At 41.0% G+C, this 60948-nt stretch overlaps 2 protein-coding genes across 2 annotated transcripts; both read left to right on the top strand.

Annotated features, from left to right (window-relative positions):
• Positions 1-356: 356 nt before the first annotated feature.
• LOC100491223 (vomeronasal type-2 receptor 26) lies at positions 357-17116 on the top strand. The gene is made up of 7 exons (XM_012956107.1): positions 357-592; positions 3308-3599; positions 3777-4604; positions 4861-5070; positions 8746-8754; positions 9242-9362; positions 16209-17116. The coding sequence occupies exons 1-7, from the start codon at positions 357-359 to the stop codon at positions 17114-17116; spliced, it is 2604 nt and encodes an 867-aa protein (XP_012811561.1).
• A 3407-nt stretch (positions 17117-20523) lies between these two features.
• On the top strand, positions 20524-33380 carry LOC116408382 (vomeronasal type-2 receptor 26-like). Its single transcript, XM_031895157.1, has 6 exons — positions 20524-20759; positions 27728-28019; positions 28202-29032; positions 30335-30544; positions 31804-31927; positions 32473-33380. The coding sequence occupies exons 1-6, from the start codon at positions 20524-20526 to the stop codon at positions 33378-33380; spliced, it is 2601 nt and encodes an 866-aa protein (XP_031751017.1).
• The last annotated feature ends 27568 nt before the right edge of the window (positions 33381-60948 follow it).

The raw sequence follows: 60948 nt of genomic DNA, 5'->3' as shown, positions 1-60948 counted from the left end.
TCTACACACACAGCCCAACCCTGGGGCCCCTGTGTCTCTCTGTGCTACTGACTGTTACTGGGGCAAATCCTCTCTCTATAAAATGAGGGTTGGATGAGCCGGGCCCCTTACTCTGTTCTACACACACAGCCCAACCCTGGGGCCCCTGTGTCTCTCTGTGCCACTGACTGTTACTGGGGCAAATCCTCTCTCTGCTCTCTATAAAATGAGGGTTGGATGAGCCGGGCCCCTTACTCTGTTCTACACACACAGCCCAACCCTGGGGCCCCTGTGTCTCTCTGTGCTACTGACTGCTGGCTGCCAGGTTTCTGCACTTATTGGGGGACACTTTGATACTGGGTACAATGCCAGGAGACATGGTTCCATATAAATTCAAATTACTGAACTGTATAATGCTCATGTGCATGGGAGCCTGCAAGTCTGAAGTTCAGAGCAAGCATTCTGCATGTCATTTGGAGATGATGAATTTATATGAGGAATATGAATATATTCAGGAAGGAGACATCATGATTGGTGGGGTGTTAACTGTGAACTCCTATGCGACAGAGTTTAAACACCCAGAGGATAATTTTACCAGGATCCTGTGTGTGGAGTAAGTCCCATCCTCAATAATTTTTCTGTAGCCAGAAGAAGAGCTAATACAGACTATTTGTTGACCCAAATGTACCAAGTCCTGCACAGTGCAATTAGGCTTTTTCATAGTCTTTCTGTTACAGCCATCTTTGTGGACCCTAATGAGTGTATTAGTTAGTATTTTCAGACTGAAATAGTCTAAAATAAACCCTGGAACTTAACACCGAAAACTGCAAGCCAGGAGCTTGAACCCATTTCTTTATCATGCCAGATGGTGCTGTGTGAGTGTCACGATATAATGATAATATGTGTGTTTTTCCAGTTAGTTATTTTTTTTTAATTGACAGTTTTTTTGCATATACAAGTTTAGTAGTCAAGCTTTGCATTATATCTAGATGTATCTCAAATATTGAATGTGTCTGTATGTGTTAAGACATACAATCACAGGAAGAGAGAGCATAGAGAGAGAAGGAAGTGAAGTAGGAAGAAGGAGAAAGGAAGAGAATAGGGGAGAGAGAGAGGAGAAAGAAAAATATTATGAAGAGCAAATAATATAAATTATTAGCTATAATTCCTGGGTATCAGCCTCAGTAAAGTTCTTCCATGAGTCCCATTTCTTATGGTGGTTACGTAGAGACTTCTTAATCTTTGCATCTGATTCAGACCACAGGGGACCTTATCTATCCCCCCTCATATCCTATATAACAGGGGTCATTTACTATTAGGAAGGCAGTGTGCAAAGTGCACAAATGGGTGTTGCATTCCCTTATTTTGCTTTTCTTAAATATTGAATTGCCACAGATCTCTGTGCTCCAAGGAGGGCAATGACCTGAAGTTACCCCATTATTACAAAACTGCCTCCTTTTGGCAGTACTGTATTCATGTTGGGTAGGCAGTGCAAGGAAGGTAGGGATCCCCTCGCACCCCCTTACCCAATGTATGTATGTATATCTTTATTTATAAAGCCCTACTTATGTACGCAGTGCTGTACAGTAGAATGCATTAATACAAACGGGGTTATTAAGATAATAGATAAATACAAAGTATTACAATAAATACAAATAAATAAAAGATACAGTTGCAACAAGTTAAGAGTCAGACACAAGAGGATGGAGGTCCCTGCCCCGTAGAGCTTACAATCTATATGGGAGGGTAACTTACAGACACAAATAGGCAAATATAAGTGCTGTAGGTCACAGTGGGTGACATTACAGTATAAGTGCCAGTTCCCAGATCAGGTGCTGGGTGAGTGCTCCAATAGGGAGTCTTTAAGTTTGGTTTTAGATTGAGGGAGGATTCTCTTCGGAGGAAATCAGGGAGGGCATTCCTAATGTAAAGGGCAGCAGGGCAGAAAGGGTTAAGTTGGGAAACGGCAGTAGCAGTGGGGGGCGCAACCAAACAATTGCTCTGCGAGAAGCGGAGGAGAAGAGACACAAGAGAAAAGATGTAGTGAGGAGCAGAAGAATGGAGAGCTTTGACCCAATGGAATGATGTACAAGTTAGGTAGCACCAGAGTATGCTTGGCTCCCCCAGTAATGCTGCAGTTTGCACCCCATATTTATTTTTTGTTGGCATGAGGTGTAGAGTGCAATGAGGCCGAGACAAGAAGTGCTGCCTGAATGAGCTCTAAAGCTGGCTATACATGCACCAATAAAATCATACTAAACCTAGTTTTGTACAATTTTCGGACCATGTGTGGGCTCAGAATTATTGTCCCAAAATTTTCGGACCATGTTGATCGGTTGTTTAGTCAATGGGAAGGGTTAGGAAATTTTGGTGGGATAACAATAATATCTGCACATGTATTGTGTATCTGACGTATGATTGGTGTCTGCCGACTATTTAATGTTCAGAACATCCTCCCATTTCTTATTTTGGTGCTTTATCCTACAATTTCAGTCTGAATGTTAGTTTTACATTCAATGGTTTCTATTTGTATCTAACAACACAGAAAATAACAGTGGCTCTAGCAACTATTGTTCCATAGTCTTCAATGAGGAACAGTCAGTGTAATATAGAGAAAAGAAAGAAAGTTAAGAGAAGAGTGGTAACGTGCATATTATCAATCAAGGTCTTGAGGCATTTAGAGGTGCTACAAGTGGTTGATGTTAGTGGTGAGTTGAAAATTTGTTCATTGCTAATTATTGCTGAGATACATATTATGAACAAATACTGGCCAAGAGTTCCAGTCCTTTCGAAACCTGATGAATTTTGCATTCATTGGAAGCTTGGTTGTTAAAGCGGCTGATTAGAGTGTCAGTTATGAGAGTGTTCCGGGTGGAGACTATAGGGGTCCTTGCTGCTGATAGGATACATGACATTACCATTCTGGTGGGTCCAGGGATAGTATCCATGCCAACTGGATGTTAGTTTTATCTTGTTGCATTTAAACATATGATTGATATCTGAACGTTCGTCGAAAGACTAAAATCTGAACATGTATGGCCGGCTTAAGGGGATGCACAGGAAAGACTAAATGCTAAATGAACCAGGTTTACAAGTATAATACAACTCATAGTCAGTGTGAATGTACTGTCTCCTTATCATATTTCAGTTAGAAATACTGTATATTATATATTTCTATATTCCCTTCCACTTATTCTTTGTTCTTCCCGTCTGGTTTCCTTTTCCGTTTCTTTAGTTAAGAGATAGAAATAGCTTTTTCTAGAATCCCTATGCTGTTATGACATATAACAAATACTTACAACTGGATTTTCCTCATTACTTTCCCCAGTGCCACGGCTGAGTATTACCGACAGTTCTTAGATTTTCATTATTTTATTGAACAAAGAAACAATAATACAGCCTTCTTCCCCAACCTGACCCTGGGGTACCATATATATGATTCCTGTGGGGACCCCCCTAAGGCAGTGAGGAGCGTATTACAGATATTATCTGGTACCAGGGAGACGGTTCCCAATTACTCCTGTGTGGGAAAGAGAAACATTGCTGGGTTTATTGGGGATCTCACCTCAGAGACAACTGTACCCATAGCCCAGATACTGACTCTCTATGGATATTCCCAGGTGAGTAACATAATGATTCCTAAAACCATTTTCAGACAATTATAAGACATATTGCAAGCGCCAACGCTTGAGTCTTCTGCATGTTGAACTAAAGGCAAAGTCTATTGTATGTAACTGTCTATATTCCAATATACAAAAGCAAAGTAATAATGTTTAACCTCCATTTCATTTTCTCAGATCAGTTACGGAGCCACAGACCCGTTACTGAGGGACAGAGCCGCCTTCCCGTACTTCTTTAGGACAGTACAGAGTGATCACCATCATTGTTACCTCCTTACGGAGCTACTGAAGCATTTCGGCTGGACCTGGGTTGGGGTTATTAGATTAGATGATGATGCCGGAGACAGAGAATTCCAGCTTCTAACCAAATATTTCTCTAACAATGGAATATGTATCGAGTTCTCAATAAAGATAAATATCTACAATATTCAATCACGTGAGCACATTATTAATAAACATAAGGAGCAGTTTCAGAAATCCACCACCAGTGTAATTGTACTTTGTGGAACGGTGTCTATAACAATAGCTGAAGAATTCCGCCTATTAAAAGATGTTCTCAGAGAGAAGACATTAGTCCTCACTACTAACTGGGCAGCCAATCACATGATATATTATGCCATAGAAGTGTTTAATGGGAGTTTGGGGTTTATGCAGCGTTCACTGTATGAACTAAATAGCCCAGAAATAAAGGCTTTCCTAGCGAGCATCCATCCTTCCAAATACCCCAAAGACAAGTTGCTTGAAGACCTTTGGATACAGCATCACTTATGTTCCTCAACTAATGAATATAAGAACAAGATTTATGAATATTTGTACCCTTATAGTCTGCATAACTGCACCGGAGAGGAACGTATTCAGGATATCTGGAATATTGACAATGCTTTACACTCCCCCTGGGTGCACCTTGCAGTCACTCTCCTCTCTCAAGCAATGTATAAGATGCACATGACCCTCAGTAAGCTCAGCCCCAAACAGAAAAAACGACTGTATAATTACAGGTATCAGGTAAAAAACATAAAACTCAAATTCCTAAACATATTCTGTTTATCATAAAACTTTGCAGATAGAAATGACATCATTATTATTAGATGAAAGTGCTTAATCCAATTTTCCAATTTCCTTGTTTTCCCTTTTTATATAAAAGTAATGCATTAATATCTTATGCCAGTATTTTATTGTATTATTGATATAATATGAGGCTCCCACTGATGTACAAACAAATCTTTAGTGATTTGTTGATCTAAATCTGTGTCCTTTCTAGTTACATCACTACTTGAAGGTCCTTCGATATAAAGTCCAGGGGGCTCCTTACACTTTTGATGAAGCTGGAGAGTTTAAAAGCCAATATTGGATGTATAACTACATGATTGAAGCTGAAGAAAATGTGAAAGTGCAATACTTTGAATTTAACCCACTGGCTCCATCAGAACAGAAACTTATTCCAGCAGATATAACATGGAAAACAGGCCAGGTGAGAGACTTTCTTTCCCTTTTCTCATAAGCAATAATATCACTATAACATGTGAGGACGGGGCAGCAGTATCGATTGAATATGTTTTTTTAAAAGGCCTTTACTGCTAACTGCTACTTTTGTTTATGTAACAAACATCATAGTTAAATTGGGTTAGGAAAAGACCAAAGTCCACCACCTACGCTACTTCAAATGAACATTCAGTCCCTTAACTCTAAAGAGGGGCCTCTGCTGCATTGATCTTTTCTATTGAAAAAAGATCTCCATCCCCAGCAATCTGCCTATAATGTCCTGTAATGTAAAGAGTCATCATATCCCTCACAAGCACAAGAGAAAACAACCGCAACCTTGACAGTTTCCATCACATTGAACCTCATTTCCCAGTTTGCTGCCCAGTTTCCCAGTCAAATCTCTCTGCAAAGCGGCACATCCTGCATGGAACTTATAGTTTTGCACAATTTTGTGTCATCAGCAAAAATAGAAACAGTACTGCCTATGCCCACCTCCAGGTCATTAATAAACAAGTTAAACAGCAAAGGCCCAAGGACTGACCCCTGCGGTACCCAGCATTAGTGGAAATAAGTTTATTCCCATTTTAAAACAAAAAAGTGAGAAATGAAAAAGTCAGAGTTTCATGAAATCTGCCCCATTGGGCTATCCCCACTCTAACAAACATGTCAGGTTCTCTTCAGCCTCCAAAATTCCAGAAGTTTGCTGCTGTAGAGCTCAAAAACAAAGAGATAAGGGGAAAAAAAACAAGAAAAAATATTTATAGACCCATTTATCAACACTAAAACCACAAGTGTCTAGTCACAAACAATGAAGAACATGAAATCCACAATTTTTGGAAGCAATTTTGTACACTTACAAACTGAAAAAAAAAAACCCTTAAAACTAGTGATGAGCGAATCTGTACATTTCCGGCGAAAAATCCACGAAACGCGGGTGTCGTGCAACTTTTTTCTCTGCAAACATTTTCTGAAGTTTCGCAAAACAATTCGCCAATAGTGAAATGAGGAAATCGAGCCAAGTGGGCTGGCAAGTTGGTCCTGCAATGCGATTGTCGCAGGACCAACTTCTTAACAGCAGACACGGAACATAATAAAAACTATTTATTTCCCAGTGTGACCATTGGATCAGGTATTCTGACCAATAACCATGCTGTTAAATAATTAATTTTGTTATTTCATTGATTTGCCTATTTGTATTTCATTTTTGTGGTTTAATTGCAGTTTTACACTTGCATTGTTTTTTGTTGCATTCCTTTTAGCGTAGCTTTGCCATTTGGTAGTTTGGTGTAGAAACTACCAAAAGAAAGATGTCCTTACCTATATTTGATTTGTCAGAATGTGTACTTTCCAAAAATATATGGTTTTCTGGGGGTCTCTGTATAGTTAGGGGGGGTTACGGCACATAACACACTGACAGGGGGCTCTGTGTGCAAAAATGAGTTGGCAGGCTAGAAAATTCACCTGCATTACTTTCATTTGGGGTCAGTACATACCCCATACGTTGGTACATCTATGCATACTTGGAATCAAACTGTTCAGTAGACCTCTGGCATTTACATTTAGGGTGATTTGCCATTGTATTTAAAAACATTTGTGACATAAATGCTGCAAATTGCCAAGTTTCTAGGTGATTTTCAGAAATAAAACGCTACATTTAGGAAAGCTTTGCAGATTGATATAGAAAGACGTTTACCCATGTTGGATTTGTCTGAATGCCTGCTTTCCAAAAATATATGGTTTTAAGGGATCACCCTAAATTTTTGTCTCTTTTACCCCACACAAAACTGCCTGTGTGTTTTTCAATTAGGTAAATTTAAGCCATTAAATTGCATGCACAAGGTATATTTTGGGGTCTGTAAGAGCCATGTACTTTGATAAACCTATGTATATTGGACATCAAACTGTTTGGTAGACCTCTGGTGTTCATATTTGGGGTGTTTTATATAGTTACCTAATGATCATAAAATCGCCAATTTTAGAAAAGCTTTAGGGCTTCATACTTTGTAGTAGAAAGACATGGGTACCCATTTTAGATTCGGGGGAATGTGTATTTTGCAAAAATATATGGTTTTCCTGGGTGAATGTATTTTTTTCTAGCTTTATCCCCCCCCATAAAATGCAGTAAATGTGTTGAATTTGCAATAGCTTAAATGACAGAAATGATAGATCGTATGGTGTATCTTCTCCTTGGGGCCCCTACATGCAACATACTTAGGTAAACCTATACATATTGAGCATCAAACTGTTCAGTGGACCCCTGGGGTACATAATTAGGATGTTTTATCTTGGTACCTAATAGTATGTGGGAGAAAAGATGCTGGAAAATGAAAGCTTTGAGGTGATTTTTGGAAATCGTCTCAAAATCGCCAAATTTAGAAAAGCTTTGCAACATGGTTATTTGGAGTAGAGACACAGTTGTACTTATTCTGGGTCCATTATCATCTAAAAGTGTATAGCTTTATAGCGTAAACCTGCTTTAAGTGGAGCATTTGGCCTTGAAATCTAAAGTATGCAGCTTTCTGGAGCAGTGCTTTGGAAATTTAGTAGGTACTGCTGGGAGCTTTTGACCTATACAAGTGAGAAATCTCCATAAAACTATATATATTTGGTATTGGTGCATTCAAGAGACATGGGACTTTCCAAATCAGTTGTATTTTCCAGCATAAAATAATCCATGTTCCTGATATATGTGTCTATATTATGAAAAATATTATTTTTCTTCATTTTTTTTAGACATTTAGAAGCCTATATCTTGTTACAGAAATGAAATGACACAAAAATTCTTCCATATTTTGAAAGCTTAGGTTGTGCCGAAAAAATAATATATTATTTTCCCAGGTAAACTAAAAGTGCCCTCGTGGAAAGGCCCCCAAAGTGAAAGAGTGCAAAATGTTCAAAAACAGTCTGGCAGTAGATGTTCCACTTTGTCAAATCAGCTGGCAGTTACAGGGTTACATTATCCCTATCACTTACAATCTGGTTTTATTTGAGATTGGGGTTTTGATAACAAAGAAAATTAATATTGGACTGAGATGGCAGCAGGCACAATACATACTAATAAGAACAGCCCCAGTGCACTTCTGGGAGAAAAGGAGAATCCAGGGAGTGGCTGGCTTTGGAGCCAAAACCAAGGATGGGGCCAGCAGGTTATAAGAGAACACCAGCTCCAGATCCAGCCAGAACCAGGATCTTTATCCTGTGTGGAGTGCAGCCAGGAGGAAAGGCCTAGAGCCCCATCTGTGCAAAGAGAGTCCATCCTGTTCCCTGCCAGGCTGCTAGAGATCCAGGAGGTGCCCAATGCCACTGTGCACAGAGCCGCCTGTGAACTCCAGTGTGTCTGCCTCTGATAGCCCCCAGTGAGTGACCCACCAAAGGGAGGATACTGGCAAGGCTACAAGTGTAAGGCCCCTGTGTGAGGACAGGTTTTGTTCATGTACCTGCTACATGGAAGCGGCTACTAAATCCAAGTGGTGGTACTTTAGGGCAGGTAGCACTACCTGGGGTATAAGAGCTCTTGGGAAGAGACATTCTGCATTTAACTGAACTGTGCATTATTAATCCCACCCAGAGTTGAGGGACTGTGCTTTCAAAGGGACTGCACTAGTTAGACAGTCAGAGTGTATTATCTGCTAGAGAGACAGACAGGTCCCCTAAGTGTCCCCAGTGCAGGATTGTTTTTGTATCCAATGCCCGTTGCATTTTCCTATTTTTTATATAAAGTTAATCTTTGCTGCAAAAGTGTGTGATTTATTTCCTAGTGGAATCCCTGCGGACACTGCGCTGTACTCCCCAGTTCCCAGTACTGTTCATGCAAGGGGGACCAGGCTACTAGGTTACAAATTTACAGGTAACAGCCCAGAAAAGAGTGAGTGTAATCCAGTTGTGTGCCAAGAAAGGGTTACAGCAAGAAGAGTGACCCAAGAGTGATAACATCCATAGATAGTTGGGAAAAAACTTCAAACTTCAAGTCTTTACATGGTATGGGATCGGGCTTAAGTTTGGACATCAACTTGTGATCTGTAACCCCAAAATGTTAAATGTACGATGATGCTTCAGTATTCCAATGATTCTATGATTTAAGTCACAGAAAGGGTTAAATTCTGTCAGTTTGAGATCCATTCATATCACAGTAGCCTTTCTGTGTATTTGTCTCCTAGAAGCCAAGAGCTCAGTGCTCAGACAACTGCCCAACTGGTTTCAGGAAGGCATCCAAGCCCGGGACCCATTCCTGCTGTTATGGTTGTGCCCAGTGTTCCGAGGGAGAGATCTCCAATGTAACCGGTTTGATTGGTTCTATAAATGGGTTTGATAGTTCTATAAACTCCTAGCCACTGATTATGCAAGCTTTTGGGACAAATCCATTTTCCCAGGGTTGCCATTACCTCATAACAAAGTGTTAATTATATTAATATGATAAAGACTAATCAATATCTGGGTGGGAATAGTCTTTACACATACATATTATATTTACAATAATGACCCAAGCAGGGGCCTCAGCTGCCCGAACTCTTGTTTAACTTGGGAAACACTTTGTTACTAAGGGAAGATTTTCATATTGAAAGTGTTTAATCAATAGATATCAATGAACTCTTTTTATTTAAAGGCAGTAAATTGATGGGGTCCCCAACAAAAAACTTTTTTGCATAATGAAAAAGAAGTAATCTCTTAATAAAATGCAACAGGAATTAATTAATTCTCTTCAGGTCTTTAACCCTTTAAATGCCAACGACGTACGGCGTACGTCGTGGCATTAAAAGGCTTTATCTGCCAACGACGTGCGCCGTACGTCGTTTGGCAGATAAACATACTCTCTGCAGAAGCGGCATGTGTCGCTTCCGCAGAGAGCTTTTAAGCATGACAGCCCCCTGGGCAACGAGCCAGGGGGGCTGTCAGGCCGGCCCTGCAACGCGATCATTGCAGGGCCTCCCCCCCAAGCAGCAGATGCATCGCATCGCGTCTGCTGCTTACTGCCGGCTTCCTGCTTCCTCCCTAGCCTCCGCCCACGCGAGTTCACGCGAGATGGAGGGCAGAACTGCAGGACCAGGCAAATTTGAAGACAGGTAAGGGTGATTTTTTTTGCATTTATACACACTTACACACACTTACATACACTTACATACATGTACATACACATACAGCACACAATTTTACAGTATTTTGGGGGTTTTTTTGCACACTTATATACACCTATATACACCTATATGCACTCATATACACCCATATACACACTTACACAGTGTCACACAACTTTTACACATGCACACACATGTCTACACAAACACTTTTTTTTTTAATTTTTTTATTTTTTTTACCACTTTGTTTTTAGTTTCTTTTCCTTAAAAACTGTTTATTATGATAGCGTGACTATTGGATAAGATATTCTGACCACTAATTACGCTGTTGTGTGACTTATTTTGTTGTTTCACTAATTTGCACAATTTTTGTGGTTTTATTGCATTTTTATCACTGTATTAGTATTCCTGATCTGTTTTTAGCGTAGCTTTGCCATGTGTAACTTTGGTGTAGAAAAATAACTTTATCTATTTTGAATTCCTCAGAATGTGTACTTTCCAAAAATATATGGTTTTCTGGGTTTTTCTGTATAGGGTCAGTACACACCACAGACTTTGGTATATCTATGCATATTGGGCATCAAACTGTTCAGTAGGCCTCTGGTGTTCCTATTTGGGGTGGTTTGCCTTTGTACGCAAGAAATTGTGTGAGATAAATGTGGCAAATCACAAAATTTTTAGGCGATTTTCTGAAATGTCATAAAAACCACTAACTTTAGGAAAGCTTTGCGGCTTGGTACTTTGGTGTAGAAAGGACTCTTTACCCATGTTGGATTTGTCAGAATGTGTACTTTCCAAAAATATATGGTTTTCTGGGTTTTTCTGTATAGTTTGGGGGTGTTACAGCACATAATACGCTGACAGGGGGCTCTGTGTGCAAAAGCTGAGTTGGCACACTAGAAATCCATATGCGCTATTTTCATTTTGGGGTCAGTACACACCACAGACTTTGGTATATCTATGCGTACTGGGCATCAAACTTTTCAGTAGGCCTCTGGTGTTTCTATTTGGGGTGATTTGCCTTTGTACGCAAGAAATTGTGTGAGATAAATGTGGCAAATCACAACATTTTTAGGCGATTTTCTGAAATGTCATAAAAACCACTAACTTTAGGAAAGCTTTGCGGCTTGGTACTTTGGTGTAGAAAGGACTCTTTACCCATGTTGGATTTGTCAGAATGTGTACTTTCCAAAAATATATGGTTTTCTGGGTTTTTCTGTATAGTTTGGGGGTGTTACAGCACATAATACGCTGACAGGGGGCTCTGTGTGCAAAAGCTGAGTTGGCAGGCTAGAAATCCATATGCGCTATTTTCATTTTGGGGTCAGTACACACCACAGACTTTGGTATATCTATGCATATTGGGCATCAAACTGTTCAGTAGGCCTCTGGTGTTTCTATTTGGGGTGATTTGCCTTTGTACGCAAGAAATTGTGTGAGATAAATGTGGCAAATCACAACATTTTTAGGCGATTTTCTGAAATGTCATAAAAACCACTAACTTTAGGAAAGCTTTGCGGCTTGGTACTTTGGTGTAGAAAGGACTCTTTACCCATGTTGGATTTGTCAGAATGTGTACTTTCCAAAAATATATGGTTTTCTGGGTTTTTCTGTATAGTTTGTGGGTGCTACAGCACATAATACACTGACAGGGGGCTCTGTGTGCAAAAGCTGAGTTGGCAGGCTAGAAATCCATATACGCTATTTTCATTTTGGGGTCAGTACACACCACAGACTTTGGTATATCTATGCATATTGGGCATCAAACTGTTCAGTAGGCCTCTGGTGTTTCTATTTGGGGTGGTTTTCCTTTGTACGCAAGAAATTGTGTGAGATAAATGTGGCAAATCGCAACATTTTTAGGCGATTTTCTGAAATGTCATAAAAACCACTAAATTTAGGAAAGCTTTGCGGCTTGGTACTTTGGTGTAGAAAGGACTCTTTACCCATGTTGGATTTGTCAGAATGTGTACTTTCCAAAAATATATGGTTTTCTGGGTTTTTCTGTATAGTTTGGGGGTGTTACAGCACATAATACGCTGACAGGGGGCTCTGTATGCAAAAGCTGAGTTGGCAGGCTAGAAATCCATATACGCTATTTTCATTATGGGGTCAGTACACACCACAGACTTTGGTATTTCTATGCATATTGGGCATCAAACTGTTCAGTAGACCTCTGGTGTTCCTATTGGGGGTGATTTGCCATTGTACGCAAGATATTGTGTGAGATAAATGCAGCAAACTGCAACATTTTTAGGCAATTTTCTGAAATATCATAAAAATCGGCAAACTTAGGAAACCTTTGCGGCTTGGTACTTTGGAGTAGAAAGACATGGGTACCCATTATAGATTCGAGGGAATGTGTACTTTCCAAAAATATATGGCTTTCTGGGGTGAGCGTAGTTTTTTGTAGCATTATCCCACATAAAGGATGTAAATGTGTTTATTTTCTGAAATGAAGCATCATATGGGGGTATGTTCCCACTGGGGCCCCTACATGCCACATATTTAGGTAAACCTATACATATTGGTCATCAAACTGTTCAGTGGACCCCTGGCGTTCAGATTTAGGGTGTTTTATCTTGGTACCTAATGCTATGTGGGAGATAAGATGCTGCAAAGTGGAAGCTTTGAGCGGATTTTTGGAAATTTCATCAAAATTGCTAACTTTCTAAATGCTTTGCGGCTTGGTACTTTGGAGTAGAAAGACACGGGTACCCATTTTAGATTCGGGGGAATGTGTACTTTCCAAAAATATATGACTTTCTGGGGTGAGTGTACTTTTTACTAGCTTTATCCCACATATAATGATGTAAATGTGTTGATTTTGCAGGAGCTGAAATGACAGAAATGATAGATCATAGGGGGGCATGTTCACATTGGGGCCCCTACATGCCACATACTTAGGTAAACCTATACATATTGGGCATCAAACTGTTCAGTGGACCCCTGGAGTTCATATTTAGGGTGTTTTATCTTGGTACCTAATGTTATGTGGGAGATAAGGTGCTGGAAACTGGAAGCTATGAAGGGATTTTTGGAAATTTCATCAAAATTTCTAATTTTCTAAATGCTTTGCGGCTTGGTACTTTGGAGTAGAAAGACACGGGTACCCATTTTAGATTCGGGGGAATGTGTACTTTCCAAAAATATATGACTTTCTGGGGTGAGTGTACTTTTTACTAGCTTTATCCCACATATAATGATGTAAATGTGTTGATTTTGCAGGAGCTGAAATGACAGAAATGATAGATCATATGGGGGTATGTTCCCATTGGGGCCCCTACATGCCACATACTTAGGTAAACCTATACATATTGGGCATCAAACTGTTCAGTGGACCCCTGGCGTTCATATTTAGGGTGTTTTATCTTGGTACCTAATGCTATGTGGGAGATAAGGTGCTGGAAACTGGAAGCTTTGAAGGGATTTTTGGAAATTTCATCAAAATTGCTAACTTTCTAAATGCTTTGCGGCTTGGTACTTTGGAGTAGAAAGACATGGGTACCCATTTTAGGTTCGGGGGAATGTGTACTTTCCAAAAATATATGACTTTCTGGGGTGAGCATACTTTTTACTAGCTTTATCCCACATATAATGATGTAAATGTGTTGATTTTGCAGGAGCTAAAATGACAGAAATGATAGATCATATGGGGGTATGTTCACATTGGGGCCCCTACATGCCACATACTTAGGTAAACCTATACATATTGGGCATCAAACTGTTCAGTGGACCCCTGGCGTTCATATTTAGGTTGTTTTATCTTGGTACCTAATGCTATGTGGGAGATAAGGTTCTGGAAACTGGAAGCTATGAAGGGATTTTTGGAAATTTCATCAAAATTGCTAACTTTCTAAATGCTTTGTGGCTTGGTACTTTGGAGTAGAAAGACACGGGTACCCATTTTAGATTCGGGGGAATGTGTACTTTCCAAAAATATATGACTTTCTGGGGTGAGTGTACTTTTTACTAGCTTTATCCCACATATAATGATGTAAATGTGTTGATTTTGCAGGAGCTGAAATGACAGAAATGATAGATCATAGGGGGGTATGTTCACATTGGGGCCCCTACATGCCACATACTTAGGTAAACCTATACATATTGGGCATCAAACTGTTCAGTGGACCCCTGGAGTTCATATTTAGGGTGTTTTACCTTGGTACCTAATGTTATGTGGGAGATAAGGTGCTGGAAACTTGAAGCTATGAAGGGATTTTTGGAAATATCATCAAAATTGCTAACTTTCTAAATGCTTTGCGGCTTGGTACTTTGGAGTAGAAAGACATGGGTACCCATTTTAGATTCGGGGGAATGTGTACTTTCCAAAAATATATGACTTTCTGGGGTGAGTGTACTTTTTACTAGCTTTATCCCACATATAATGATGTAAATGTGTTGATTTTGCAGGAGCTGAAATGACAGAAATGATAGATCATATGGGGGTATGTTCCCATTGGGGCCCCTACTTGCCACATACTTAGGTAAACCTATACATATTGGTCATCAAACTGTTCAGTGGACCCCTGGCGTTCAGATTTAGGGTGTTTTATCTTGGTACCTAATGCTATGTGGGAGATAAGGTGCTGGAAACTGGAAGCTTTGAAGGGATTTTTGGAAATTTCATCAAAATTGCTAAATTTCTAAATGCTTTGCGGCTTGGTACTTTGGAGTAGAAAGACAGGGGTACCCATTTTAGATTCGGGGGAATGTGTACTTTGCAAAAATATATGACTTTCTGGGGTGAGTGTACTTTTTACTAGCTTTATCCCACATATAATGATGTAAATGTGTTGATTTTGCAGGAGCTAAAATGACAGAAATGATAGATCATATGGGGGTATGTTCACATTGGGGCCCCTACATGCCACATACTTAGGTAAACCTATACATATTGGGCATCAAACTGTTCAGTGGACCCCTGGCATTCATATTTAGGGTGTTTTATTTGGTTACTTTATGACCTGTAGGAGATAAGATACTATAGACTCGAAGCTTTGAAGCAATTTTTTTAAAACTTCACAAATTTTGATAAAAACCTATAACTTTAGGAAAGCATTGCGACTTGGTAGTTTGGAGTAGACAGACAATTGTGCCTACTCTGGATTCCCCAGAATCTGTTCTTTCCAGAAATGTGTAATTTTCTGGTATAAACCTTCTGTTAGTGGAAGTTTTGGCCTTGAAATCTAAAGTATGCAGCTTTGTGAAGCAGTGCTTTGGAAATTTGGTAGTGTACTGCTGGGAGTTTTTGACCTATACAAGTGAGAATTCTCCATAAAACTATATATATTTGGTATTGGCACATTCAGGAGACATGGGACTTTCCAAATCAGTTGTATTTTTGTGCATAAAATAATTTTTGTTTCTGGTATGTGTGTTTATATTATGAAAAATATGATTTTTTTTTAATTTTTAGACATTTGGAAGCCTATATATTGTTACAGAATTGGAATTACACCAAAATTCTACCATATTTTGAAAGCTTAGTTTGTCCTGAAAAAAACAATATATTGTTTTCCTGGGTAAACTAAAAGTCCCCCCGAGGAAAGGCCCCTAAAGTGAAACAGTGCAAAATGTTCAAATACTGTCTGGCAATACAAGTTCCGCTTTAACCAAAACGGCTGGCAGTGAAAGGGTTAAATGAGCTGGAGTCAGAGCCAGCAGTGCAGAGAACGTAAACAGCCAAGCAAACACTTGGTTTATTAGCAACAGAATTATGTTCCTGCTCCTGGGCCCCTGGATGCCCTGAGGTTGCCCTTTGGGTGCCATGCTTATATTTCTGAGCTTTGGAATGGGGCAAGTACAATTGTGCTCTCTGCACTAGAAAAGCTAAAAGCCGGACTTAAAAAATCTGATTTTTGGCTACCTGAAGTGGCTTTGTACTGCCCCATGTAACGAGGGGTGCTGCCCCTGAGGCAAGGTTCTTCCCTGATAATAGCGGTGCCCCTGGTTACTGACCACACTAGTCACAAACCTATTGCTTTGTGATTCAACAGTTTTATAGATATGACATGAGTTCCTTATCTGAAATGTTATTCTGACATCTTTGTAGAAAGAGAAAACTGCACCAGATGCCCAGACATGGAGTGGCCCAATGAGAAGAGGAATCAGTGTGTTGCTAGAACAGAGGAGTTTCTATCCTACAATGATGATGTGATTTCTATATGTTTACTATCTCTGTCTGTTGTTCTGTACCTTTGTACTGTGCTCATAACGACTTGTTTTATCATATACCGGGACACCCCCATAGTGAGAGCCAACAACCGGAGCCTGAGCTTCCTCCTCCTTGTCTCCATCAAGCTGAGCTTCCTCAGTGTGTTTCTGTTCCTCGGTCGCCCTGTGGATATAACCTGCATGCTGCGCATCATCACTTTTGGAATCACCTTCTCCATAGCTGTCTCTTCTCTCCTGGCCAAGACTATCATGGTTTGTGTTGCTTTCAAAGCCACCAAGCCAGGGAGCTCATGGAGAAAATGGCTGGGAGTCAAACTGTCCAATTCTGTAGTCTTGTTCTGCTCATCCATTCAAATAATCATCTGCATGACTTGGTTGGCCATTTCGCCTCCCTTTCAGGAACTGGACATTCACACTTCCCCTGGAACCATCATCATTCAGTGCAATGAGGGCTCAGCTATTGGCTTTTACTCAGTTATTGGGTATATGGGGCTTCTGGCAGCTGTTAGTTTTGTTTTAGCATTTTTAGCTCGGAGCTTACCGGACAGTTTTAATGAGGCCAAGTACATCACTTTCAGCATGCTGCTCTTCTGCAGTGTTTGGATCACAATGATCCCGGCCTATCTGAGCACCAAAGGCAAAAACACTGTGTGTGTGGAGATATTTGCCATACTCACCTCAAGCGCTGGGCTTTTATTCTGTATATTTCTGCCCAAATGTTACACAATACTACTCAGGCCAGAAATTAATATGAAATCTAATTTGCTTGGAAACAAATACAAATAATGTTAATGTTATATGTTGTATTACATAAATGTTATTATTAGACAATAAAATATACCCTTATCAAAGGAATTTATTGATGCCACTTGTGATACATGACTGTCTGAAATTTGTGTCTTTCAAGGCCACCACACTCAATTCCCACAGGCCAAAAGGCTCGGTCTTCGCCGAGGCTAGGGAGGCCTCCTTTATCCCCTTTATCCCCTGGACCAAAAAGTTTCAAAGAGCAAGGGTCTTCTAAACTCTCCTTCACCTCACAGCTAGGGAGAGTTCTTTTCCCCAGTGGTTGGCCGAAGCTTCCCCTGAGGTTTCTGAAAGGCCAAAGTCTTGACTTTTGTGTTGGGGAGAGACCGGAACCTCATGGCCACACGGTCCTCACCTTGGTCTGTGGGGCATACCCTTATGGGCAACTGCACCCTCAAACCCATACAAAAGGGTCACATGTAAAAAAATGCAGTGACAAAACAAGAAGGTGAATAAATAGATAAATAGTAAAATAATAAAATGTGCTGTGCATATGGCCCCAGCCTGACCTGACTCCTTGAGAATGAATGCCTAGACGTGGAGTTAAAAATAAAGAGCACATACTTATTCCAGTTCACCATAGAGAGAATTCTCCTAGACATGATATGGCAGGACTCTTAGGGATTCAAACCCTGGCCTGCATGGTATTCAGCAAGTGTAGTACCCCACTGAGCCACTGGGGGTTTAGTGATCCCAAATGTCCGTATAGACACCTGCTACCTCTGCTATTTTCCCTCTCTCCACCCCACTCTCATTAAGGCCAGGTGTCTATAATCTGGTCATTATGGACCTATATAAGCCACCTACCTCCTTTTTCCGGATTATTAAGTTTGTAGGTGATCTTGCCCCAATTGTTCTGACTCCAGCCTTGTTCCTGCCTGATACCTGCACCCCAAATCCTTCATCCTGTTCCTGTGTTACTACTACTGACCTCTGGATAAAGACTCAGCCTTGTCCTGGACATTATCTACAACTGAACACTGCCTGCCTCTGGCCTCAGCATCTCCTCAACTCCGATTGTACGCTGCCTGCCCCAGACCTAAGCCTTATCTTCTCACTGGTTATTTCTTTGGTCTTGCCCCTTTTGACTTAATTTCAGTATTGTTATTAATTTTTAATTTTTTTCATAAATTCGCCATGCTTACATTACGTGGCTTCAGCTATTGATCCATCTTACAACCTGCCTAACTAGGGTTAAGGTGGCCATACACGGGCCGACTGTAGCTGCCACTATCGATTCGGCACCTTATCAGCCCGTGAAGGGGCACAAACAATTGGCCTGTCCTACCTAAAATCGGGCATATATCGATCGGGCAGGTTAAAATATTTAGTCGGATCGGGGACCACATAGGCTCGTTGATGCGGTCCTCGAACTGACTGCGCCTATTACTGTTGTTCTAATTTAATCATTTGGCCCCAGACCAAGGCGAGGACCATGTATCCATGAGTTTCTGGTCTATCCTCGACACAAAAGACAAGACTTTGGACTTGAAGAAACCTTGGGGGAAAGGGACTCTCCCTATCCATGAGGTGGTGGATATCGGGAGAAGATCCGCTCGCTTAGCTACTTCGCCAAATGAGCGGATCTTAATGTGTATGGCCACCTTTACTCAGCACACAGGCTCCCCCCTGCCAAACTCACACCTGAGGTAGTTCCTGATAGAATGATCCAGTCTCATAATAAGGAGCTTGCTGGTAACTCATCTACAGTCCATGAAAAGTCTGAACTACAACTCTCTGCTGACTGGATTGATTTGGCCTAAAGAAATGAAGGGGAAATTGACACTTTTGAGTTTCTTCTTATTGGCAAAAAGTTTCCTAATGTCTGTTTTTTATTCAGGTACCCAACTATATGAAGAGTAGACTGATAATCCTGCTTTTTTGGCAGGGGCAAGGCTCAGGAAGGGGCTGAAGGGGCTTTTTTTCTGCAGAATCCCAGCTTGTTTCTTTCCTTATTGCAGGAAATCTCTGATGGTTTGAAACCAACTGCAGTTTTCTGTCTAAGCACCTCGGTTTCACCAACATTTCCTTTTGTTCATCTGAAATGGCCGTTCACTATTCCAACCTTCCACTCACCACTGCTGATTGCATTCCACAATCCACTTATTTTAACCCTTCTGGCAAGCTATTTGAAGATGGGGCTTGGGAGAATTTTTCTGATGGCCATGATTTAGAAGATACTTCTAATGAGGAAGAATGGAAAGATTTGAATTTAATGTTGATGGAGGTGACCAAAGAATATCAGTATTTTACTGCATTTCTATTTAGCACAACATAAATCTAAAAACATACAGTGTTCAGAATAGAGCAGAACTCCCCCGGTGGCTGTGCCTATATTCATTCTACTGAGCAAATCCTCTCTCTGCTCTCTATAAAATGAGGGTTGGATGAGCCGGGCCCCTTACTCTGTTCTACACACACAGCCCAACCCTGGGGCCCCTGTGTCTCTCTGTGCCACTGACTGTTACTGGGGCAAATCCTCTCTCTGCTCTCTATAAAATGAGGGTTGGATGAGCCGGGCCCCTTACTCTGTTCTACACACAGCCCAACCCTGGGGCCCCTGTGTCTCTCTGTGCCACTGACTGTTACTGGGGCAAATCCTCTCTCTGCTCTCTATAAAATGAGGGTTGGATGAGCCGGGCCCCTTACTCTGTTCTACACACACAGCCCAACCCTGGGGCCCCTGTGTCTCTCTGTGCTACTGACTGTTACTGGGGCAAATCCTCTCTCTGCTCTCTATAAAATGAGGGTTGGATGAGCCGGGCCCCTTACTCTGTTCTACACACACAGCCCAACCCTGGGGCCCCTGTGTCTCTCTGTGCCACTGACTGTTACTGGGGCAAATCCTCTCTCTGCTCTCTATAAAATGAGGGTTGGATGAGCCGGGCCCCTTACTCTGTTCTATACACACAGCCCAACCCTGGGGCCCCTGTGTCTCTCTGTGCCACTGACTGTTACTGGGGCAAATCCTCTCTCTGCTCTCTATAAAATGAGGGTTGGATGAGCCGGGCCCCTTACTCTGTTCTACACACACAGCCCAACCCTGGGGCCCCTGTGTCTCTCTGTGCTACTGACTGTTACTGGGGCAAATCCTCTCTCTGCTCTCTATAAAATGAGGGTTGGATGAGCCGGGCTCCTTACTCTGTTCTACACACACAGCCCAACCCTGGGGCCCCTGTGTCTCTCTGTGCTACTGACTGTTACTGGGGCAAATCCTCTCTCTGCTCTCTATAAAATGAGGGTTGGATGAGCCGGGCCCCTTACTCTGTTCTACACACACAGCCCAACCCTGGGGCCCCTGTGTCTCTCTGTGCTACTGACTGCTGGAAGCCAGGTTTCTGCTCTTATTGGGGGACACTTTGATACTGGGTACAATGCCAGGAGACATGGTTCCCTATAAGCTCAAATTACTGAACTGTATAATGCTCATGTGCATGGGGGCCTGCAAGTCTGAAGTTCAGAGCAAGCATTCTGCATGTCATTTGGAGATGCTGAAATCATTTGAGGAATATGAATATATTCAGGAAGGAGACATCATGATTGGTGGGGTGTTAACTGTGAACTCCTATGTGAAATTTTTGAAACACCCAGAGGATAATTTCATCAGGATACTGTGTATGGAGTAAGTCACACCAGCGAGAATCACTATGAGATGCAACTCATACAACATATTTGTAGACCACAAACATATCAAATCCTTCATAGTGCATTTAGGCTTTTTCATTGTCTGTTACAGCCATTCAAGTCAAAATCATTCAATGCAACAGATCAAAGTATTGTCCATAGATAGCAGAAGTTCCTACCGGCAGTAGGCAGCCCGACCATCTGTGATATCTCTGTAATCAATAAACCCACACCAGAAAGGGAACTCAGGTCTATATTTGCACATGGGGATAATGTATAGGGGTCACAGTACTGTCTTGCCTGACATGGGGTGCTTTAACCCTTTCACTGCCAGCTGTTTTGGACAAAGTGGAACTTCTACTGCCAGACAGTTTTGTATCATTTTGCTGCTTCACTTTAGGGGCCTTTCCTCGGGGGACTTTTAGTTTACCCAGGAAAACAATATATCATTTTTTTTTTCAGGACAACCTAAGCTTTCAAAATATGGTGGAATTTTTGTGTAATTCCAATTCTGAAACAAGATAAATATATATAAACCCATACACCAGAAACAAAAATTATTTTATGCTTGAAAATACAACTGATTTGGAAAGTCCCATGTCTCTTGAAAGTGCCAATACCAAATATATATAGTTTTATGGAGATTTCTCACTTGTATAGATCAAAAACTCCCAGCAGGACACTACCAAATTTCCAAAGCACTGCTCCAGAAAGCTGCATACTTTAGATTTCAAGGCCAAAAATTCTACTAACAGAAGGTTTATCCCAGAAAATTATACATTTTTAAAAATAACAGAATAGGTAGAACTGCCTGTCTGCTCCAAACTATCAAGTTGCAATGCTTTCCTAAAGTTATGGGTCTTTATCAAAATTTGTGAAATTTCTTAAAAATCGTTTCAAAGCTTCCAGTCTATAGTATCTTATCTCCCACATATCATTAGGTACCAAGAGAAAACACCCTAAATATGAACGCCAGGGGTCCACTGAACAGTTTGATGCCCAATATGCCCAAGTATGTGGCATGTAGGAGCCCCAATGTGAGCATACCCCCATATGATCTGTCATTTCAGCTTCTGCAAAATCAACACATTTACATAATTATATGTGGGATAAAGCTACAAAAAGTACGCTCACCCCAGAAAGCCATGTATTTTTGGAAAGTACACATTCCCCCGAATCTAAAATGTGTACCCTGTCTTTCTAATCCAAAGTAGCAAGCCACAAAGCTTTCCTAAAGTTGACAAGTTTGATAATATTTCCAAAAATCCTCTCCAAACTTCCAGTTTGCAGCATCTTATCTCCCAGGTATCATTAGGTACCAAGGTAAAAAACCCTGAATTTGAATGCCAGAGGTCTACTAAACAGTTTGATGCCCACTGTACATAGGTTTATCAAAGCACATGGCACTTAGAGACCCCAAAATATACCTTGTGCCCACTAATTTCATGGCTTACCCTTACCTAATTCAAAACCACATGGCAGTTTTATGTGGGATAGAAACTGCAGAAATGTAGGGTAACCTTTGAAAACCAACCATATATTTTTGGAAAGTACGCATTCTGACAAATCCAACATGGGTAAAGAGTCCTTTCTACACCAAAGTACCAATCTGCAAAGCTTGGTTTTATGACATTTCAGAAAATCGCCTAAAAATGTTGCAATTTGCCACATTTATCTCACACAATTTCTTGCGTACAAAGGAAAATCACCCCAAATAGGAACACCTAAGGTCTACTGAACTGTTTGATGCCCTATATGCACAGATTTAACAAACTATGTGGTATATAGGGGTACCCAAATAAAAATAGTGCATATGAATTTTCACATATGACGCTCTGGCTTGTGCAGTTTTTGCACCTGGTATGTGTATTTTGTGCCCCCATAAGACAGTACAGCATAAAACAGTATGGAGACCCTAGAAAACCGTACATTTTCTAAAACTACACATTCTGACAAAACAAAAATGGGTAAATACATATTTCTACTGCAAACTACCAAACTACAAAGCTATGCTAAACAGAACGGTTTTTATGACATTTCTGAAAATCGTCACAAAGCTTGCATTTTACCTCATTATGTACTTCCACAATTTGTAACGTATGAACATAAAACACTCTAAATATGAACGCCAGGGGTCTACTGAACAGTTTGATGCACTATATGCATAGATTTACCAAACTATGTGGGGTACAGGGGCACCCAAATAAAAATAGTGCAAATGAATTTTCACAAATGACACTCCAGCTCCTGCAGTTTTTGCACCCGGTATGTGTATTATGTGCCATAAGACCCCCTAACAGTACGGAGACCCTAGAAAACCATACATTTTCTGAAAGTACACATTCTGACAAAACAAAAATGAGTAAATACATCTTTCTACTGCAAACTACCAAACTACAAAGCTATGCTAAACAGAACATTTTTTATGACATTTCTGAAATCATCACAAAGCTTGCATTTTGCCCCATTATATACCCCACATTTCATAATGTACCAACATAAAACACCCTAAATATCAACGCCAGGGGTCTACTGAACAGTTTGATGCCCAATATGCATAGATTTACCAAACTACGTGGGGTACAGAGGAAGCCAAATTGAAATACAGCAGACAAAATGTCCATGTACAAGACAAGTAACAAAGAACAATGTGAAATGCAATAAAATTGCTAAAATCCAAAAAAAAACTAAAATCAATGTTTTTTTTTCTAGTGATATCTGCAGTCAGAACCACAGTTTGAGTATTTTGGCTTGGGCAAATTAGTTTTACAGACAAAGTCAAGCAAAGAACAGCTATGCATAACTGAAATTGCAATAAAATGGCTAAAAATGCACCAAAATCACAGAAAATGTAATAAAAACACCAAAAAACGATGCGATAAAAAAAAAATACAAAATTACATAAGTGTGTAAGTCTGTGTGTACAGTAGGCAAAATGTGTTTTGTGTGCATGTGTGTGTGTGTGTGTGTGTGTGCAAGTAAGTGTGAGTGCTGTAAGTGCTGTGAATGTGTGAAACCCCCAACCCCCCCAAAAAAATGTATGTGTGTGTATAAGTGTAAGTATAAGTGTGTATTAGTCTAATAAGTGTGTGATTGTGTGTTTGTGTGTGAATCTGGAACTTACTTCGGGTCATGAAGCTGGAGATCGCTGGAGGGACACAGGAGAGATGCAGGCACAGCAGCTGCACTGAAGAATCGGTGAGTGGGTGGAACAGGAAGGGGGGGGGAGCAGAGGGGGAAGCACAGGAAGGGAGAGGGACAGTAGAAGAAAACGGACAGGTAGGAGCTACATGCTGGCTTTTTCTATGGGGCCCCTGGGCGATCACGCCCCATGGGCCACTAATAAACCCCCTCTACTCGTTCCCTAGGGGGTTCTTTACCTTGCGTTCGTTCTCTGCACTTGGATTAAGCATTGAGCCATAAATACATTTTTTTCTATGAAGTCAAATCATAACAATTCTATAATTCCGTCACTTTTCAGCTTTTGCACTATTTTATAACAAAATCACGGAGATGACTTTCTTTTTAGCCATTGGAAATTCCAGTAAGCTGATTGCAAGGGTGGTTTTACGTCCAAAAGAACAAATGACAAGACTCCATCACTAGGCTTTCATTTAGGGGATATGCTTAGTATGCACTACTGTACGCAAAAGGTGCTCATTGTAACCATGTATAGAAAGTATAGAACAAGTATAGAAATCCCAAGTGTGTAAATTCTACCTGCTGATTGCATCCAGTCCCAGAAAGTGGAGCCATTCACCTTAGGGCAGTGATCCCCAATCTGTGGCCCTTGAGCTACATGTTGCTCACCACCAGTTTTGATGTTGCTCCCAGTGACCTCAAAGTAGGTGCCCAATATATAATCTCAGGCTTGGGGGCAAGTTCTGAAACCACAAAGACATTTTTTCTCCCAGCAGAGCCTTCTGCAGGCTAGCAGTCCCCATGGGGCTACCAAATAGCCAATCAGAGAACTTATTTTGCATTCTCAAGGACTTTTTTTTTCATGCTTCGTGGCTCACCAACACTTTTTACATCTGAACGTGGCTCACAAGTTAAAAAGCATGGGGACCCCTGCCTTAGGGTATACTCATAGCAAATGATGAGGAGAGCACCACAAGGCAGATTACCATTCAGTACATTTATTGCAGACTTCTACAGCTGATTGATTGCTATAGGGCAGGCCATTAGACCTGCAGGAAACTTTGCTCCTTATGACATGGCCCCCCCAATGTACCTCTAACTGTAGCCTTGCATACACTGAATAGCCCCTTTGTCGGAAGGCACCAGTCAGTACAGCATGACTATGGATTGCTGACTATACATTAGAGACTTGTGGCCTCTTTGTGCTTACATTTGCTCCTACTTTTACCCACCCCATGCTATAATAAGCTCTACGTTGAAGAAGCACAAAATGTAGAGTGCACTCAGGCAGGAAAGACTTAAACAGCAATCAAATGTACATAAGCGAGTAGGAAATGCTCCAAAGGTGGGATGAATGGACCCAAAACCACTATGTGATACTAGAATAAACTAGTTATCAGTTCAAAGAGTGACACTATTTTGCCCATAAAGTCAGAAAGTTCATAAATACATATAAATACTCAATGCTAAATACTCCTCAGTGAGGCCCAGAGAGACCAAGAGAGTATCTGGTGTTATCTAAATTCTGATGAAAAAGGGCTGAAAATTGGGGGTAAAGTAATTGTAACTAAATTCACTGTTCAGTCATCAGACACCCCGAGGAGTGGCTATGACAGAGACCAACCAATCACCTTCTTGGGGCTCATCAGTGTAGTACAGGTATGAGACCTGTTATGCAGAATGCTTGGGACCAAGGGTATTCCGGATAAGGGGTCTTTCCGTAATTTGGATCTCCATACCTTAAGTCTACTAAAAAATCAATAAAACATTTATTGTTTTGGAATGTTTTGCATTCAATAAGTATTATTTATATCTTAGTTGGGATCAATTACAAGGTACTGTTTTATTATTACAGAGAAAAGGGAATCATTTAACCATGAAATAAACCCAATAGGGCTGTTCTGCCCCAATAAGGGGTAATTATATCTTAGTTGGGATCAAGTACAGGTACTGTTTTATTATTACAGAGAAAAGGGAATCATTTAACCATTAAATAAACCCAATAGGGCTGTTCTGCCCCCAATAAGGGGTAATTATATCTTAGTTGGGATCAAGTACAGGTACTGTTTTATTATTACAGAGAAAAGGGAATCATTTAACCATTAAATAAACCCAATAGGGCTGTTCTGCCCCAATAAGGGGTAATTATATCTTAGTTGGGATCAAGTACAGGTACTGTTTTATTATTACAGAGAAAAGGGAATCATTTAACCATTAAATAAACCCAATAGGGCTGTTCTGCCCCAATAAGGGGTAATTATATCTTAGTTGGGATCAAGTACAGGTACTGTTTTATTATTACAGAGAAAAGGGAATCATTTAACCATTAAATAAACCCAATAGGGTTGTTCTGCCCCCAATAAGGGGTAATTATATCTTAGTTGGGATAAAGTACAGGTACTGTTTTATTATTACAGAGAAAAGGGAATCATTTAACCATTAAATAAACCCAATAGGGCTGTTCTGCCCCAATAAGGGGTAATTATATCTTAGTTGGGATCAAGTACAGGTACTGTTTTATTATTACAGAGAAAAGGGAATCATTTAACCATTAAATAAACCCAATAGGGCTGTTCTGCCCCAATAAGGGGTAATTATATCTTAGTTGGGATCAAGTACAGGTACTGTTTTATTATTACAGAGAAAAGGGAATCATTTAACCATTAAATAAACCCAATAGGACTGTTCTGCCCCAATAAGGGGTAATTATATCTTAGTTGGGATCAAGTACAGGTACTGTTTTATTATTACAGAGAAAAGGGAATCATTTAACCATTAAATAAACCCAATAGGGTTGTTCTGCCCCCAATAAGGGGTAATTATATCTTAGTTGGGATCAAGTACAGGTACTGTTTTATTATTATAGAGAAAAGGGAATCATTTAACCATTAAATAAACCCAATAGGGCTGTTCTGCCCCAATAAGGGGTAATTATATCTTAGTTGGGATCAAGTACAGGTACTGTTTTATTATTACAGAGAAAAGGGAATCATTTAACCATTAAATAAACCCAATAGGGCAGTTCTGCCCCCAATAAGGGGTAATTATATCTTAGTTGGGATCAAGTACAGGTACTGTTTTATTATTACAGAGAAAAGGGAATCATTTAACCATTAAATAAACCCAATAGGGCTGTTCTGCCCCAATAAGGGGTAATTATATCTTAGTTGAGATCAATTACAAGGTACTGTTTTATTACTGCAGAGGAAAAGGAAATACGTCGTAAAATTCTGAATTATTTTTATTAAAATGGAGTCTATGGGATATGGGCTTTCTGTAATTTGGAGCTTTCTGGATAATGGGTTTCCGGATAAGGGATCCCATACCTGTACAGAGTGAATCAGTTAACATGTGCTTACACAGTGAAAATAGCTTCTTGCAGCCCCAGGTGCTGTACCTGTACAAGGTGTACTGATCAGCTATTCAGATAGTTGGGAATCTGATCAGCTATTGAAAATGGGATTTTTTTAGGAGCCTTAAGGAATTTGTTCCCAGAATCCCTTTGGTCTATTTGCATACATATGAGGCAGTCTCCTCAACACTTTTGACTTGTTGGTTAGTCCCCACTCCTGGCTCTCCCTAAGCTGATCAGGAAACCCTGCACTACACTGATGAGCCCCAAGAAGGGTGAAACCAGTCTGTAGTTGGGAATCTGATCAGCTATTATCCTGTCTTCTGCTTTAAACCCAGTGGGTGAGCTGTAGCCTATAGGATAAACCCATGTAATTGGGATTTTTTTAGGAGCCTTAAGGAACTTGTTCCCAGAATCCCTTTGGTCTATCCTGTTATGACATATAGCAAATACTTGATTTTTCTTTTCCCCAGAGCTGTTGCTGAGTATTACCGACAGTTCATAGATTTTCGTTATTTTATTGAACAAACAAACAATAATAGAGCCTTTTTCCCCAACCTGACCCTGGGGTACCATATATATGATTCCTGTGGGGACCCCCGGAAGGCTGTGAGGAGCGTATTACAGATATTATCTGGTACCAGGGAGCCGGTTCCCAATTACTCCTGTGTGGGAAAGAGAAACATTGCTGGGTTTATTGGGGATCTCACCTCAGAGACAACTGTACCCATAGCCCAGATACTGACTCTCTATGGATATTCCCAGGTGAGAAAAATATTGTTTTTAAAACCATTATTAGACAATTTCAAGACATAGAAAATTGAGTCAAGAACAAGATTGAGTCTTCTTCATGTTGTACCAAAGGCAGAGTCCATTGTATGTAACTGGTTATATTCCAATATAGTAAAGCAAAGTGATGATATTTAACCTCCATTTCTTTTTCTCAGATCAGTTATGGAGCCACAGACCCGTTACTGAGGGACAGAGCCGCCTTCCCGTACTTCTTTAGGACAGTACAGAGTGATCACCATCATTGTTACCTCCTTACGGAGCTACTGAAGCATTTCGACTGGACCTGGGTTGGGGTTATTAGATTAGATGATGATGCCGGAGACAGAGAATTCCAGCTTCTGACCAAATATTTCTCTAACAATGGAATATGTATCGAGTTCTCAACAAAGATAAATATTAAGACAAACACAAATTCAAGTGACCCCCATATTGCTAAGTATAAGGAGCAGCTCCAAAAATCCACCACCAGTGTAATTGTACTTTGTGGAACGGTGTCTATAACAATAGCTGAAAAATTCAGCCTATTAAAAGAAGTTCTTAGGGAGAAGACATTAGTCCTCACTACTAACTGGGCAGCCAATCACATGATATATTATGCCATAGAAGTGTTTAATGGGAGTTTGGGGTTTATGCAGCGTTCACTGTATTCACTAAATGGCCCCAAAGTAAAGGCTTTCCTAGCGAGCATCCATCCTTCCAAATACCCCAGAGACAAGTTGCTTGAAGATCTTTGGATGCAGCATCACTTATGTTCCTCATCTAATGAATATAAGAACAAGATTTATGAATATTTGTACCCTTATAGTCTGCATAACTGCACCGGAGAGGAACGTATTCAGGATATCTGGAACATTGACAATATCCTTCACTCCCCCCGGGTGCACCTTGCAGTCAATGTGCTGTCTCATGCAATTCATAATATGTACATGTCCCTCAGTAAGCTCAGCCCCAAACAGAACAAACGACTGTATAGTTACAGGTATCAGGTAAAAAACATTAAACTGAACTCCTAAACATTTTCCATTTTATATAATAACAGATACGATAACTATCCTACTGTATTATTCCTATTGCCTTTGTTTGTTACCCACACCCACATGTTGTAGGTTTAGCAGGGTTATTTTCCTCTTTTATTGTTCATTTCGGAGCTCTGATTGTACTGGACAATAAAATTTAGCCTGTATAGGTATGGGATCCGTTATTCAAAACCATCGGAACCTTGGGTCTTCCGGATAAGGGATCTTTCCGTAGTTTGGATCTCCATGCTTTAAGTTTACAAGAAAATAATTTAAACATTAGATAAACCCAATAGCATTGTTTCCCATCCAATGTGATTTAATTATATCTTCGTTTGGATCAAGTACAGGTACTGTTTTATTATTACAGAGAAAAGGGAATCATTTAACCATGAAATAAACCCAATAGGGCTGTTCTGCCCCAATAAGGGGTAATTATATCTTAGTTGGGATCAAGTACAGGTACTGTTTTATTATTACAGAGAAAAGGGAATCATTTAACCATGAAATAAACCCAATAGGGCTGTTCTGCCCCCAATAAGGGGTAATTATATCTTAGTTGGGATCAAGTACAGGTACTGTTTTATTATTACAGAGAAAAGGGAATCATTTAACCATTAATTAAACCCAATAGGGCTGTTCTGCCCCCAATAAGGGGTAATTATATCTTAGTTGGGATCAAGTACAGGTACTGTTTTATTATTACAGAGAAAAGGGAATCATTTAACCATTAAATAAACCCAATAGGGCTGTTCTGCCCCCAATAAGGGGTAATTATATCTTAGTTGGGATCAAGTACAGGTACTGTTTTATTATTACAGAGAAAAGGGAATCATTTAACCATTAAATAAACCCAATAGGTTTTTGGATAATGGGTTTCCGGATAATGAATCCTATGCCTGTACTTGTGAAAAAGCCAACTCCCTCTCCAACTATCCTTATCCTCCACCTGCTGAGGGAAAGATACACAATATACTGATGTTACTACACATAGTGCATGTCCTTTCTTTATTTATTTACAGATTAAACAATTTCGTTTCATTTGCCATGATCTATTTTTTCATTAAACTTTGCAGACAGAAATGATAGTTATTATTAAAGTGCAGAAACCAGTTTCCATGTTTCAAAAAGCTTCCAAGCATCCCTTTATAAACAAAGGGAAAGTGTCCATCTTTGCCAGTAATTTATCATATTATTTATAATATGTGAGGCTCCCACTGATGTATGAACACATTTTAGTGATTTGTTGATCTAAATCATTGACTTTTCTAGTTACATCACTACTTTAAGTTTCTTGAATATAAAGTCCAGGGGGTTCCTTACAATTTTGATGAAAATGGAGAGTTTAAAAGTCTATATTGGATGTATAACTACATGACTGAAACTGAAGCAAAAACGAATGTGCAATACTTTGAATTTAACCCACTGGCTCCATCAGAACAGAAACTTATTCCAGCAGATATAACATGGAAAACAGGCCAGGTGAGAGACTCTCTCTGCTTTTCCAGGGCTCAGCTATAATATGTGAAGGAGGGGCAGCAATGTTCTTTGAATACGTCTTCTTCACTGGGTCAATCCAACTACAACTCTGGCATCTAGTATCGTGGTTCAACAAGAGCAGGTGTAAATATTGATGTATTGAGCGTTGGGCATACTGACTTTCACTGGATCAACCCTAGTCATAGTGTAGTCTACTACAGAACAACGGTATCAGGCTTAGAACTAGCCCAGGATGAGGTACAGTCTATACTAGCGATGAGCAAATTTTTTCACTATTGGAGAATTGTTTCAAGAAACTCCCGTGATAATTCTCGGTGGAAAAATGCATCAAAAAAAGTTGCGGTCGCATCAAATTGGGTCATGGTCACGTCAAAAATGGGCGCAGAGCAAAATGGGGCAGATTCACTCATCACTGGTCTATACAAATCATGCAACCCTTCAGGATAGATATTAACATAACAGATTTGTTTCTTGTTCCTATGTAATATCAGTAGAGGCTGCTTGATGGGGTGAGTTGACCCAGCAGTCAAATAATATATATTTCATCATTAAATTACTAAATGTTTATCAAAAATGCTTACAGGAGACGTTCACCTTCAGGCCAAAATGCTTAGTTTTGCCGTACAGGCTGCTCTCTCAGTAGGGGATTTCCCAGACAAGGACTTGGCTGGCAGCCAAATAAAAAAAGTTGACACTGAACTGGTTCCTGTGCATGCCTTGCCCTTTCCTACTTCATCAATAACATGCAAACAAATCAGGAAATGGCAAGGCATGCACAGGAACAAGTTTAGTGTCAACTTCCTGTTTTGGGCAGAGTTAAACTTGGAGTCGCCGATCCCCTCAGAACAGAATGGTGAGACCAAAAGAGCGAGTGTTATAGCAGCACTGATCCTGGTCTGTAGCATCAAAACTAAACATTTCAAATAATAAAGATGAATTACAAAAATTTTTTTTCTTGCAGGGGCTGTTCAAATTCAGTCTTTTGTCTAAGGGCAAACATCCCCTTTACATTTTCAAAGCAATTCATCACTATAGGGAGTTTTAGCAAAGGTTCCCTATCTATAATACTTTAAGTGAGCCTCAATGAGCTGAGATAATGACAAGGGATATAGAATGGGAGGGGTTAATATGGTGGCCCCTCAGCTGTCTACTAAATTATTCATATTTCATAATTTCTGTAATATTTGTTAGTTTGAGTTCCATTCATATCACAGTAGCCTTTCTGTGTATTTGTCTCCTAGAAGCCAAGAGCTCAGTGCTCAGCCAACTGCCCAACTGGTTTCAGGAAGGCATCCAAGCCCGGAACCCAGTCCTGCTGTTATGGTTGTGCCCAGTGTTCCGAGGGAGAGATCTCCAATGTAACAGGTTTGAGTGGTTCTATAATGGAAATCCAGTATATGTTCTTATTAAATTAACATGCATATGTCATATATAAAGATAGGGAAATAAAAACTGGAAGATACAGTATTTGCTAAATTCTTAAATTATGCAACATTTCAGGACAAATAACACATTTTCCCCATGACTGCCATCATCCTCTAAACTAGGTGTTAATTATATTAACCTCAAAAAGATTGATGGTTTTTACTGATACATATCATGTATTTACTCTGTGCCAGTGAGTGGCAGATTCTGTTAATGCCTATAAGAGGGGCCTTGATGAGTTCTTGAACAATCAGAATATCCAAGGCTATTGTGATACTAATATCTACAGTTAGTATTAGTGGTTGTATATATAGTGTATGTATGTGAGTGTATAGATTGGTAGGTGTGGGTTGTGTGTGCTGGGTTTACTTGGATGGGTTGAACTTGATGGTCTTTTTTAGAAAAATGTAACTATGTAAAAATGTACCAGGAATTCCTTTAATGATTGATATATCGACTAAATGCTATTTTTTACATTTTTGCAGACAGTAAAAACTGCATCAGATGCCCAGACATGGAGTGGCCCAATGAAAAGAGGAATCAGTGTGTTTCTAAGACAGAAGAGTTTTTATCCTACACTAATGATGTCATTTCCATATCTTTTTCAGCTGTCTCTATTATATTTTTCCTTATAACTCAACTTCTAATAGTAGTTTTTATTATACACATGGACACCCCCATAGTGAGAGCCAACAACCGGAGCCTGAGCTTCCTCCTCCTTGTCTCCATCAAGCTGAGCTTCCTCAGTGTGTTTCTGTTCCTCGGTCGCCCTGTGGATATAACCTGCATGCTGCGCATCATCACTTTTGGAATCACCTTCTCCATAGCTGTCTCTTCTCTCCTGGCCAAGACTATCATGGTTTGTGTTGCTTTCAAAGCCACCAAGCCAGGGAGCTCATGGAGAAAATGGCTGGGAGTCAAACTGTCCAATTCTGTAGTCTTGTTCTGCTCATCCATTCAAATAATCATCTGCATGACTTGGTTGGCCATTTCTCCTCCCTTTCAGGAACTGGACATTCACACTTCCCCTGGAACCATCATCATTCAGTGCAATGAGGGCTCAGCTATTGGCTTTTACTCAGTTATTGGGTATATGGGGCTTCTGGCAGCTGTTAGTTTTGTTTTAGCATTTTTAGCTCGGAGCTTACCGGACAGTTTTAATGAGGCCAAGTACATCACTTTCAGCATGCTGCTCTTCTGCAGTGTTTGGATCACAATGATCCCGGCCTATCTGAGCACCAAAGGCAAAAACACTGTGTGTGTGGAGATATTTGCCATACTCACCTCAAGCGCGGGGCTTTTAGCCTCTATATTTCTGCCCAAATGTTATATTATTTTGTTTAGGCCAGAAATCAATGCAAAATCCTATTTATTTCAAAATAAATCTATGTAACTTCTGAAGACACACACCATTGTCCAGACCATAAACAACATTAAATGGTTTGACATAATACCCTATATTCTCATATTCATATAATCATATATTCATATATGCATGTATTTTGATACTTTGATACACTTTGATGCTTAGCATATCATACTCCATTTTAGAAATGTATCTCCATTTTGTAACAGCAAACAGCAAGGTTTGAACATCCCCTTCAAAAATAACTTTATCTTATCTATGTACTAATGCCTCTTCTACTCATGGTGTCCTATGTAAAATTTATGTCCCGCATTACATAGTTACATAGTTACATAGGGTTGAAAAAAGACCATTGTCCATCAAGTTCAACCCATCCGAGTAAACCCAGCACACAACCTATACTAACCAATCTATACATTCACATACATACACTATATATACAACCACTAGTACTAACTGTAGATATTAGTATCACAGTAGCCTTGAATATTCTGCTTGTTCAAAAACTCATCCAGGCCCCTCTTAAAGGCATTAACAGAATCTGCCATTACCACATCACTAGGAAGGGCATTCCCCAACCTCACTGCCCTCACCGTGAAAAACCACCTACGCTGCTTCAAATGGAAGCTCCTTTCCTCTAATCTAAAGGGGGACCTCTGGTGCGCTGATTGTTTTTATGGGAAAAAAGAACATCCCCAATCTGCCTATAATCCCCTCTAATGTACTTGTACAGAGTAATCATGTCCCCTCGCAAGCGCCTCTTTTCCAGAGAAAACAACCCCAACCTCGACAGTCTCACCTCATAGTTTAACTCTTCCATCCCCTTAACCAGTTTAGTTGCACGTCTCTGCACTTTCTCCAGCTCATTAATATCCTTCTTAAGGACTGGAGCCCAAAACTGCACTGCATACTCAAGGTGAGGCCTTACCAGGGACCTATAAAGAGGCAAAAATATGTTCTCATCCCTTGAGTCAATGCCCTTTTTTATACAAGACAGCACTTTATTTGCTTTAGTAGCCACAGAATGACACTGCCTGGAATTAGACAACTTGTTATCAACAAAAACCCCTAGATCCTTCTCCATTAAGGAAACCCCCAACTCACTCCCATTCAGTAGATAGTTTGCGTTAATATTATTTCTACCAAAGTGCATAACTTTGCACTTATCAACATTGAACCTCATTTCCCAGTTTGCTGCCCAGTTTCCCAGTCAAATCGCTCTGCAAAGCGGCACATCCTGCATGGAACTTATAGTTTTGCACAATTTAGTGTCATCAGCAAAAATAGAAACATTACTCTCTATGCCCACCTCCAGGTCATTAATAAACAAGTTAAAAAGCAAAGGACCAAGGACTGACCCCTGCAGTACTCCACTAACCACACTGGTCCAATTAGAAAATGTTCCATTTACCCCACTCTTTGTACTCTATCCTTCAGCCAGTTCTCTATCCAATTACAAATATTATGTTCTAGGCCAATATTCCTCAATTTGATCATTAACCTTCTGTGAGGTACTGTATCAAACGCTTTAGCAAAATCTAAGTAGATGACATCAACTGCCATTCCAGCATCGAGGTTCCTGCTCCTGCTCCGTCCTTGTAGGCCATCCTTGAAGATAATGAGATTCTACTCTTTTTTTTATAATGATTCCTTTGCATCTGTATGTACACAAGGGGTATAAAAGCCCTGATCACGTAAGAATAAACTGAACAAGTTTGAACTTCCATTATGGTCGTGTCCTTCTTGTTCCCGTATATACGTCTTTGTCCTGGCAGGAGGGCTCCCACGGATTACTAAATTTAGAATCGGCGGTCAGGATCCCTAACACTATGCCTGATTATTTCCCACCACTTTTGGTGATGGAGCTCCAGTTGGTACAGTCCCAGCATCACAAAGCCTCCAGACTCAGTTATATCAGCGTCATTACACCAGTGCTGACAAGGCAGCTCCACCCCAGACATAACAATAGACACCAGGAACAATATCTCAGTGCCAAGTTGCATGGAATTGAATTTTAAAAGGTCCACTGACACCAATGTTGATCATCAGTTTGTAGTCTCTGTGCTTTTGGTCTCCTTGCCTGTATATTGTGCCTAGCCCATGGTAGGTAACACAATAATAAAATGTTTTATTGTATTGAAACTGACCCTTGAATACCTCTTTATCTATATAGAGACTGCTTGTTGTAGTCTCAATTGCATGTAGCTGTATGGGCCTGATCCTAGTCTGTCCCTCAAGTCCTACTTCTACTCTGCCTGCCCTACCCATTTCCTGTAATTAGACTTCAATGAATGCCAGGGCCCAATTAAACAGTTTGATGCCCAGTGTATAGGTTTACCTAAATGTGGCACATAGGGGCCTAAAAAGTAAAATACCCCCATATGAGCTATAATTTCTGTGGGAGTTCAGCATCTGCCAAATCAATACATTTGCTTCATTTTATTTCACCCCAATAAACCATACTGTATATTTTTTGGAAAGTAAACTTTCTCCCAAATCCAAAATGTGGAAATATGTCTTCCTACTCCAAACTATCAAACCACAAAGCTTTTCTCAAGTTTCCAATTTTGATAAAATTTCTGAAAATCATGTTTTTTTGTTTTCACGCCATCAGGTACCAAGATATAATACCCTAGATATGAATACCATGGGCCCATGACCATGTGATTGCAATTTCCTGCATTTATCTCATGCAATTTCCTACATACAATGGCAAATCACCCTAAATATGAAGGCCAGGGACATACTGAACAGTGCGATGCCCATCTCAAATATGAACACCAGTGCTTTATTGAACAGAGTGATGGTCAATGTGCCAAAGTGCCGCTGTAGATGTTTGACATGTGGGAAACCTGTTCATTTGAGTGAGGATTGACTTTGCTCACTCAGTTATATTTATGTCTGACTTTTTTTAGGGCTTGGGCAGAGTTGAGGACTTTGCTGGCATTCCAAAAAGATTGACTCCTATATCACTCTGACTGAACAGTAAAAAGAGAGTATGTCTAGGATATAATATCATTAAAATAGTCATTTGGTTTATTTGAAGTCCATTTTCCCTAGTCACCTTGACCACTAAAGTGTACAGCAATCAGGTGATTATTTTTGCTGCTTCTGCTTTCAACAGCATTTTAGATTTCATTTTTAAGCTTAAATCTCAGATCTCAGGTGGTTGTGTCTATATTCATTCTATTGAGCAAATCCTCTCTCTGCTCTCTATAAAATGAGGGTTGGATGAGCCGGGCCCCTTACTCTGTTCTACACACACAGCCCAACCCTGGGGCCCCTGTGTCTCTCTGTGCCACTGACTGTTACTGGGGCAAATCCTCTCTCTGCTCTCTATAAAATGAGGGTTGGATGAGCCGGGCCCCTTACTCTGTTCTACACACACAGCCCAACCCTGGGGCCCCTGTGTCTCTCTGTGCTACTGACTGTTACTGGGGCAAATCCTCTCTCTGCTCTCTATAAAATGAGGGTTGGATGAGCCGGGCCCCTTACTCTGTTCTACACACACAGCCCAACCCTGGGGCCCCTGTGTCTCTCTGTGCCACTGACTGTTACTGGGGCAAATCCTCTCTCTGCTCTCTATAAAATGAGGGTTGGATGAGCCGGGCCCCTTACTCTGTTCTACACACACAGCCCAACCCTGGGGCCCCTGTGTCTCTCTGTGCCACTGACTGTTACTGGGGCAAATCCTCTCTCTGCTCTCTATAAAATGAGGGTTGGATGAGCCGGGCCCCTTACTCTGTTCTACACACACAGCCCAACCCCGGGGCCCCTGTGTCTCTCTGTGCCACTGACTGTTACTGGGGCAAATCCTCTCTCTGCTCTCTATAAAATGAGGGTTGGATGAGCCGGGCCCCTTACTCTGTTCTACACACACAGCCCAACCCTGGGGCCCCTGTGTCTCTCTGTGCCACTGACTGTTACTGGGGCAAATCCTCTCTCTGCTCTCTATAAAATGAGGGTTGGATGAGCCGGGCCCCTTACTCTGTTCTACACACACAGCCCAACCCTGGGGCCCCTGTGTCTCTCTGTGCCACTGACTGTTACTGGGGCAAATCCTCTCTCTGCTCTCTATAAAATGAGGGTTGGATGAGCCGGGCCCCTTACTCTGTTCTACACACACAGCCCAACCCTGGGGCCCCTGTGTCTCTCTGTGCCACTGACTGCTGCTGGGGGTACTCTCTGACCTTATGCCTTGTTTTGGGGTAACTAGGAATGGGTGCAATGCCGGGAGTAGTAACTGCTGCTAATCTGATCAACGTGCTGATCTATATTAACGTCATGTGTGAGGGACCCCTTGTATCTGGACATGCCACCATCAATCCTGCCTGTCGTCTGCCGGTGATTAAAGCAACTGAGGAATATGAATATATACAGGAAGGAGACATCATGATTGGTGGGGTGATGTCTCTGAGTCTCTATGGTCTTAGAGAATGGCATACCAACATGCTGGCATCCTTTCAGTAAATATGATTGCTTACATATTAACACTCTAAGGTAGAATAAGGTTTAAAAAGGAGTTTATTAGCAAACTGATTGACTTCAGGTGTAATACATACCCATAAGGATGGCCCTATACTGTAGTAAAGTATATTTTTGTTCTTATTAGTAGTTCCGCCGGTAGTATTTTTCCCACAAAGCCTTATTAGATGATTTGAATGAATTCAGGCTCTGATAATCTTCCACCAAACCACTTGGACGGTACATAAAAATCCATTAGGAGATGAATTGTTTCTTCTAAGTGCTAGACAGGTAAATTCATATATATGGAACTTTGCCTACACTGCCATAATGCTATCAACTGAGACTGAGACCCCCTATTTAGATTAAGCCCCCAGTCTCTTCCCTGGACCCCCGAAGGTGGAAACCACTCACTTTTTGAATCAGCACCTTGAGAAATGATTGATTGTGGAAGCTCTGTGCTTTGGGATGTGCAGTTTGCAAAATGTTTTAATGCTTGCCTGTCATGTTTATGATACATATAGTAAGACTGTACAGACAGTCGAGGTGTATGACAAGAGCACAACCGCACACCCAAGCTCCTGAATTATTACCATCAGGTGCACAGTCCAGGGGGGTTAGCACCCCACTAACTTGCAAATAAACTTACAGATGCCACCAGTTGGAGCATGGTCTACGGCATTTTCTATTGTGTTTTGCTGGCAAGTCTTTGCACTTTAGCACCATCTAGAGGCAGGATTTAACACTCAAAAAATGGTGTCTGGACTACATATTTTTTAATCTACTGGCGCAATCAACATTAATATGCCTTAATATTTCTTTCCCAGAACAGACCTCAGAAATTATAAATATTTTTTGGATTTTCTCTTTGCAATAGAAGAAATAAATAATAATTCAGTTCTTTTATCCAACCTGACCCTGGGATACCATATCTACGATTCCAGTGGAGTCGCACTGAAGGCATTATGGAGCATGTTTCAAATATTATCTGGAACCACAGAGTTGGCTCCCAATTACTCTTGTGTGGGAAAGAGAAACATTGCTGGATTTATTGGGGATCTCACCTCAGAGACAACTGTACCCATAGCCCAGATACTCAGTCTGTATGGATATTCCCAGGTAAAAGCAATGGTTAGGTTACTAAAGTTGCTAAGAAAATGATCATTGGTGTTTCCTATAAACCAGCCCAAATAAGTGAGGAGGATGAGGCCAGATTTTTATGGATAGTTAGAGCTGTTGGAGGAAGGGTTAACTGCACTGATCCCACACTAAAAGTTGACTCTCTTTTTAAGAACAATTGAACTCTTTATTGATAGAGGACACTGCTGAAATGATGTTGGTTTGATGTTACAAAATCAATCAATAAGTAAATGCTTTCAACAATTGAAAAATTTGGAAAACTCGCAAACTTTCAGGTTTAGTATTCGAAGCACCCAGAGGTAGCAGTGCCCTTGGTGCACAATCCCCAGCACTAGGTGAAGCTCACAGTTGTCCCACACTCCAAGGATCCCTCTATCCCTGAGCCTGACCGCTTCAGTCCCTACCCTGGTGGCCTTGTCACCCCTCCTCACCTACTCCCCCTCCTAACTGTTAGGGTTGGGCCAAGGTATTTTGGTGCCCAAGGCATGTAATTTATTTGGTGCCCCCCAGTCCCACCCTACCATTATCCCATCCCAAGTTTGATAACTATCATGGTGTTCTTTGTAGAACATGTTCACAAATCTTGTATGCAGCAGTATGCAGAGCTTTTGTACCTTTCCCCTTTCCATTCAAACAGGCCCATGTCAAGCCTATTCTTAAAAAGACCATGCCTGACCCACCCTGTCTCACCTCTACAGCTTGCCTCTACAATTCTAAAACATACTTTTCCCGTATTACTAACATTCTTAATGATCATAATCTGCTGGGCCAACTGCAATCTGGTTACAAATGGTCTTCAGGTTGCCAAAGGTTACTTCTCTATCCTAATCCTCCTTGGCCTATCAGCTGCATTGGTTGACCACTCCCTCCTGATACAAAATCTGCATTCTCTTGGTATCCATAATCAGGCTGCATCCTGGATCTCTTTCATTTCTAACCGGTCCTTCACTGTCCCTTATATAAGCAAAACCTCTTCTCCAGTTCCACTTACTCAGGGACGGACTGGACCCAGACCCAATTCCCTCAGGGCACTCCACCCATCCTCCAGTCTTCTTGCCTTGACACGCTGAAGGTAAGCTCCATTTACGCGCGCTCAGGGGGAGGGGTCTCGGACTGGTGGGGGGCCCTTTGGGGAGGTGTGTGAAGGCCACGGTGGGGGCAATTGGGTGGTTCAGGGGCCCCTGAGGCAGAAGCCCCGGTGGGCCCTGCACCCCCCCGTTCTGACCCTGCACTTAGTGTAAGGGCACTGCAAGGCTCTGTACTTGGCCCATTGTTGTTCACCCTCTATACTTTGTCTTTGGGAGATCTCATGCACTCATTTGGCTTTAAATATAATCTGTATGCTGATGATGTCCAAATTCCTACCCCTTCATTAACAGATGTAACTCAAATCTCTAACTGCCTCCTAGCAATCTTTAATTGGATGAACCAATACCACCTCAAACTGAACTGATCATCTTTCCACCTAAGCCTGGTCCTACCCCCCTTTTATATCTCTATTGATGGCACGCTCATTAACCCTGTCAACTTGGCACATTGTTTGGGGGTGATCTTTGACTCCTCTCTCTCCTTCTCTGACCATAGTAATATCATTGTCAAAACCTAATATTGCCAAAATCTATCCCTTTCTTACAACTGTAACAGCTGAGATGCTCATGCATGCTCTCATCCTATACCGAATAGACTACTGTAACCTGATACTAACCGGCCTCCCTAACTCCCAGCTCTCCCCCCTACAGTCTGTAATAAATACTGCTGCACGGCTCCTCCCCTCTCATCCAGGAAAGTACAGACCCTTCCCCTGCTGAAGTTCTTATCAGGGCTTCCCTTGCAAACACCTTTTTTAACCTTCAAAGCCCCCCATTCCTCTGCCCCTCACTCCATCCCATTTGGCCAGTGAACTGGGGGGTGAATTTTGGTTATAAGTTGTAATTATTGGCCGACATGTCAGTCTGAGTTATGTTTTCTTCTTGTGAAGTTTTTAATAAAAACACATAAAAACCCTTCTCTTGTGTCTCCATACATTCCTGGTCAACTCCTCTGCTCCTTTCAGACCAGCCACTTGGTTGCGCCCCTACTACTACTGCCTTTCCTGCCTTAACCCTTTCTGCCCTTTTGCTCCTTACATTGGGAATTCCATCCATTAATTCCTCCAGAAAGAACCCTCCCTTAGTTTTTAAAGAACTAAACTCACAGACTACTTCCCTGATATGGGAACTGGCACTTATATTGCAAAGTCCCACACTGTAACCTGCAGCACTAAATACCCTCCTATTAGTGCCTGTATGTTACCCTCCCATTTAGATTGAAAGCTTTAAGGGGCAGTGTAAGATTTTTGAGTTATATATTTATATATATATATATTATATTAATCACCACTTTTACTAGGGTTACGGTTCTTTTGAGAAGAAGACAAATAACCCACACCAATAAGTGTATATTAAAATGAACATATTGAAGAGCAAATCAATTGATTGTTACAATTAAAGGATTATTTAAAACAAAACAATATATTTACAGTTACAGATTAATAACAAAGTCTACATCATTATAGCTAACTACAAACACAGAACATTGTGGTCTGGTTCCTTTTCTCTAGCCAGCTGATCATGGCTTCCTCTGGTCTGTAGCCCTCACATTCTCCCCAGTCACTTCCGATGCAGTTCCCAGATGCTCTCTCTGGATGCTCCTCCAGATGTTCCCCCAGGTTCTTCCCCCTTGATAACTGGCAGTCCACATTTATACACCTTTTTTAGCCACTGCCCCACATGCCAACTGATCAGACCCAGCCTTTGTTCAGTAACAGCTGAGAAGGCTTCTCACATACAGTAATGAGTGTTTATGGCTCCTGTAGCAGCCGCACTGTCCCACCCCCACCCCCAGAAAAACCCTTTGATATGAAGATTTGGCTTCGGGTGGGACTTGGGCAACTGGTTTATAGTAATCAGTACAACTCCCCCATACTCAGTGTATAACACATAAATATGTATAGAGGCACACACACATATGTATATAACAGAAATAATGGCCCCAAGATGAGCAATTTCTTACAAATTCCTACCTAGAGGGTGAAGGACTTTACAAGGAAAGAGCCCCCTAAATACAAAAAGGTATAACATTCAGGGACACCCATTAATGTATAATATGTATTTGTGCTGAAAGTGCAAGGATTACTGAGACCCAAATTATATAACACTCACACAGGCTTAAGTTTTAGGGTACTGTGAGATAATATTTAACCTAATTATAAAAACCCAATTATTCATAGTCATAATTTGAACCCTTCTTCCAGTTACAAAATCCCAGACATCACTTTTAGAGGCTTTGTTTCCAGCTTACTTTGTTGCACTGTCTGTGTGCTGTACCCCCCCTTACCCACCTTATTCTGCCCCCCATGTCTGGGCTGGATCCCATCTCATTCTCTCCCCCCATGTCTGGGCTGGATCCCATCTCAGGCCTCTATAGTAACCCATGGCCTTTACACTTTGGTGTGTGCAACACCCAACACATTTTGCTTACCCCGGTTACCATATGAAAGAGACCACACAGGGAAAATACTTGCTGGGGGGTAGGGTGAGAATCTCTGCGGCACATTTTATTAATCAGCATAGCTGGGATGAGCCCCTCAGTTCAGGGATAGGTGTGACTATAACCAATACTGGCTTCAGGGAATTAAACAGATACACTACACTAAAGTGTGCGGCACTATCTGAGCCAAATCACTAGTGAGATGTTTGTCATCTTTGTCTCAGTATTTCCCCTCAGTTTCCTGCCTGATCATCTGAAATAGAGCATAGATGTAAGGAGCATCATTGTTTTAGCTGTTTTGTTGTTTTGGGCAGGTACAGTACATTCCCTCACTGGTCTCCCTACATGTTCCTGGTCGTCTCCTCCGCTCCTCTCAGAGCCTCCATCTCTTTACACCATCCACACCCGTTGCGCTCTCTCGTCTTACACCTTTCTATCTCGCTGCCCCTTCCCTCTGGAACTCTATCCCTGAATCCCTCCGTAGGGAAAACTCACCCACTCTCTTTAAGAAAAAGCTCAGACTGTACCTTCTGGAGCACTAAGACATTATTTTGCCCAGTCCTGCGCTTAAGGGCAAATGCCCATACCTGGTGCCTCTTACCTTCCAGTTTGTGCCTGTATGTTACCCAACCACTCAGATTGTAAGCTCTACGGGGCAGGGACCTCCTTCCTACTGTGTCTCATACCACATGGCACTTATTCCCTGTGTTTTTATACTTATTTATGGTATTTATTATAACACTTGTCCTCCCGGTGTGTAATTGTGTATATTGTAAGAATGTACAGTGCTGTGTCCCCTTGTGGCGCTTTATAAATAAAGTTATACATACATACAGACCATAAACAGAAACAAAATGTTTCAGCACAAGAAGAAAGTAAAAATACTCTATAAAACAATATTGCATTTACTATACCTAGAAACCCATAGAACAGACTGGGCTGGTAACTCTATAATGCAGACTAGTAGAGTGAAGTGATTGTAAAACGCCCCACCTTGGGAACTTTACACACATCAAACTCAAGATACAAACAATGACAAACAAACTTTGGCAAAAAAACCTACAGACTGAATCCTGCTTTGCTACAGAAACACATAACTTATATGGAGGGAACCAAGCAGCGTGCAGTCTGTGTACAAATGGCACAAACATGTTGCTGCTAATACAAAGAGTAAAAAAAACTAAATCTGACTCAGGCAAAACATATAAAAAATTCAAATTGTGCCTCAGAGCTTTTTACGCTCCTATTAAACTAAAGCAGCAGCCATTTTACTCCCTCACAGTGCAGCTCATTCTATTAAAAACCAAACAATTTTTTTGCATTTGTATAACCTGACTGTACCAAACCAATTTAGAGGCTTCTCCTTATGTGTAAATAGAAAAAAAAACATATAAGTAAGGCCCGTTATAATTTTTCCCACAGGACCGGGTAAGGCACGGAAATTCCCCTTCACATAATCTTGAAATCTTGTTTATCCTGTAAAACATAAACTCGGTGAAGGGAAAAAAGAGTCAGGGCATATTCACATTTTGTTTTCCTCTATTCTCATTAGCCCTTCTTCCTTTCATTTGAGAAAGCTACATCTCTGAACTCATCTCTAGGTACCAACCAACCCGCTTGTTACCCCCCTACTGACCTGCCCCCCCAACTCCTCTCTCATTCCCCCCTCACACACTCGCATTCAAGACTTTGCAAGGGCTGCCCCCCTTCTCTGGAATTCACTCCCACAAACTGTCAGACTTTCTCCCAATCTCTCTGCCTTCAAGAGATCTCTAAAAACACATTTATTTAGAGAAGCTTACCCTAATCTAGTGTAACATAACCTCAGTGTGCTGCTAAATACCCCCTGCCCACCTCTCACAACTCTGTCATGCCCATTACCACACCTTGGGGCTCAACCATTTCTCCTTGTAGAGTGTAAGCTCTTTTGGGCAGGGCCCTCTTCCCCTCTTGTATCGGTTACTGATTGCTTTATATGTTACTCCTTGTAGATTGTAAGCTCTTTTGGGCAGGGCTTTCTTCACCTCTTGTATTGGTTATTGATTGCTTTATATGTTACTCCTTGTAGATTGTAAGCTCTTTTGGGCAGGGCCCTCTTCACCTCTTGTATCAGTTACTGATTGCTTTATATGTTACTCCTTGTAGAGTGTAAGCTCTTTTGGGCAGGGCTCTCTTCCCCTCTTGTATCAGTTACTGATTGCTTTATATGTTACTCCTTGTAGAGTGTAAGCTCTTTTGGGCAGGGCTCCCTTCCCCTCCTGTATCGGTTACTGATTGCTTTATATGTTACTCCTTGTAGATTGTAAGCTCTTTTGGGCAGGGCTCTCTTCCCCTCTTGTATCGGTTACTGATTGCTTTATATGTTACTCCTTGTAGAGTGTAAGCTCTTTTGGGCAGGGCTCTCTTCACCTCCTGTATCGGTTACTGATTGCTTTATATGTTACTCCTTGTAGATTGTAAGCTCTTTTGGGCAGGGCTCTCTTCCCCTCCTGTATCGGTTATTGATTGCTTTATATGTTACTCTGTATGCCCAATGTATGAAACCCACTTATTGTACAGCGCTGCAGAATATGTTGGCGCTTTATAAATAAATGTTAATAATAATATTAATAATTTCATTTCTAACTCATTTTAAATGTTCCCCATGCAGTTCTCTTCAATCAGCCTTTCTTTCTGAGTTGTAAGAAGCTGATATGGGATCCATGTATTCCAATACCTACTTTTCTTTTGAAATCCCCACCTAGAGGAATTCCCAATCTCTTTTTCATTGTACCAATTATTATCATTCCAATAATAGTGTTTCATGGTACAATACCTGGCTATGTGCCCAACTCTGGAACACACATATTTCTGTTTGTTTTTTAACTGAATTGTTACAAGTCAGTGTTGCAGGGAGAGAAGCCTGTATTGCACACACCCTGTCATTGTGATGCTGTTTCCTAGATTGCAGGGGGTTAGAAACCTGTTTTTCTGTACTGTTATGTTTCAGTTTATCAGCCCTGTACTCTGCACAATTAGTAATCACTTTAGAAGGCCTGGCATGACTGGTACATTCTATACTAGCCACATTACCCTCACTTGCAGTTTCACATTTCCTACTGCTTTCTTTTATACCATTAGCAGACAGATCTCTACCCTTATTAGTATTATTCTGCCCAGTAACAGCTAATAAAAGTACTTCTTGCTCCTAACTGAGCTTTTAACCCTGATATACATTTAGAATTATCAGCTCCTACATTGCCGGAGGTTGCACCCAAACTTTTAATGGTGCCCTCTGCCTCCCTCAGCCTCTGTTTGAGCTGCTCATTCTCCTTGCATACTTTCCTGGTTTCTGCCATTGTTTGCTGGTTGCTAATGGACATAGCAGCAGCCTTTTTTAACAGATAATTTTAGAGAATCAATCGCATCATTCAAATAAAGAATCTTTTCCTCCAGATTCTCTTTCTGCCACACTAGAGTTTTATACGGTTCTGCTATCCAGCAGGCAGCAAAAACCAATGCACTTTTCCCTTTTGATTTCGACATGCACTTTTCCTGAATTGCCCTGGTCACATACGCCTGAGCCCCAGCCCATTGATCTGGAGATCCCTGCATACACTTAGCAATCTCCCCTGAACATGTGACCTTGGCAATCTTTTTAACTAAAACATCCATTATTTTAACAAAAAAGAACTAAAACAACACAAAACAAAACAATCAACTGATTTCCTACACAATAATATACACTTATAAATATGAATTAAATGCCATGCATTGCTCTCCTGCCTGGCTCGCCAAATCTGTAAGATTTTTGCTATATATATATATATATATATATATATACTTTTGAGAAGCAGACAAATAACCCACACCACCACCACACATATGTATATAACACAAATAATGGCACCCAGCAGGGACCTCCATCCTCTTCTCTATTTTATCTTTGTATTTATCTATTATTGTAATAACCCCCTGTTTGTTGTACTAATTTATTGTTTTACTGTATAGCATTTCATACATAAGTAGCACTATATACTGTAAATAAAGATAAACATTCATACATACTAATTCACTCAGTGATGCCACTATTTTAGACACCCGAGTTTATTCAATAGATAACTTTTTGTCAGCTGATGATTCTATATGGACGAAAAATGTGATGGCACAGGGACCTTTCTAATAAGCACTGTGCTGAATATTACCGGTATCTCAAAAGGGTGCCTTTTACCTTCCTAGTACATGCCCAGTAGCTAGTAAAACATGTTATAATAAATAAGCCTATAACTTTTGCTTTATCTCTAAAGGGCAACAAATTGGTGCCAGTGAATTAACTATAGTATTCCATTTATATTTGTTATAAACACTGATTTTGGGTATAGGTAAAACATGTATAATGCAGATGGCATCTGTTAAACCTCCTTTCCATATTCCAGATCAGTTACGGGGCTACAGACCCATCGCTCAGCGACAGAGTCGCCTTCCCTTACTTCTTCAGGACAGTACAGAGTGATCACCATCAGTTTATTGCTTTATGCAAGTTACTGAAATATTTTGGTTGGAACTGGGTTGGAATTATTACCTCCGATAATGATGATGGGGAAAAGGAACATCAACTGCTGACCAGATATCTTTCCACTCATGGCATATGTGTTGAGTTCACCGTAGAGATCTTGGAGATAAATCATGTTAAAATATTTGAGTTGTATCAGAAAACCATTGGTGAATCCTCAGCCAATGTAATTATCCTTTGCGGAGCAGTGATTGCAGGGATCTCAGCAAACTTACACACTCTATCAGACAGACTCAGTCAGAAAACTCTCATTCTGACCTTCAAGTGGAAATCTTTCAGCCATGTTTTAGAATATTCTGGCAAAGTGTTCCATGGCAGTTTGATATTTTCCTCACATTTCGAATACCCCATGTCTATGTACAGATTTAGCCAATTTGCAGCAGGCAGACAACCTTCAAAATACCCAGAGGACATGGTGCTTACAGATTTTTTCATGCTTTATATCTGTATACCAAGTAATCATAAGAGAAATAATTTTAACTATGATCCAGTTCAGCTTCCCGCCTGCTCTGGAGAGGAACGACTTACAGATCTTGCAGAATTTAATAACACTTATCACTCTCCCAGTGTATCTCTTGCTCTTCTTATGATGTCTCTTGGGCTGCAGGACCTTCTTAGCAAGCAAACTGCTGAAAAGAACACAAAGGGGCTCAGTTACAGGTACCAGGTAAATAGCAGATCATTTTGTCTTGAAGGTGATCACTGAATCCAGTATGTTACTTTGGGCTGGTTGGTAACAAAAGAGTGGGCTTCTGGTATTGCTCCTTACTCCTCTCCTTGATGGACAAGCTATACCATTTTATCCAAAGGGTACTCGATCAGTGCAGGCAATTTGCACGGGTTTCACCCCCACCAAACATGCAACCTTATAAGCAAAAGATCCAATAGGGGGCAGCACCCATCTCACAGGTCCCTCTACATGAAAGGAGAAGCATTGGAACAGGAGATTTGAAATCTTGCAGAAAGCAAACCTTTGATGTTGCTCCTAGTGGTGACAAAGTAGGTGCCAATTTTTTTTTTTTCCTTGGAGACAACTTTGGAAGCCCAGAGACACAGTTTTACTCCAAGCAGAGCCTCCTACAGGCCCGCAGTCACATAGGGCTACCAAATAGCCAATCACAGCCCTTATTTGCACCCCCAAAGAACTTTTTTCAGGCTTGCGTGGCTCCCCAACACATTTTACATCTGCGTGTCGCTCACAAATAAAAAAGTTTGGGGATCCCTGTGTTAAAGAATCCCATTTCATGTGTTGAAATTAATTAACGGTGACATAGACTGGTTTGCTACACAATACTATACACTTATAAATATGAATTAAATGCCATGCATTGCTCTACTGCCTGGCTCGCCAAATCTGTAAGATTTTTGATATATATATATATATATTAATAATAATAATATTATATTAATCACCCCTCTTACTATGGTTACGGTTCTTTTGAGAAGCAGAAAAAGAATCCACACCCCACACCACCACCACACATATGTATATAACACAAATAATGGCAACCATGTTTGTTGTATTAATTTATTGTTTTACTGTACAGCATTGCATACGTAAGAAGCGCTATATATTGTTAATAAAGATAAACATTCATACATACAAATTCATTCAGTGATGCCACTATGTTAGACACCCCAGTTTATTGAATAGATAATTTTTTGTGGGCTGGTGATTCTCTATGGACAAAAAATGTGATGGCACAGGGACCTTTCGACTAAGCACTGTGCTGAACATTACCGGTATCTCACAAGGGTTACTTGTACCATGCAAGTACATACCCAGTAGCATGTGCATTTTATATGTTGAAATTAATTAACGGTGACATTTTTGATGTCTTGGCTACTAATTCTCGAATTTATTGTGCTTCCCAGTTACATCGCTATATGAAAAACGTTACATTTACAGACACAGAGAACCGAACGTCTTATTTGGATCACAATGGAGAATTTGTCACTCAGTATGGGATTCATTATGTATTGCTCAATGATAATGAATCCTTGGTTTGGAAGCCGGTTGGAATGTACACACCGTGGGCTCAGCCAGACCAGAGACTTCATGTAACATCAGAGTTAATAATGTGGAAAACGCCAGACAACAAGGTCAGATTTCTGAGCACCATGCTGGTTTAATGTTGAAATAAATCACCAAAAATTTAGAATGAATTGAAAATTACAGTTAAGGTGGCCATACACTGCAAGATCCACTCGTTTGGTGAGGTCTCCAGCTCACAACTGTTCCCTCCTCACTCACACCCACCTCCTCCATCCTAATCTGCTCACAATCCTCTCACCAACCGGCTACTCATTGATTCCCCATTAGCTCTGCTTCTTGTGTTCCAATGCAATCACTTCCATTGGGGCATTCCGGGTGCCCCCCCCCCGTGAGGGTGCATGAAAACAGTATAAAAAATATACATTTTGCCCTTTTAATAAGCCAGGGGTATCTTTGTAGCAGATTTTAAAATCATTCCCCATGTCTTACCAATAAATTATTCCACTTACTCCCAGGAAGTTGTTTCGACCCTTCATCAGGCCACTTTCCTCACCCATCACAGTCGGTATGCTACATACTGTATGCTGTGCTCACTTCTACTCACAACGCCCCATGTCTTCCCAACACCATTGGATACACTGCTACTGTTTGTGTGATGATGGCAGCAATGTTAGTAAGCTCTAGTATCTCCTCCTCAGGTACGATCAACCTTCCGTTCCATAGTATTTCTATTCTATCACCTTGTCTTTATTTTAATATTAATATATAAAAGTATATATTTATACACATGACATTTTATAATATATTATAGAAATATGATAACATTGTGGAAACAATGAAGCACCTACACCTGCTTGGTAGGGAACTGTAAAGAGGGCCACCAACAATAAAAAACTGTTGAGTATTCCAAGAAATAACATGTTTATTATTGCCCCTCTCAGTCATCTTGGCCTTATGGTGTCCATTTCAGGGCATCCATGGGCTAAATACAGACTCTTACCCCTTTGAAATCTCTGGCTTGTGCACATTCCTTTATTTCTCCCCCACCACTGGTCTAAGTTATGCAGTCTTCCCTGATTTTCAGATGAAAGGTCCCTATCTTTTGCTGATCCCTGATTAGTCCTCTTTTCAATACTCACCTTGCCATGTCCCCCCTCTGTTGTACTCGTCCAGCCTTTACTCTTCCTCCTTGCATGGTAAAAATTCCCTGATGTAAAATTTTCTTTCTACTGCATTCTTACTCTAATGTCTATACTTTACAATGTACTAACATAGTACCCTTCTTCCTGCTTTGCTCATCAGTGTAGTGCAGGGTTTTCTGATCCACTTGGGTAGAGCCAGGAGTGGGGATTCATGAACAAGTCCTGACTTTTGCTTTAAAAACCCAGTGGGTGAGCTTTAGCCTATAGCATAAACCCATGTCAATGGAATTTGTTTAGGAGCCTTAGGGAATTTGTTCCCAGAATCCCTTTGGTATATTTCCACATGTATGAGGCGGTCTCCTCAACCCTTTTGACTGTTTCATTATTTAATAAATACGAGTGTCAATATTAATTTTTTTGTTTTTATAATTTTAGATCCCAAGATCTCGCTGTTCAAAAAATTGCAGCCCTGGGTTTAGAAAGGCACCGGCACCTTCAGTTCACAGCTGCTGTTATAGTTGTGTTCGGTGTTCTGAGGGGGAAATCTCCAATGTAACTGGTATGTGGGCTACATATTGCTATAGCAGGTATAGTAGGGAGAGATGGTGCCTATAGAAGCAGTGGGATAATAGCCTCTGGGAAGGGACTGGGGCTGTGGGATAGCAGGTATAGTAGGGAGAGATGGTGCCTATAGTAGCAGTGGGGGGATAATAGCCTCTGGGAAGGGACTGGGGCTGTGGGATAGCAGGTATAGTAGGGAGAGCTGGTGCCTATAGTAGCAGTGGGGGGATAATAGCCTCTGGGAAGGGACTGGGGCTGTGGGATAGCAGGTATAGTAGGGAGAGATGGTGCCTATAGTAGCAGTGGGGGGATAATAGCCTCTGGGAAGGGACTGGGGCTGTGGGATAGCAGGTATAGTAGGGAGAGATGGTGCCTATAGAAGCAGTGGGGGGATAATAGCCTCTGGGAAGGGACTGGGGCTGTGGGATAGCAGGTATAGTAGGGAGAGATGGTGCCTATAGTAGCAGTGGGGGGATAATAGCCTCTGGGAAGGGACTGGGGCTGTGGGATAGCAGGTATAGTAGGGAGAGATGGTGCCTATAGTAGCAGTGGGATAATAGCCTCTGGGAAGGGACTGGGGCTGTGGGATAGCAGGTATAGTAGGGAGAGATGGTGCCTATAGTAGCAGTGGGGGGATAATAGCCTCAGGGAAGGAATATAAGGTTTAAAGGGACAGCAAGGATGTATCAGTAAACGCATATGTTTAACTATTGTTAACATTTTCTTTACAAAGATAGTGAAAACTGCCTCAGATGCCCAGACATAGAATGGCCCAATGAATGGAGGAATCAGTGCTTTGCAAAAACAGTAGACTTTCTCTCATACGATACTGATGCAATTTCAGTGGTTTTGTCATCAGTATCAGTTTTATTTTTTTTCTTATCTCTTCTAATATTGGGAGTTTTCATTAAACACCGGGACTCCCCCATAGTGAGAGCCAACAACCGGAGCCTGAGCTTCCTCCTCCTTGTCTCCATCAAGCTGAGCTTCCTCAGTGTGTTTCTGTTCCTCGGTCGCCCTGTGGATATAACCTGCATGCTGCGCATCATCACTTTTGGAATCACCTTCTCCATAGCTGTCTCTTCTCTCCTGGCCAAGACTATCATGGTTTGTGTTGCTTTCAAAGCCACCAAGCCAGGGAGCTCATGGAGAAAATGGCTGGGAGTCAAACTGTCCAATTCTGTAGTCTTGTTCTGCTCATCCATTCAAATAATCATCTGCATGACTTGGTTGGCCATTTCTCCTCCCTTTCAGGAACTGGACATTCACACTTCCCCTGGAACCATCATCATTCAGTGCAATGAGGGCTCAGCTATTGGCTTTTACTCAGTTATTGGGTATATGGGGCTTCTGGCAGCTGTTAGTTTTGTTTTAGCATTTTTAGCTCGGAGCTTACCGGACAGTTTTAATGAGGCCAAGTACATCACTTTCAGCATGCTGCTCTTCTGCAGTGTTTGGATCACAATGATCCCGGCCTATCTGAGCACCAAAGGCAAAAACACTGTGTGTGTGGAGATATTTGCCATACTCACCTCAAGCGCGGGGCTTTTAGCCTCTATATTTCTGCCCAAATGTTATATAATTTTGGTTGTGCCAGAAATCAATGTAAAATCTAATTTATTTGGAAACAAACCAGGTAGTTTTATATGATAATTCATTAATTCTATATTTATTTCCAATTAAAAGCATATTTTTAAATATTGTACAGGTACTATCAATATATTAGAAAGTAATAAAAGCTATGTGCAAATATCAAAAGCCCAATCAATCTAGATAATAACATGTATATGAATGTGAGTTTATATTAATGTCTTGTTTACTGATTTTGAAATTTCACCATCATTTATAGGAAAATATCTCTCAATACCATTGGATCTCACGTTACACAAACACACAAATTGAATGCATTGGGGTTATGTCATAAAAGGCACCAAGTTTGTAAGGAGCAGTAACCCATAGCAACCAATCAGCAGGTAGCATTTACTGGTCAAACATCTGATTGGTTCCTATAAGTTACTGCTACTGGGCAAATCAAAAGAGCATCTTTTCTAGTATTTTCCCAAGCTACTACAAAAAATATTTATTAAATTTTTGATTAAAAAATGTTTATATTTACATTTTTAGTGAGTTTCCTTTGAGTTGTAGAAAAATCACAACAAACTTACTTGAAAATGTCTTTTACTTATGTTTTTTAAAGATTTCCATTGGTTACTGTGAAAGTTACACAATTTCATTTTTTTCTGCAATTGCATTTTTTGACTGCAGCTTTTCTAGTATTTTCCCAAACTACTACAAAAAATATTTATTTAATTTTAGATTTTAGATTCAAAAATGTTTATATATTTATATTTATTGAGTTTCCTTTGAGTCTTTTATTTATATTTCTCAATCTCATAAGGTTACTGTGAAAGTAACACAATGTCATTTACTTGTTTAGCTTCACCCAGTTTTAGTAGCGGGCGGGCCATGGCCTTAAAGGGGACCTGTCACCCAGACATAAAAAGTTGTATAATAAAAGTTGTGTTCAAATTAAACATGAAATCTAAATGTCTTTCTTTATTAACATATCCACACAGAAGCATTTGAAAATCTCAGCTGTCAATCATATATTGTCTGCCCCGCACTTAGGCATAGAGGCGGGGCAGAGAATTACTTTCACTTTCCATTTAGCACTTTGTAGATGTTCCTGCCCTCTTCACTTTTGTCCTCCCTCCTTAACCTCTAATTGTGTAGCCAGTGCATGGGAATGGGCATCAGGTCCACCATTTTTGCACATAAACAAGATTTTGGCATGATGTAACGCTTTCCTGACTCACAAAATGGCGCCTGCCTGCATGCTGTAGTTGTGTTATTCCAAGACTAAAGAAAACAAGATTTAAATAATGTATATAGTGTAAGTGAAGTTTATAATGCGTGACTAACCCAATAGAAAATAATTTGCAATTTTTTCTTAGGGTGACAGGTCCCCTTTAATTCTGGTTTCACATCAAGACATACCCTTAACCTTGTGTAATCCATCAGTCTCCTCAGAAAACTATGTATCCCCCCAGGATGCACACTATAGTTAGTGATGAGAGAATTTTTCCGCCATGCATGGATTCACAGCGAATTTCCGCATTTCGCCATTGGCGAATTGTTTTGCGAAACTTCTGTGAAAATTTGGCGCAGAAAAATTCATCACACAGAATTTTTTTTGTAGTGCGTCAAATTGGGCGCGGTCGGTGCAAAAAGGGTGCGGTCACATAAAAGCGCATGCGGGCGCGTCATATTGGACACGGTTGCGTAAGAAAAAAAGACAAGGGCACGCAAAAGAAGGCGCGGTCGCATAAAAAGAGCGGGGGCGACAAAAAAATTATACCCGGACGACAAAAAAAATTGTGTTCCAAATGTGTTTTACAAATTTTACGCTGTTTCGTGAATCTTCTTGCCGTTTCGCAAATTTTATGGCGAAGCGAAACAGGACAGGTTCGCTCATCACTAACTATAGTCTATAATCAAATTTCATTCACAAGGTCTATATTCCTGCCCCGTTCTTATTCAGTACCACTTAATTGTGATGTAGGGCCATTTGGCAAACTCCCAATGTATAACTTTGTATAACTTTATTTATAAAGCGCTACAAGGATACACTGTGCTGTGTACAATGTGCACAATTACACACAGGGAGGTCTAGTATTATAATAAATATAAAAGTATAAATACACAGGTAATAAGTGCCATGTGGTATGAGACACAGTAGGAAGGAGGTCCCTGCCCCGTAGAGCTTACAGTCTAAGTGGTCGGGTAGCATGCAGGCACAAATTGGAGTGCACTTGGTATGAGCATTTGTCCTTAAGCACAGGACTGGGCAAAATAAAGTGCAAAATTTAGTGCTCCAGAAGGTACAGTCTTATTTTCTTCTTAAATAGAGTGAGTGTTCCCTACGGAGGGATTCAGGGATAGAGTTCCAGAGGGAAGGAGCAGTGAAATAGAAAGGGTTAAGCCATTCCCTGTGGCATTGACACTATGCAGAGCAATTTGACCACTTACCATAACAAATAAAAAACTGGACACATCAGTAGGGAACCATTTTAACAGCCCTCACCTCTCCATAAATGATTTAAGAATCTTGGTCCTTAAGGGAAACTTTAAAACAGACAATGAAAGGAAGGTATGGGAGTATAAATTAATGAAAACTTTCAACTCTCTGGAGAAGGGACTGAACCTGGGTCTTGGATTTATGGCAAATTATACAGATTAAGAACTGCCGGCACCCAGCCAGGAATACAAACATCTGGAGAGACACTGGGCCAGTTAATCTCATGGAATTCCATTCACTTCCCACTCAGTAACTTATCCTCATTTATATCCAGTCACTTTATCCACATTATCCTGTACCTTATCTGTTTGTATCTGTTTGTCCCTTGCAGACCCCCCCCCCATTTTTATGACTTTGTTAACACCTTCCACACAGATATTCTTTTTTTTCTGGTTATTTGATCTATGAGCTGAATGCTGTATATATATCAGAGAGCAGCACAGCTTCATTGTAATCAGCTTGAAAAAGGAACTGGAATGTTCTGAAAGCTTGCTATGATTATCTTAGTTAGCCAATAAGGTATCACCTTTATACCACTTTTGTTATTTTTTATTTCAAAAGGGTTACCCTGTGAACAAAATTGGAAAACTGGGCAGAAAACTGGAAAATGAGGTTCAATGTGGACAAGTGCAAAGTTCTGCTCTTTGGTTGAAATAATATAAATACAAACTACAGTGGCTTGCAAAAGTATTCGGCCCCCTTGAACTTTCCCACATTTTGTCACATTACAGCCACAAACATGAATCAATTTTATTGGAATTCCACGTGAAAGCCCAATACAAAGTGGGGTACACGGGAAAGACCAATACAAAGTGGGGTACACGGGAAAGCCCAATACAAAGTGGGGTACACATGAGAAGTGGAAGGAAAATCATACATGATTCCAAATATTTTTTACAAATAAATAAGTGCAAAGTGGGGTGTGCGTAATTATTCAGCCCCCTTTGGTCTGAGTGCAGTCAGTTGCCCATAGACATTGCCTGATGAGTGCTAATGACTAAATAGAGTGCCCCTGTGTGTAATCTAATGTCAGTACAAATACAGCTGCTCTGTGACGGCCTCAGAGGTTGCTAAGGGAATATTGGGAGCAACAACACCATGAAGCCCAAAGAACCCACCAGCCAGGCCAGGGATAAAGTTATTGAGAAATTTAAAGCAGGCTTAGGCTACAAAAAGATTTCCAAAGCCTTGAACATCCCACGGAGCCCTGTTCCACCGATTATTCAGAAATGGAAGGAGTATGGCACAACTGTAACCCTACCAAGGCACGGCCGCCCCCCTAAACTCAAAGGCTGAACAAGGAGAGCGCTGATCAGAAATGCAGCCAAGAGGCCCATGGTGACTCTGGGGGAGCTGCAGAGATCTACAGCTCAGGGGGGGGAATCTGTCCATAGGACAACTATTAGTCGTGCACTGCACAAAGTTGGCCTTTATGGAAGAGTGGCAAGAAGAAAGCCATTGTTAACAGAAAACCATAAGAAGTCCCATTTGCAGTTTGCCACAAGCCATGTGGGGGACACAGCAAACATGTGGAAGAAGGGGCTTTGGTCAGATGAGACCAAAATGGAACTTTTTGGCCAAAATGCAAAACGCTATGTGTGGCAGAAAACTAACACTGCACATCACTCTGAACCCACCATCCCCACTGTCACATATGGGGGGGCAGCATCATGCTCTGGGGGGGCTTCTCTTTAGCAGGGACAGGGAAGCTGGTCAGAGTTGATGGGAAGATGGATGGAGCCAAATACAGGGCAATCTTGGAAGAAAACCTCTTGGAGTCTTCAAAAGACTTGAGACTGGGGCAGAGGTTCCCCTTCCAGCAGGACAATGACCCTAAACATAAAGCCAGGGCAACAATGGAATGGTTTAAAGCAAAGCATATCCATGTGTTAGAATGGCCCAGTCACAGCCCAGATCTAAATCCAATGGAGAATCTGTGGCAAGATCTGAAAACTGCTGTTCCCAAACACTGTCCATCTAATCTGACTGAGCTGGAGCTGTTTTGCAAAGAAGAATGGGCAAGGATTTCAGTCTGTAGATGGGCAAAGCGGGTAGAGACATACCCTAAAGCCTGGCAGCTGGAATTGCAGCAAAAGGGGGTTCTACACAGTATTGACTCAGGGGGCTGAATAATTACGCACACCCCACTTTGCAGTTATTTATTTGTAAAAAATGTTTGGAATCATGTATGATTTTCCTTCCACTTCTCACGTGTACCCCACTTTGTATTGGGCTTTCACGTGGAATTCCAATAAAATTGATTCATGTTTGTGGCTGTAATGTGACAAAATGTGGAAAAGTTCAAGGGGGCCAAATACTTTTGCAAGCCACTGTATTTGACTGGTTACATTCAGCTAAAGCTATCCAGGTATGTAACAACTAGCAGGCAAACTAACTCATCTGTAGTACATAATGCAGCCCAATGTTTAAAGACAGTGGGGTGTGAGGCCCTTTTTCTTTTTTTTTTTTTTTTAAATACCTCTTAATACAAAACCTTAGGAAAGACTTTGTGAGGGAGGCAGTAGGCTTCGAACTCTGGCTCCATTCAAAAAAAAAATTCTCCACACAGTAGAACAAAAAGGAATATGGAGATCGCCAGACTCAGGCCACTCACTAAATGCTGAGGACTGCTAACCTCCACCTCCCTCGCCCATCCGCAAAAATATTAAGTGTGTCAGGCCACACACCATTGCCAGCAGACACTCACGGCCTGGGAGGGCATACGGATGGGGGGACTAGCACTTGCCATTGGATGCTATTATGACAAACCAGAAAGGCACATGGGATCAAATATACCAAAGAGCATTGTCCTACCTTATCAAGCAGAACAGGGCCAAAGATCTCAGGATATGAGGTAATGTGCAGGGGAAAAGATCTCATGGATCAAAAAACCCCAGTCCCTGGGTGCCATTTCTGGTCACCTAATACTTTCCCAAGGCTAAAAAGCAAAAATGTTGCTTCCAATGGAGCAAGGAAAGCAAAAGGAAAAAAAGATGCCATAGAGGGGGTGGGGTGGCTTTTAAAGCTTTGGGGAGGATCCTTCTGATGGGGCATGGAGGCAGGGATATCCCAGATAGTGCTGATGTGGAGTACAACCAGGGAAAGGGCATTGACTCAAGGAATGAAACATAATTTTGCCCCTTTATAGGTCCCTGGCAAGGTCTCACTTTGAGTATGGGGGAGGCGGTTCTTAAAGAACAAGAAGAAGAGTTTGCACTGGGATTTTTGATGGATTTGGAAGAGGACCAGCAAGTCTGTGATTGCCCTAGAGTGATGTGTCCTAGAGTTTTCAGGGAAAGGTCCACTCTAGAGGGCTTAACTGAGGAGGAAAGAGTGAGGCGCTAAAGTTAAATAGAGCAGCAATATACAGCCTGTATGAGGTACTGGAGCCTTACCCACAGCCACTGACCTGGCCTTTAACCACACTGTTCCTGGCATGGTTAAACTTCTGTGCTCCCTACATTTTTTAGCCACGGGAACTTTCAAAAGGTTGGAGGGATCTACGGGGGGGGGGTGTTCCAGACCACATTCTCACAGTGCCTTGGCCAGGTCCTGGATGCCATACATTCGGTGTCTGACAATTTCATTTCCAACCAATAGAAATGAGTGGAACAGCATCAAAAGGCAGTTTTATGGGGTGAGTGGCATCCCCAATGTGTTAGGTGCCATAGACTTCACCCACATGGCATTAAATCCCCCCAAGACAGGGAGCATATATTCAGGAACAGGAAAAGTTATCATTCCCTGAATATACAAGTGGTGTGTGACGCTACTATGAACATCAGGAGCATTGTGTCCGGATTTCCAGGCTCTTCACACGATGCTTACATCCTAAGGCAGTCCGGGCTTCATGATGGTTTCCAAATGCCTCATGGGTAGCTTTTAGGTAAGTATTTGGGTCATGTCTACCACACCTTTGCCACATTTGCTTTCTCTCTCACACTGTTACACCTGTTGCAAAAGGGCCCTCTTTTAACAGTGGGAGACTGGAAGCAGCTTATTTGTTTTCAGAAACTTATTCCATCTTATTTTATTTCAGGAGATGCTGGCTACCCTTGCTCTAGGTGGCTGATCACCCCCATTCACAGGCCGCGTACAAGGGCTGAATGTGCTTTTAACAAAGCACATGTCAGAGCACGGTATGTGATTGTGAGAACTTTTGGGGTTCTTAAAAGCTGGTTCCGCTGCCTTGACATGTCGGGAGGCAGCCTCATGTACAGCCCATTTAAAGTTGCCCAGATAGTTGTAGCCTGTGCTGTACTGCACAACGTAGCTAATCGGCATGGCTTACCTATCTTTGAGGGAATCAAGTCCGGGCAGAAATCGTTAACAGTACCTACAATCTTTAATCCCATAAAAAAGAAACACAAAACAACTTCTCCAATGAAATGTTTTTATTTACACTGAAAATAGTTGCACGCATACAAAAGAAATGCTCCCTTCTTTTCTTTCTCACAGCAGTAGTGAGTGGCAACTAAAGGTGGCCATACACGCACCGATATTATCGTACGAAACCTAGTTTCGTACGATAATCGGTGCGTGTATGGTATGTCGGCGAGCCGACCGATATCGCAGGAAGCTGCTGAAATCGGTCGGCTCGCCGATCGGCCAGGTTAGAAAATTTTGATAGGGCGCCATAGAAGGCGCCTGACCAAAATTTTCCCTTCAGAGCTGAATCGGCAGAAGGAGGTAGAAATCCTATTGTTTCTACCTCCTTACCTGCAGATTCAGCCCTGAATGGTGTGTGGCGGATCTGACGATGTTTCGTGCGACCGATGGTCGTACGAAACATCGCCAGATCGCCACGTGTATGGCCAGCTTAAGGCTCATGTTGCTTTGAGCAGGCAAAATGCAAAATGTTTATTTACAAAGCACATAGGACTAATGTGTATTAATATTCTTGATTAATTGTCATGTCTCCAGCATAGCTTCCATCATATATAATATGGGTGGCAGTTTTCCATGTCTGAAAAGTCCCTGCAAATGTTCTGCTCACCAGGATATCATGTCTGGAAGTCAGGATGTGGCCCAATGATTTTGGACACAGAGGATGGGAAATGAGAATTGTAAAGAATAAGTCCTGTTTCCCTGGCATCTTCCCTTCCCTATACAGGTTATGCTTAATTACCTAATCCAATAAAGTAATGGTTTTATGCTGTATATTAATGTATTAACCAATGAGATAACAAAGTTATTAGTATGTAATTACTTATGCTAATGATGTTTATTCAAGGGTATAAAAAATGATGTCACAGAGAGGGTGGGGGACAAACTTGTGAGAAGCTGATGAATGCTGTACTGCTATTCTATGCTTGGTGCCCCAATCACTAAACTGCCTTTTCTGAGTGAGCATTGCAAGAGATCCCGAGGTGCCGTTTGTTGGAGGGGACGTTTGGCCTCCCAGTTACTAACCCTGATACAGTCACTTCAACTGCAACATCACTGTATGTGCAACACAATTGGTACATGGGGCAGATTTACCCAAATGGAAATATTTTCATCACTCCCTTTTTTCTGTAAGAAATGTATTTTTTTGAAATAGAGTGTTTTTCTCTCTCTAGCAAAACTTTCTCATAGAACATTATTAGCAATGATTGTCCATTACAGCTAATAGGATAAATGGCAATTTTAAGCAAAACTGAATGGGGGCAAAAAACTAGTTTTAGTAACACATTTGCCCCTCAGTGATTTAGGCTTTCATTTAATAGATTTTTATTTAATAATTAATATATAAACAATAAATAAACAATGTAATAAATAAAACTTATGTTAAATTATTTTCTATATTCACTTACATTAGGTTTCTGGTACAGGTATCGGACCCCTTATCCGGAAACCCGTTATCCAGAAAGCTCCGAATTATGGAAAGCCCATCTCCCATAGACTCCATTATAAGCAAATAATTCAGAATTTTAAAACCGATTTCCTTTTTTGATGTAGAAATAAAACAGAACCTTGTAATTGATCCCAACTAAGATATACATAATCCTTTTTGGATGCAAAACAATCCTATTGGGTTTAATTAATGTTTTATTAATTTTTTAATAGACTTAAGGTATGGAGATCCAAATTATGGAAAGACCCCTTATCCGGAATACCCTTGGTCCCGAGCATTCTGGATAATGGGTCCTATA

This window comes from Xenopus tropicalis, chromosome 1, assembly GCF_000004195.4.
Source record: "Xenopus tropicalis strain Nigerian chromosome 1, UCB_Xtro_10.0, whole genome shotgun sequence".
Lineage (NCBI taxonomy): Eukaryota > Metazoa > Chordata > Amphibia > Anura > Pipidae > Xenopus > Xenopus tropicalis.
Note: the sequence above shows the minus strand (reverse complement) of the source record. Positions and strands in the feature narration are given on the sequence as shown.

Excerpts from the sequence above, each read along its gene's own strand:
- LOC100491223 (XM_012956107.1), top strand. The coding sequence starts at position 357 with ATGGTTCCATATAAATTCAAATTACTGAACTGTATAATGCTCATGTGC. Across the intron at positions 593-3,307 it reads ACCAGGATCCTGTGTGTGGA|TGCCACGGCTGAGTATTACC; the intron begins GTAAGTCCCATC and ends TACTTTCCCCAG. Across the intron at positions 4,605-4,860 it reads TGTATAATTACAGGTATCAG|TTACATCACTACTTGAAGGT; the intron begins GTAAAAAACATA and ends TGTCCTTTCTAG.
- LOC116408382 (XM_031895157.1), top strand. The coding sequence starts at position 20,524 with ATGGTTCCCTATAAGCTCAAATTACTGAACTGTATAATGCTCATGTGC. Across the intron at positions 20,760-27,727 it reads ATCAGGATACTGTGTATGGA|AGCTGTTGCTGAGTATTACC; the intron begins GTAAGTCACACC and ends TCTTTTCCCCAG. Across the intron at positions 29,033-30,334 it reads TGTATAGTTACAGGTATCAG|TTACATCACTACTTTAAGTT; the intron begins GTAAAAAACATT and ends TGACTTTTCTAG.